The sequence below is a fragment of the Mus musculus genome, chromosome 3 (assembly GCF_000001635.26).
Source record: "Mus musculus strain C57BL/6J chromosome 3, GRCm38.p6 C57BL/6J".
Classification (NCBI taxonomy): Eukaryota; Metazoa; Chordata; class Mammalia; order Rodentia; family Muridae; genus Mus; species Mus musculus.
In genome coordinates, this window is record NC_000069.6 from 136,420,658 (window position 1) to 136,492,746 (window position 72,089).

Genomic DNA, 72,089 nt, shown 5'->3' on the forward strand with positions numbered 1-72,089 from the left:
ACTCAAGGTTTTACTAAATTCACTTATTTATAGTCTAATAGGTTTTACCTCCTCATGTATAAGATATTTCTAGTTCATTTCATTACTATTTTGAAATTCAAGTTCTCTTGTTTGAAAGTAATGGGACTCAATTTTCTTATTCCTTTAATTCTTAATTTCCACTTTCCCGATCAAACTCATCATCCAAAAGAATAACTAGGGCAGCCTAATTACCTCTCCAGCCTTCTGGGAAGTGCCAGAGTGTCTCCAAAACTATAGGGGACAATCCTCTGCCACTAGAGCTATTTGATTAAAAAGAAATGGCAGGCGCCCCAAGCAGTTAGGGAATTAAAATACTTTATCTCCCAATCCACTCAACTTATTTACTAGGTGACTAAGTACCACATGGTAACAAGGAGTTCCAGTTCCTGACTCAGAACTTTTACATTTCTGGGGCTGTGTGGTATAACTATATTTCCTCCAGCTTCACTTTTCACAAGACGGCAGTGCAGGGTTCTGCCACACACCTACCACACCGCCAGTGTCAGCTTCACGGTGATACCTCAGAGCATAGAGTATTGTGCCAACTGCTCTGGAAACTGCCATTTCAATTAGGAATTGAACGAGTCTCTGAGTGTGACTAAATAACCTCATGCACACTATTAATGGGTTGATTTTAAGGACATTGCCTACCTGTCTGAAGCAGCCAGACTCTATGTATGTTCCTCAGCTTTTCGTGCTAGTCACATGTCTCTCAAAGTGACAAAATGTCTGAAGCAAACATACTGTGTGTGGTTCCAAAATCACCGTCCTGCATGTTTGTATTTACTCAAGTGATCAATAGCTTGCGGTCACACACAATTTACATGCAGTGCTGAAAGCAGCATTATTTGTATTTGCCGAGATCTGCAAAAAAGCAAGATGTCCCTTAATGGGTTAGTTCATATCGGTTGTTAAAAAGATTCTGTTCATATTGCATACCACACAGAATTTAGTCACCCTGTGAGACCCTCCTACCACCTTGCTTCGATGTTCCCTATAATTTAAAGGAACGAAGACAGACGTATTTTGGTGTACGCTTCAGACGTTATAGTCTGTAGTTGCTTGGGCACACTGCTCTGTACATGGTACATGGCAAAACAACATAGTGGAAGTCAGGCATGTGGGCACACATCTGTACTCCTAGAAATCAGGAAGTTGAAGCGGGAGGATCATGATTCCGAAGCTAGCCTGGGTTACATACTGAGACCCTGGGTTACATATTGAGACCCTGTCTCAAATAAACAAGCAACCACCATGGTGAGAAATGAGTAGCGTCATGCCAGGTTCTTGTTATGTTCACACAGGCACACTCAGTGGCCAAACTTCTTCTAGTCTGCCTCACACCCTAAAGGCTCCACCACTCCCCAATAATTCTGTGGGTTGAGGAGGGAGAAGCTCCAAGAGCTGGGCCTGGGCTTACATTAACGATGGAAGCGAAGAGGCTTCTCTTGCTGGTAGTAACAATGCTATTTAGCCCTATCCTCTGCTGTAACAGGATTGGCCTGTGTGGACTAACGGATAAGGCAGAAGTAGTATCTCAAATGTGAGGTTCCCGTAGAAAATACACTGGCTTTCTTCCTGGCAATTGTCTTTTGTACTTTTCCTATTGTTCTTGGACGACTTACTCCAGGAAATTAGTGCACCAGCAGCACTCCGGAGAGGTCCCATCGCAAGGAAATGATGCCTTGCCAATAGCCACTCAGATACACTTCAGGCAGATCCCCCTGTCCTCTTCAGAGCTCCAGAGACAGCAGCCAAGCTGACCGCAAGGGACCTCAACCGCAAGCACAGAGCCAAGGAACCCTGGGATTCCTGACCCTCAGTCAATTCGACATAGTCAAGATTTATTGCTGCAAGCTGCTGAGGGTTTGGATAATCACTAACATAAAAACAAAAAAACCAACCCTCACAAACATACTTTCTTATCTCCCTTGCCAGGTACATGCTTGGACAAAATAAGGCTTTGGCTGGCATGTGATAAATTATAGCCTTTGGCAAGATAGGAACAAGCCTTTGCTAACAAGCCATTGCTAACATGTTTGGCCCAGGAGATGAGAGACCTTAAGAAAGTTCTTTGTGAGAATAATTTAGACAACTTCATGAGAAGTTGAGCTTCCTGAGTGAATGAAGCAAAGAACCAGAGCAAAGGAGGCACTTCCAGAGGAAGTGTGGGAAATGTCATTAATTTATCTGCTTGCTTTCCCGTTGAGAAGGCCATCCTGGAAGCCTTCAATGAGTCACTCTAAGCAGTGGCTCTAAGCCTTTCTTAAGTTTTTGATTAGCACATGTTATTTAAAACACAATACTAGGTTTCATTATAGTTTACATATGTGCCTAATCTACTATCATATAAGAGCAACTTGAACTGTTGGAATATTTGAGTGGCGGGGGGAGGAGGAGGAGGAGGATTTCTTGGTCACATTTTTGAATAAGACTTCCCGAAGCTTGTTTGAAACTCTGTGGTGAGAGCCACTCTTGGCAGAACCTGCTAAGCAGCAACTGGTTATCCTCCTGTCTTCCTTCAACATCTCCTTCCACCTCCAGGAAATACCAATGTTAATTTTTTTCATTTTCAAAACCAAAATTCTTTGAAATATTTTCATATAATGTCTTAATTTGTCTTTCTTCTGGCCACTGTGGAATCTACATATGTAGTAAAACTTACCTGTAACTATGGCTCTTCACTGAATAACAAGAAAAACAGGAAATTATATGCTAAAGACAGGTGAAGTTATAAAAAAGATTTCAATAATAACATCACATAGCTACTTGTTTTTTAAGAATTTATTTTATAAACATTGTATCATAAGGAAATTGTCTAACTTTATCCCCTCCATCACTCTGCTAATACATAAGTTGATTTTTTTTCCTCATGTACATTAAGAGCTACCTCATCAGTATTAAATGAGAGCCTTCTGCAACCAGGACACTTGGCAAGCTTCCTCTGAATAATTGTCTAAGTCATGATGAATTTTGAATAGTTGTGAGTGACCTGGTGTTGATTAAAATTTATTTTCCTTTCATCTACCATATCACAATTTTTACATTCCTGCTTAGATAAATGAATTAAACATATTTCCAGAAAAAAGTTTACAGTATTCAAACTAAAGGCATCAGGAAATAAACCTATCCTGGACTTAATGAGAGTCGATATCAATGCTACAAGAGCCTTTCCTACAATTGCAAGCCATTTCACCTGGAGATTTCCCAAAGGAGATCATTCTTGTGCCCGGAGAAAAGACTGATGCAGCTTTTATTGAATCCCAAAGAAACTAAAATCTTTCCCTTGTAGAGAACTGACTCATGATAATTTATTCACCTCTTAGACATTAGGGTGTGCTTCTGTAGTTCTTCAGCTTCTCTTCATAAACTGGCAAAGACTGGAGTGAAAAATGTTTTGTTCCCAGCCAACCTCTTAGCAGTTTACAATCTTCCATGATGAGGTTTTGGTGGGTTTTATGCAGGGTAATGGGTTTTCTAGGCTAAAGGTCTCTTGTGTGTGAGTTGCTAAAGGCTGCAGTATATATTTGCCTGTAATAATAAGCTGTATAACCTAAGATGTGGGAGCCCAGGGAAGTGTGCATAAGGGCAAGCAAAAACAGAGAAGAAAAGTAAAAAGCTCTTTTTGGCAACTCTTCCTATCTGTCTATGGATTTGAGAAGGGAGCTCTCATTGATATGAAAGCACTCTTTCTCCATTCTTAAAACTATGAATGGCATCATCCTGAGTGAGGTAACACAATCACAAAGGAACTCACACAATATGTACTCACTGATAAGTGGATACTAGCCCAAAACCTAGGATACCCACGATATAAGATACAATTTCCTAAACACATGAAACTCAAGAAAAATGAAGACTGAAGTGTGGACACTATGCCCCTCCTTAGAAGTGGGAACAAAACACCCATGGAAGGAGTTACAGAAACAAAGTTTGGAGCTGAGATGAAAGGATGGACCATGTAGAGACTGCCATATCCAGGGATCCACCCCATAATCAGCATCCAAACGCTGACACCATTGCATATACTAGCAAGATTTTATCGAAAGGACCCAGATGTAGCTGTCTCTTGTGAGACTATGCCGGGGCCTAGCAAACACAGAAGTGGATGCTCACAGTCAGCTAATGGATGGATCACAGGGCTCCCAATGGAGGAGCTAGAGAAAGTACCCAAGGAGCTAAAGGGATCTTCAACCCTATAGGTGGAACAACATTATGAACTAACCAGTACCCCTGAGCTCTTGACTCTAGCTGCATATGTATCAAAAGATGGCCTAGTCGGCCATCACTGGAAAGAGAGGCCCATTGGACACGCAGACTTTGTGTGCCCCGGTACAGGGGAACGCCAGGGCCAAAGGGGGGGAGTGGGTGGGTAGGGGAGTGGGGGTGGGTGGGTAAGGGGGACTTTTGGTATAGCATTGGAAATGTAAATGAGCTAAATACCTAATAAAAAAAAATGAAAAAAAAAAAAAAAAAACTATGAATGAAGATAGGCTGAATCTTTTTAAATGATGATCCAGAGGAGAACAAAGAGCTACATGCCAGGACAAGACCAGAGAGAAAATCAGTTTAACCTGCTAGCAAGAGCTCTCCATAAATACATTGTTACAACTCGAAAATTTGGGGATTTTCCCATGATCAATAGATCATCATTAGTGAGTGTGGATGTGGCTAGGACAAAGAAAGTGAGTACCTTGTCTGAGTTTGATCCCCCAAGTCCACTTAACAATCTTGGTATGATACTATGAGTTTGCAACCCCAGTGCCTGGGAGAGAGAGAGAGAGAAAAAAAAACTTTTGCACCTGCTGGCTAGCCAGCCTAGCCAACTTGGAGAGCCCCAGGTGAGTGAGAGACACTGCCTCATAAACCAACGTGGACAGTACCTAAGGAACAAGAGCCTATGTTGTCCTCTGGCTTCCTCACACATGCACACACACATATGCCGACACATGCATACACACATGAACATACACATGAGTGAGTTTGGACGGGAGATGAAGCATTGAAATCTGGGGTACATGTGGACTGTGTGAATAGAGTGGAGGAGAGAGAGCAGAAGGCAGAAAGGGGCTTCAGCTGCTTGGGTTTTTTTTCTCTCTCTCTTTTGATCTTTTTTGTAAACAAAGGCTTTCCTTGTGAGAAAACACCACAAACCATAAATCCCATTTTCATCATTATGCCTGCTGTTGCTCAGAGCACTCAGCTTTCATTCTGTCCCCAAGCTGTGACTATTCCTTCTGCATTTACCTTTCATACTAAGGGACCAGTTCTGACAAGCCAGGGAGGTACCTAGGACACCCAGTATAGAACCCCTTTTTCCCAGGATCATCTTAGTATCAACTTCTCCTATGCAAGAGCTCATCTTAGAACCAAACCCTTCCTGGGGCTGGTGGCGTGGGGGTTGGGAAATGAGGGGGAGCAGTCGAACACATCTTTAATCCTAGCAACTGGGAGGCAGAGGCATGTGGATCTCTGTGTTTGAGCCAAGCCTGGTGTGCAAAGTGAATTCCAGGTCAGCAAGGATTATACAGAGAAACCCTGTCTCATAAACAGCCAGAAAATAATAGTAATAATAGCTCTTTATTGAAAGATGTGTAACTGACAGGATCACATCTACTCAAGTCTAAAAGCTCTTCTTTCGGTCTCCTCTGCAGCTTTCTCAGATCCATTCCCATAGATAGCATGCCACAGAGTTGTGTAAAAGATGACTCCCGTTAATGTGTTATACATGAAAACTTTCCTGAGAGAGAGAGAGAGAGAGAGAGAGAGAGAGAGAGAGAGAGAAAGTGCATACTTCTTGTTCTGTGCTCTTTTAACAAATGAAAGTCAATAATGGGTTAAGTTCTTGTGGACAAGGAAATTGTATTTAAAAAGCAAAATCAAGTCCACCAAGAGTCCTTGCATGGAACAGAGAGGGGTTAAATTGCAGCCTGAGAAACTGAAAATGAATAAAGTGGCAAGAAAAGCAACACTCCCCCAACACCATATCACAAATGCATGTTAGTGACTTCCAAAGGAGCGGTCACTGCTGGTTGGCTACGTTTGGCTTCCTCTTGATTGCATAACTCTTTTTGCTGACAGTTGTGCAGACTCCCTTCTCTTTCTCACATCCTTCTCTCCTGCCCTGGAGTCACTTCTCCAAAAAAAAAAAAAACCAAAAAAAAAAAAAAATTCGACCACAGTCTCAGGATAGTACTTGATTCCTGTTGCATCCAAGACAGCGGGTGCACTCGTCAGGAATCCCCTCACTTACCCACCTCACTCCTCAGGGTCTAATGCCTGCTGGACCAGCCCCTCCCTTATCTAGAACACTCAGCACCTCCCTCATCTAGAGTGCTTAGTGCCCTGGCTTCAAGCTTCCTCCGTGCAGCCTCCAGTCTTCCCCTGCGCATGCGCTTCTTGCATTTCACACACTCACACTTTCTTCCCATGAGGCAAACATCTTTTTGCACTGCTGGGAAAAAAATAAAGGAAAAAAAATTAGCAAGGCCCCAATTAGAATCTAAGAAATTTCTGCCCAAAGCAGCCCACCACGCAGTTTGTTGTTTGTTTCTTCTTAGCAGTGTGATGTGTGCAGGCTTCTGCGGAATAGATACACACCACCAGGAAAGGAAATTTCCCATTCTCCTATTTATTAAACCTGAAGACTAAAATGTCAGAGAGCTATAGAAATATATTTCAAAATTCAAATATTAACTCGTACATAAATTGTACCAAAAAAGGGGATCTAGGTCAAGCCCTTTAAGCTAACAATGGAGAGAAAATCACCCCCCTACACACACACACACACACACACACACACACACACACACACTTAATTTGTGCATAGGGGAGGTGCTGACTGTACGAATGGCGTAGTTAAATAGTTAGCAAGGCATCAGACCATTAATTTCCACATTTTGTTTTGCCCCCTAGCTTTCACTGACCTCAGTGACTCTCTCCCTTGGGTTGCAGGAACATTCCTAAGTCAGGCTTGTATGAAAGACCTAGCCAGGTTCACAGCCCTTAGCAGGCCACTCCACACAGTCTCTCACTGAGTCTGTCTCTTTCACCTTTGTCTCTCTCAGCATGTCTCCCCAGCTCTGCAGCAGACACACATGCATTCATTCTGCCACAGCTTTGTGCTCTCATGAAGAGAAGTTTCTCTCGGACATACTTGCTTAGACAACCCACTGGAGCCTTTTCCCTCAGGAGTCTCATCTCTTTGGACTTTATGTACCAAAAGGAAGCTCACCAACCCTCTGCTACCATGTATACCAAAATTTCCCAGGCGCCTGTGGTTCGTGCTGCATACCAGTTGGCCTGGACCAGGGCCTGGCTCTCCCTTTCTCAGACAACCTACAGCCAAGACCTTTACTCCTTTGATTGTGTTTCTCCCCAAATCACACACTCAAAGCTTTCAGTCACCAGAAAGTCAATAGAACAATCCAACTTACCTGAACTCCTCTGAGTGCAGGGTTGTGAAAGTCTACTGAACATCTGGGTAACACTCCTTTACTAAATCGATACTGTAATATCAATACTTCATGAAATCAATCAATACTACTAAATCAATCAATACAATCAACACAGTACAGTAATTCATCAATGTTACAAAATATTCTCTGGCCATAGTTCCCTTCCCAATTACTCTAATTCACACTAATATGACACTAAGCTGAGTTTCCTGATGCTTAGAGCTGTCTAGGATAGAGCCCAAGGGCACTGCCATATTTTTTGCCCAGACTTTCTGTAGATACTCCCACCACCTTCGCATGACTTTGTTCTTATTTCAGAAGACTATTGCTCTGTTCTCTGAAATCACTCCAGCCACTGGAAAGCCAGACTTCCCTTGCTGCTCATCATGGTCCTTCAAGATTCCTGATAGAATGGATCCCAAGAAACTCTAATCTTCAGTGTTTCCTACAGGTATCATGATTCTCTCGTTCCAACCTATTGGTGTTCCCACTGGAATGGGGCGTGGGGCACTGGGCCTGTGATAGTCTACCAAGCTAGCCTGGCTCTGTTGAATGACAATTTCTTCTATGGAAGTAATCTCTTCTTACAGAGATTTCCAAACTTTTTTCTCTTAATTCCAGTATGAGTTCCTCTCAAAATTATTCTTGTACAATTCTCTGAGGAAGACAATCAAATATTAGAGCATAATGCTCATCAACTCTGCCTTCCAACGCAATGTGTAATTGGGAATAAAAGCCTAATCCCTTATGATGCTCTGTAAAGTTCTGTGGGCTCTACTTTCCTGTGTTCTCTCCCAACCCCTTCCTTCCTTTTCATCTTGCTTTACTCTCTGTCTTCAACCCTGGCCCTGGAACAGACTTGCATGCTCTCAAAAGTCTTTGTTTTGGGGGTGATTCCTCTCCATAGCACAGTCTCCTCTCTATCTGCCTGGGTACTTCCTTTCCTGCTTCAGTATTGGCTCAAAGGAGACATAGCAGCTGCTGTTTACCTCTCTGGTACCGTTTAATGCCACAGCACCATCTCTTCCTTCCATTCCAGATTAACTCCTCTACTTAACATTCGCTTCTTCTGCACAGAACCCATAGGCTTTTCACTGACCACACTGCAGCTTTGTAAGTTCCATGAAGACAGGGAGAGTTTTACAACTGTCTATGTCCTCCTGTACTTTATGCACAATACAATATACAATAATTCTTGGAAGCTAGTATTAACACAGTAAGTAGTTCTAAAATGAACGAATGAAGAAAGATTATTCATTAGAGCTGAGTGGCAATGTCTGTGTACCTGGCCATATGGTAATAGTATGTCTGTTTCAGAGTCTCCAAAGAGAGCCTCAGCTCTAAGCACTTCATTTGCTTACCAGGCCATTCTTGTTTTACAAATTTATATCCAAAAGAATTCTAAAAATGTTCACCTTCCTTTGTTTTGTAAGGATTTGGGCTTGCTCCAAGGTCCTTTCTGTCTTCGTGGATCACTTATAACATGACTTAATAAGCCAAAAGACTTTCAAGCAAATCAAAACCTTGAGGATTTCCTTGAAAATCCTGGTATTTCTGGATGACTGTGGTCCTTCTAAGAACATTAGAGAAATAACATGAATAGATAGATGTCTTCCATAGAGCACGCCTCTGTCCACTACTGCACTGGGTACTTTAAATATTCCAGATGTGACCGTGCACCACAATACAGTGTGTTCTCCTCACTTGCAAAGAGACACGGCGCTCAGACCCAGATATCATAATACTTGTTCTAAAAACTAAAGTTCTCATTGGTTAACAAACTTATTTCAAAAATGATTTGAGCTTCTACAACCTCCACAAAGTCATAAATTCTGGAGACCCTAAAGCCTCTCTCATCACTCGTTTCAATCCTCTAGTAAGCTCACAAGGATCATGGAGATTTAGATTGTCTTCATAAATCAGCAGACACAGGCCATGTGTTCAGTACTACATTAACTCATTGCAGAGCTAAAACTAAAGTTCCTGTATGAACATATGGCAGGGTTTTATCTATTAAACTATATTTCTATTCTACTCTATTCTATTCTATTCTATTCTATTCTATGATCTATTAAATTCATTTAAAAGTCAGACCCAAACTGTACAAGAAGCAATATTGTACCCAAGTAATCCACAAATACAGTGCAGCCAATCTTTTCATACATGTTAGAATAATACATAATTATAGGTAATTCGTATTCATGTTGGTTCCTAACAGAACATATGAGGAAGGAATGACTTAAGACTTTAGTCTTAAGGAAAGACTTAATGAATTTAGTAGTTTGAGGTATTCCGCTGTGTTATTGTTGATTGTCCATGAACAAGAACTGCAAAAATCCAGCCTGAAACACCAGTCCTCAGGAATAAACTAGAGCACAATATCTCTATGGTAACAAGTCAATAATTCAACCTTTCCCTGCTATTGCTACCAGTGCTCTCTGAAATAATGGACCACTCCAAGGAATATGAATGAAGAATATATTCTGTTGCCATAATGGACTGTGGATTAGTTACCAAGTGTTGGTGTGGTTGGTGTCTTTCATACTAGTGCATTTTGACAACACCTATTTTACAAGACCATTTTCCTGATAATGGAGCACCATAGCATCATATCCCAGTCCTCAGAAGAGGTAGGCAGAGTAGAGATTTTATAATTCTCTGAGTTTTCAGAAAATGATAAAATCCTACCAGATGTTCATTCGTGAACTTTAGTTTTACCTCAACGGTGAGTTAATTGATTTCCCATTCTAGCGCTCTTGAAACACAATAGGATCTCAAGTGGTTTTTAAGTAACACCATCACAGCAGCTAAAACAATATTTCTAGTACCCATTGTCCACTTTTTCATAAAATGAATGTCCTCAATCTAAAACAGACTCTTTGAGCTTCTGCTACCTCCTCTACAATTTCATTGTAATGTATCCCCTTTTTTGTGTCCAAATTGGTAGTGCCTCTCTCTAAGGGAATTGTTTCTGCTGGTTATGTGAGTGGAGGAGCCAGGATTCTGGGGTGACACAGATGTTCCAACATCACCTGAGAAGCATGGCATCTGTGCTATTTTATATTTTCGAGAAGTGTTACGTGTGCATCCGGATGTTTTGTATGTCTCTATAGACTTGGCTGTGGTCACATCCTTCTGTGAGTGTCAGAGGAGAGGCCAGAGGTAAACATTGGTCATTTTCCACTCCTGCTCCCCATCTTACTTTTAGAGATAGAGTCGCTCTACTCACTGTAACTGAATCCACCTATCTCCCCTGGGCCAGTGTTACATATGTATGACCAGACATTGAGCCACTATGACACATGAGCTTCTGCACTGGTGCTAAGAATCCAAACTACCTTAACTATGCTTACTCAGGGAACACGTTAACCTCTGATACATACAGCTACTCACTCCGCCAGTATTGCTTTTGAAGACACTGTATCCTCCTCCCAAGAATCATCGAACAAAGAAGAGGAGTCAGTACTATTTTGAGTCATGTTGGTAGAATAGTCAAATATCCAAATGATGCTAAGCTTGTTCCTTCCTAGAAAGATATAGTGAGGCAGTCATGGAAACTATGAAGAGTGGGTTACTCTCATGATACTTTAAAGTAGAGAGACTTTAACCGACCTGACGTGAAGCTTTAAGTGGCTTGTCATACAGCCATAAGGAACAAAACAACGGGGTGTGGCATTTCCAGAACAAAACATTTCTAGGCTACACATGCTATCTCAAGGGTTAAGATGGTTTTCATTTTATTTGGCTAGTTTTAGAATCAACGTCAGAAGCCTGAATGGGTAGCACAATACTAACTAGGCAAAGAGATGACTTTTAGTCTGGAACATTTTGGAAAGTCGAAAGCATCACTGACAAACATTAACAAAGAAGTCCATTCAAAGCAATATCTCCCCTTTGTGTACAAAGCACTAACATTATATGAGTCAGCCAGAGTTAGCATGATTTGCTTGGCATTCTTAGGTTACCCTAAGGAGACCCTTCTGGAATGTACACTTCCCCTAAGAGGAGGCCAGCCTTGGAGAACCTCGAAAATGAATGCAATGCTGTCTGCTATGAGAGATTTTCAACCAGAGTGTGTCAGAGAGCACATTGGCTTTCTTCCCTAAGAAGCCAACTCTGAGACAAGATTTCTCTCTTGAGGTGATGAAATTTAAGCCTCCCCAAACAGTACACAGAAGTGACTCATCATAAGATGGCAGCATAGAAACCCAGAGCTGTGTGAAGGGATTATTCTCCTGCGGGTCTGTGGTAATGAATCATCGATGTTTTTCCATCCTCTGCTCTTCTTCCCATTTGGGTAGTTCTCCCTGGGTGGAAGCCATTATGACCATTCCATAAACTAGAATTGGGAAATGTTTCCCTTGACGCAGATATTCGACTTAGAAAACTTCAAGAGCCCACACCAACATTTCAAAGTTGACTTCAATATTTTAGCTGCATTGAGCAATTTGGTTTCTCTAAGAAATTTTTACACACATGTCCACACACAAATATGGAGTACTGAAATTTCTTTTAAAAGTTCTCACAAAAACGAGTTAATTCTATGATGACTAAAAGCCTTTCAAAAATATGTTTTGTACGAGATTGGTGACTCGTGGCTGTCATTCCAGCACTTGGGAGAAAGAAGCAGGAGGGCTGAATTGAGAGGCCATCATGGTAATATAGCTAGATGGTGATTCATTCTCTCTCTCTCTCTCTCTCTCTTTCTCTCTCTCTCTCTCCATATCTGTTTGTATGTACAAATATGTACAGGTACATAATTTGATACAAAGACCAATAATAAATTTTGAATGTCAACATTTCCCATTTATTCTAAGTATATAAATTTGGATTTCTCGTAAGTAATTGGTAAGTTTGGGAGTCTGTACTGAAAGTTGAGTTTAAAGTTTCTTTTAAAGAAGAGAGAAAAGAAATGGCTAAACACTCTAAACACTGCCACCAGGGATGGAAAAGAGCTTGGCTAACGTACCTACATCTTTGGGGTCATCAAGTCTGGACATTTTCCTCTTTAAATGTATTCACAAGCTTCAGAAAATGATCTTCTTGGAGTGCAAGACTCACTCGATGCATTTTAGAGACAGTGGAATATTGCGGGGGTGGGGACAGGGGCAGAGAGGAAGATTGCTTTGCGTGAGTGAAGCAAATGCTTAGATTTTTGTCTATTTCATTTTAATATAAAACTGTGTACCTGGACTGAATCAGGAACAGGGTGAACCCAGCAAAACCAGCAGAGGGTCGGCAGATGACTCACAGGAACTGTGCTTCATTGACGGTCTGAAAGCCTGCTCTGAACCTCAGCTCAGCCACTAACTGATCCTGGGAGCTTGGTAGCACTTCTCAGAGGCTTAGCTTTTCATTTCTCATCCCCACAATGAAGAGTTTTGACAAAATGAACTAGGTGCAATGAATTCCCCTATCATATGCAAATTTCTAATGAAAGAAGTTGAAGCTGAGGAGAGAACACACTATGACTGACATTTACCTTCCTAGGAAAGGGAGCCAAGAGATCAGCATTAGGAAAAATAGCCCCAGGAGCTGGCATTTTTAAAATAAGTATCATGAGGTTCCATGGGGCTTCTTGGTACTTGGTAAAGAAGATAAAAGTTCTAAGGTTTATTCAAACAAAAATAATTCACCACTAGGCAGGAGCATTCACACACACACGCACACACACACACATGTACACACATGTACACACATGCACACACACACAGAGTGGTTGGTAAGAGAAAATTTGACTCAAGAATTGCAAATAACAATGCCAAGAAGTATATATTTTGAAAGATACTTGAATTTCTCAATTTCTGCATAATCTTGATAAATTATAATAGAGTTTTCAATATAGCTTTGAATGACTTAGTAATAGAAAATAATCACTAATATACAATAGTCTTAAAAGCATCACAGAGCCTCTCACACTAAGATGCTATGATGGTTAACCTCTATTGTCAATTTGATAGGATGTGAAGTCAGCATAGAAGCAATCCTCTGACACTCTTGTGAGGGAAACCTTAGATTTTACTAATATATATGGGAAATGCTCCCTAAGTGAGAGTAGCCTTATTCCAGGAACTGGAGAATCTGAATAGGATGGAAAAGTGCACAGAGAAGCTTCACTCGGCACTCTCAATGTCTTTACTGTGGATGTAGTGAGATCAGCTGTCTCCAGTTCCAGCTGCATGATGCCTCCACGAGATGTACCCTAAATCAAAAATACAAAGTTCACCTGGGCTTGCTTTTCTCAGGCATTTTGCTACAGCAATAAAACAAAAAACAAAAACAAAAACAAAAAAACTTATGTCTTCAAGGTTTTTCTTGACATTTCATAAAGATAAAGATGATGTGTTCAAAAAAAAAAAAAAAAAAAAGAAAAAAAAAGATGATGTGTTCACCGATAAAGAACATCCTTCCAGAGGCAGAAGGAATTTGTCTGAAGCTGCACGGGGGAAAGCCAGCTCTTGACTTACGTCACTTCCTGTCTTTTCAAGATGATTCCCAACCCCTAGTCCCTGACCACCCACGTGCATGCTCTTTAATCTTTCCAAGTTTTAGCTTCTACCATTGTAAAATGAGATTTCTACTTTCAGAAATTTACAGACATTAGAGACTGTGTCTAAAACGATGGCTAATTAAATACTATCAATTTCCTAACATTGCTGTGCTCACTTAAACTAAGTAGACAAGAGCACTCCTGGTTCCAACACTCACAGATTAACTCAAGCTTTGGTTAAGATGTATTTAAACTGATGAATGTGGACAAGTAAGATCCTGCATACACACAGGCTTTCAGTGTACTGGGAACCTAGTTCCTCAGTTCTGTTCTCCTTGTCAATAACAGATACAGCATCAAGCCACAAGTCCTTGCGACAGCCAATGCATAAAAACAAAACAAAACAAAACAAAAAACCCCTGAGCTCCACATGCACAAGTTGACAAAGATGAATGACCTTATGATGAGGATTCATGACGACTCATCTCAAGTTGATTATGAATAAATTCTTCTAGTGACAATCTGTAGTCCTAAATCAGATGTGGCTTATTGATATATATATATATATATATATATATATATATATATATATATATATATATATATATGTATGTATATATATATCACTCACAAATCATTGTATTATTATCTAATAGCCAAATTTATAAGTTATCAGTAATACAAAAATTTAGGAAGGAAGACAACTTGGATGACATTAGATCATTAGATTCAGGGATAACTACCACAGGAGTTATGACATCTCTGCATAGTGAACCAGGAATGGAGGTGTGTCTTGTATCTGAATTGGATGCAAGAAGGTCCCTGACAGACATTTGTTCAGTTGAAGTTCTCCGAGAGTTTGAATAGATCATGCGAAGTCACATGGCTGGTCCACACTAGAGGAGATCCTCAGTCATCATCCGTGAAAACACAATCTGCAGTCGAGATATGCACAGGAAAGACTGTTGTCAAGGTAGGGGCATCTTCTTTCAGCTGAACAAGGTTCATGGTGGGTGCATTCACAAGCCTCTACATTTAGCTTCTCATTTTAGGGGCTGCATCTAACCACCTCAAGTTGATCTTTGCTTCTTATCTTCCTTTCATTTCTTGAATCCAATCAGTCATCTAGTAAACATATCCAACAAAGTATCTAAGACAGATCCTTCCATTTTAATTCAAACTCTCAGCCTCTTCTCTGAATTATTGTACTGGCTTCAGGGCTCTATTGACTTTCAGAACGTCTTTCACCTACATCCAGACTGAGCACTGTTTGATACACAACAGCCTTATTTCCAACACTTAAAACAATAAAATAAAATTTCTTATTCTGACTTAGAGACTTAGAGTTTATGAAAAACTGGCTTTACGTTCATCTCCAAATTCTATCATTTTGAAGTAAAATTTTCTCTTTTGTTACATGTTTTCTTATTGCCTCTTTAACTTTTGTTTACAATTCCCCAGCCACCACCCATGAATGCAAACATCCCAGGCTCTATTTTGTTTTCAAGTTTCCACAATTGTTTTATTTATACTGAAATTATACCTTTGAATGTTAAAATCTTTTCTTCTAAAATCATTACACCTTCATTGTCTCAATCTCTGCACATTCTAACAGCTGCTAAGTGTACCAATACTCTGGAATCTATACCGGGGTTAATCAATTCCTCCAAATAATAGAACTGTAGATTTTCCTTCCCACTTAAACTATCACTATTCACTTTATTTGCTGGATTCCCCATTTAAATTTCTACTTTAGTTATTAAAATTTATTTACTGAAAATAGCTGTGTTCAGGCACCATTACCATTTATTCATCTCTATTTGGAACTTGTTTGTGCTAAAGCACTGAGATAAAATAATAAGAGTAATAGTGAATAAACAAAATCAAAATGGAAAATGTGACAATTGATAGTAAATATCTTAAATAATAAATTACAGAGTCTATAGGGCCTCGTATGCATAAGACTGTGGAACTTTAGAGCCTGCAGCTATGTATTTTTGAAAATTGTCTTTTCATATAATACATATTAACATCAGCTTCCCCCCTTCTACATTTCCCTTCCTCCCCTTTTCCCCAGATTCACTCCTTTTCCCTTTCCCCTCAGAAGAGATCAGTCCTCCCAGGCATATCTACCAAATATAACATAACCTAGCACAACACGTTACAGTGAGATTAGGCACCTTCCCTCATATTAAGGCTGAACCAGGTAATCCAGTCGGGAGCAAAGGGTCCCCAAGAGCATGCAAAAGAATCAGAGACATCTCCTTTCCCACTATTAGGAGTCCCACAAAACTCACTCTAAGCTAAACAGCCAAAGCGTTTATGCCAAAGACTTAGCATAGACCCAAGCAGGCTCTGTGACTGTCACTTCTCTATCTGTGAGCTCCTATGAGCCCTGTGGAGTTGATTTTGTGGGCCATGTTCTCCTGGTGTCCTTGACCCCTCAGCCCTCCTTCTCCTGTTCCTTGGGGTTCCCTGAGTTTTGCCTAATAGATGGCTGAACGTCTCTGCATCTGCTCCCATCAGTTGCTGGATTAGAGTAAGGCAATTCAATAGGAATTTTTGAGCATTTAGTTTGTATGGTTTCCTAAATAAGATTAGCCTTTGACTCTCTGGAGATGATAAATGAAAGGGTTGGTTTATTTTGCAATGACACATCAGTTATTTTTAAACTTTCTAAAATTAAAAAGTCAAATATTGGGCAACATGCCCTCTCTATGTCATCCTGGGACATTTTTAAGTTCTAAGAAAAGATATTTTTTTTATCTAGGCTTAATATACCTTTAATTAATTTGCTAATTACCTACAAATACATCAGTAGTTATGAAGTTACCAGATAACATTAATCATTGTTTAACTAACCTAGTTATCTTCTTTTCACTTATATTTTATTTAAATTCCTAAAAATACACTCTCCCTTAAATGCCTTTATATGAGTTAACTCAATAAACACACATGCATTTTTATCATGTTTATATGAAAATTGAAAGCTAACTGACCTTTTTGTTGAACAGTGTGAGGAAGGGGCAAACATTTCAATTCCTGGGTCAATCAACACTGAAATGTTTAGACAAAGAATTATCCATTGATTCAATGGCATGCATATTTCTTACCAAATTAACAGATAACAAATCAATAAAATGAACCTTATTGGAGATCAGAATATTCAAATTTTTACATTTATGTATGTGGTGTGGTGTGGTGCAGTGCAGGGTGTGTGTGTGTGTGTGTGTGTGTGTGTGTGTATACCTGAATATATGTATGGAGATCAAAATCTATCCTCATCTATTATCATGTGAAGTGTAGGGACTCAATTAAGGTTGTTAGGCTTGGTAGCAAGCATCTTTACCCATTCTGCCATCTCACCAACACATACTGAAACTAAAGCAGACTGCAGTAGCACATGCCTGCTATCCTGGCACTTGCAACACTTAAGTTGGAAGATTGGGAACACAAAACGAACCTCAGCTGCATAGAAAGATCCTTTAGTGGGGCCCTGTCAGATTTCCCCCCTTTATGTTAGCATGTCTATTGCTATTGCACTAGTTTGGCTCTTGTTTCAGCAGCCATATTTTTGAAGTATCATGGGTGAAGCTTCCCTACAATTTTAGAGGAATCAATCTCAGAACAGATTCTCTGTTCCTCTGGCTCTGACAATCTTCCTGTGTTCATCTAACATGTTCCTTGAAAGTTGGGTGTGGTATGCTGTAAAATTAGGGCTAAGAACCCCACCATTAGCTGTTCTCTACATTGTAAACAGTTATAGTTTTCTGTAATGATGTGTCTTTAGAAAAGCCAAGGGTTGTTTTGTTTTTGTTTTTGTTTTTTATATTAAGGTTGAGAGCTTCACTCATCTGAGGACATACAGATAAGTATTTAGAATGCAGCTAGGGATTGCTCTGGTTTAGTAAAGTGCTCATAGTGGGTTCTTCTCTTCGATCCATGATCTCACTAGCCACAGATAGTTGGCTACATTTCCAGTACTGGATGTAGTTTTCCTCCTGTGGACCATGCCTTATATCTAACCAGACAGCTGTTGATTACGGCTAAGATATGAGTGCCACTACTGGACCCTTAGGGACATCTTACCATGCTAGTCATTGTTGAAGATCATATGACTCACAGCTGAATAGAAGTATCTTGTGCTTCTTCCCCTAGCAGCTTACAGGGCACCTTTCAGTGCTACTAAATCTAGTCCTGCAAGAGGTTTTGAGTCAAGGCCAGTTTGCATCATCTAGGTTCTGTGTGTGAAGTGCATGATGCTTTCAGCAATAAGGACTTACCTTCAACTCCCAAGAGGTAACTAAAGGCAACAGCAAAAGCCGGCATTGTTTGGGGAGTCTCTTAGACTCACTAATCAGCAACTAGAAAGGGGATTTCTCATGCCTGGTACTGGAATGATATTTTAGTTACTCTGACTCTTGAAGGGATTATTTTCAGACTAAATGAATTAACACCATTTATGCTCTATATGTGTGCATATATATATATGTGTGTGTGTGTGTGTGTGTGTGTGTGTTTAATATATATGGCTTTTTCAAACATCCTCAAAATGATTTTTCTCTTCTCCTGCCTCTCCTTCTGAGTTGACCTCCCATTCTCCTTTCCAGTTTAAACCCCTCCCCCTTTCTCATTTCTCCCCTCAGAGCACTCATATCCCCCATTACCCTCTCTAACCCCTCCCCCACACATACACAGACACTTGCATGACGCCATTTTACTTTCCAGGTGTCTGTTTTAGAAATGGTAATTCAAAAAAATTCCTCAAATTTGGTCATATAAAATACCTGAAATTGTGTATAATAAAAAGGATGATGTTTGTTAATTAAAAATAAATCCATTTATGGTGAGTAATCCGTCATGCTCTGCCTTCTGAACAGCGGTTGCTCATTAACTCAGCCTGCCCGACCTTCACAGAGGCCTCTGTATAAATGCCAGTAGCATGGCTTCTCCCTGCCCATTTAGAACCATGGCTTTCCTCCCCATAGAAGCAATAATGCACAACACTAACAGTAAAGAAACTGCTTTACTTCCAGGTTCCTGAAAGAAATACATGCAAAAAGAGGCGGAGAGGGTGTGCACTGAAGAACAGCACATGCCCAGAATTTCATTTCCCTCGTCAACTATGAATGTAAATTGAATATTTAAAAAAAGAAACTCAAGGGTTTGAAATTTTCTGATTTCTTTTCTATCTAATGCATTGATTATGGACTGTCCTTGGCCTATGTGTGTTTCCAGATATCAACTGATTTTTCCCCCTAAATTTTTAGGTCCCATTTTGTATCTGTCATTCCCTGCTTGATTCATCATGGTCCTAACAAGTCCTAACAAATAGAAGTGGTGGTTTCCTGAAAATTGCCTCAGATGTTTTTAAAAGATACAGAGATTCTTTAGAGCTTGCAAAGGTTTAAACAGTGGCCATTTCTTTCCCTGGGTAGTGAGTCATAATTAGTCAACAGTTTTCAAAGTAGAAATCTTTTTCTCTGTCTCCTAAGTAACCTGCATGATCTAAGACCTCATTGTTGCCTATAAAGAAATGTCAAGTCAGGGCACCAAAGGGCAACATGAACTTAGCATTTTTTTATTTGGATAGAAATCCCCATGGTCTTGAAAACAGTGAACTTAAGGACACCGAATTTGGTCAGAACAAGAACCGACGCAATTAAATTGAGCAGGAAAATAACAAGGCAGGGCACAAGCATGAGGTGTCAAAGGGCAGGATGACTTCCAAGAGCTAACAGGACCTTTGAAACTAGGGGTCATGAAGCAACAACATCTCTGTTTCTAACTTGCTGCTGCTACCTCTACTCAACATGGGTTTGGGGAACTGCTGTGGTCAGTGCTGACCCGCAGCTGGTGTGAGGCTTTTACTACTGAAACTCAGAACCTCACCGTGCTTTCTTACTGCAGTCTCTGTGAGGAGATCGATTCTGTTCACTCCATACACAAAGTTGTGTGCCAGAAGCACATCTGAACCCGAGATGCCTCAAAGCCACTGAATCTGGATGACTAAAATCAAGCTACAAAATAAAATGTTTAGGGTATCTCTCTGTCTCTGTCTCTGTCTCTGTCTCTGTCTCTCTCTCTCTCTCTCATGTGTGCGGTGTGTGTGAGAGAGAGAGAGAGAGAGAGACAGAGACAGAGACAGAGACAGAGACAGAGACCCTAAACATTTTATTTTGTAGCAGAGAAAGAGAGAACGCCTCTGTGTGTGTGTGTCCATGGAGGCTAGAAGGGTGGTAGGAGGGGAAGAAGCCAAGCCACAAGGGGTTTGCATACCATGGGGTTAGGTCTCAGGCACACAGCATGCTCAGAAATCCCAGTGGAGATCTTGGGGGAGATCTCTGAGCTTTTCAAGTCTTTCTCCACCAGCCCAGATTCATTAACACAGCATTTCTCCCTCAACATAATGCAAGTCATCTGGTTCAGAGTTGTCTGGTTTTGGAGAGCAACCCCTGCTAGGGAGTTTATCTGTAGTTGAAGGGACTTGAGACTGTCTGTATTGGAAGCCATTGCCTGGTCAAGCTTGTCTTGGCAGTCTCCAGTAAGCTGGTTGTGTCTGGATGAAGGCAGCTGTCGTGGCTTCAAGAGATCCAGGAAAGATGGTGGGTGCTATTCCTTCCAGCAAAGGAAGGAACATCTCTTGTCTCCATCTTGCCTAGAGCAGCATCTGCCTTCCTTTCCTCATAGAGATAAACAGGTGGTATAGTCACCACAGGAATGCAAAATTCTGGCAGGTGAATGTCTGCCCAGGGGGTTATTTTATTTTCCTTATACCAGAAGAAGAGAGAGGATAATGCACACATTAAGCCTATAACAGTTTGGTTGGCAGCACATCAAGTGGTCTGTTGGTATAAGCCTAGGAAAAAGGCACAGGGTAGTTGTTAGAGTAATCTTAATCCCGGGTTGGCATTCTTGAAAGGGGAATCAGGTGACTTCCACCTGTGCTGCAGTAAGGAAAGCAGAAAGGGATGGAGGTGACTTATCTCATCTGCTTGAGGTAGCTGAGAGAGGAAAAGGCACAATACTTAGGTATCTGGAATAGACAGTAACAGCTTGCCTGTGAAAAATAAACTGTCTGAAGTAGGTGACCTTATTTTTATTAATTGAATATTAAATAATATTTGTTAATGTAGTCCTTTTGACCTGTGGGATGTAGATCCAAGGTGATTCTCTGAAGCGTAAAAGAATTTTTAAGTTTACAAAAGTAGATAAACTTTAGATATGTCAGTATTACCACTGTTTGCAATCTATATACAATTTTGGGTTAAAACCATGAATATTCTTTTAGGTATTCCTATTATTAGAGAAGAATAAGCATTTAAACAAAACTTAGACAAAGAATCACAAAAATTTTAAGTTTGGGGTGGGCTGTATTGTCCTAGCCATGCCATCTCAAATCTTAGCAGTGAACCCCTGCCTGTCATTCCTGAAATTTGGGTCTTACAACTCTATGATGGCTAGCACGTGTAGTCAGCCCTGAGGATTCAACTTGGCAGTGTGCATCTGGTGAGGCCAACAGTCTGGCTGGTCTGATGGGTCCCTGGGATCCTTTTCATTTAGATGCCAAGACTCGGGGAAGAGCCTGCTCTGCTTCTGCTGTCAGTGGTGCAGGTGCCCACCAGGCAGGCAGGTCCCTCTTCCCTACATGTGCACATGTGCATACTGGATGTGCCTTGCCCACTGGCCATGCACCAAAATAGCCCAGCAGGTGGCAGCAGGAGGGGTGCAACTCTGTCTCTTTGACCCCTGAAAAGTAGAAAGGGAGAGGGAGACAGGCATAAGCACTTGGTAGCATCCCACTGTCCAGGAGGGAGTAGGGCGGGGGTTGGGACTCCTTAGCCAGAGGGTACAGCAACTCTTGTCTCAAGTCCAAAGCCCCAAAGGCATCAGTGTGTTTGGCTAAAGCATCTTGAAGTCTGAGGTGTAGGGAGAAATCTGTTTAAAATGGTAGTTTGATTTTGTGAGGATCCAGCCCTGGTGTGGTGATCATCAACTGGAAATGTCCAGGAATCCTAAACAGAAAGGGAAGGCAGAGCTCGTTCAGGGACCGAGGGGTGCCCTATCTGCTCTCCCCTGGTTGGAGGAGGCCAGTGGGTTATGAGGCTCTTCCTCTATTTTCTTGGTAAGTTCTTAGAAAGTGTAGCTATGTGGGTCAGAGGAAAGAGAAGCAGGGAGCTCTCTCTTCACCTTGGCAGAGGGAGGAGGGATAGGAGAAGTCATGAGTTGGCTTGGTGATGCCCTTATGTTTGTAAGGACACCCTGAGGTGCAGAGGCAAGAGGAAACTGGTGGGGGAGGCCACAACCTGTTGTGGTGGTAAGTCCACTTTCATAATGGAGTCCTGCCAAGTGCAGGAGCAGGGAAAGATGGGAGCCCATATGACATTTTGAAGATTTTACTAGGACCTGTATTTTTTTTAATCTGAGGGGGTGTTGGCTGAGCAAGTATCTCTGTAGTAGGACATTAAGCTCTTTGAGTATGTGCCCGTTAATGGTGTACGTGGATAAGGATTTAAATTAGGCCCATATCTGTCACATCCACAGAAGTCAACATGGACCAGAGATCTCAAAGTAAAACCCTACACACTGAACCTGCCAGAAGAAACATGGCAGTATCCTCCCAGACACACGGACTGAGAAGGGCTTTGTAAAATGTACCCCCTTTGCTTAGCAATTGAAGTTAAAAATTGACAAATGAACCTCATAATTGAAGAGCATGTGTGAGCAAAGAAACAATGGCGTAAACAGGAAGCCCATGGAGTAAAAGAAAGTCCCTGCCAAACGTGTGTCTGATAAAGGATTCATATTCAGAAAATACAAAGAACTCAAGAAACAAAGAATCAAAACCAAACCTAAAACCCCAGGCCACTTAGGGAATAGGCTGTGGATCTGAAGTGTCACAAAAGAAGATATGAAGATGACTAGCTTTAAATTTATTTGCTCTTGCAAAATAAACTTCTGTATTAGTCAGGGTTCTCTAGAGTCACAGAACTTATGGACAGTCTCTATATAGTAAAGGAATTTATTGATGACTTACAGTCGGCAGCCCAATTCCCAACAATGGTTCAGTCGCAGCTGTGAATGGAAGTCCAAGGATCTAGCAGTTACTCAGTCTCACGCAGCAAGCAGGCGAAGGAGCAAGAGCAAGAGCTCTTTAAATTTATTTGATATCTGAGAAAACAGGGAGGCAGAGATTAAAACTCCTATAGTCTTTCAACTTGTGCCAGTCAGAATAGCCAAGATCAACAAAACAAGCACCAACAAATGCTGAGAAGAAAACAAGATGCTCATTCACTCTTGGTGGGATTGCACACTGGTGCAGCTACTATGGAAACCACTACGGAGGATTCTTTAAAAATCAGGAATAGATCTATCATCTGGACAGCTGCTGTCTAAGATGAGGTCTCTTGTAGCCCAGGCTGGCCTTGAACATTCTATACAGCCAAGAATAACCTTATTCTTCTAAATATCCTGACTCTACTTCCCAACTTCTAGGATCATAGCCCTATAATATCATATGTGGTTTTATGGTAGTACCCAGATATTAAACCCAGGGGCTCATGCACAGGAGGCAAGCACCTGCCAACTGAACTACATCCCAAGACCAGCAGATAGATCAGACATATTTTAATAGAAGAAATTATTTTGCTGGCTGTACATTGCAGATGGTACCCATGAATATTTACTCAATAAATGCACACTATATCAACTGTGTGTGTGTGTGTGTGTTTGTGTGTGTGTGTGTGTGTGTGTGTGTGTGTGTTTAGCTTGGGTAGGGAACTTATGCTAAAGGGTAATCAGAATGTCTTTACTGTTGTTTGGCTGATCATGACGTAGGACTGGAACAATTTCTACTTTATTCCTTCTTGACAAAGACTGGAAGTGTCTTTTCTTCTGTCTGATACTTTTTCTGAATTCTCCTCTCCTGAATCCCCAGTCAGTCTTTATCGGTCTAACCTTTCCATGTCTGTAGTTTTTTTTCCAAATGTTTCTTACAACACAAAATAAAAATAAAAATAAAAAAGCCTAAAACTGGGCTTTCCTAATGTAGACCATAAACATCCCATGTACTAAGTCTGGAATAAACAATTCCTTTCTTGTGCTGGAGTACTCTGACCTCCACACATCCAGTAGTAACACCTCTGTGTAGATGGTGGTGTTTATTAAGACATCACATGGAAAACAGATGGTGACAATCTAATCTCCAGTGACTGCTCAGCATGACCCTGTCATCACCAAGTACACAGTTTCATTAATCTCACTTTGGGCACCAACTGTGCAACATCCCATTTCTGGGACATCCGTTTATTCTGTGAACTTCTCAGAGTTTCTCTGAAGAAAACCACAATCATCTTCACCCGGTAATGAGCACCTGAGAAAGTCTGAGAAGTTCATCAGACAGATAGCAATTGCACACACAAATAAAACAGGGATCAGTAAAATTATTTACAGAGATGAAAAAATACTTTTCTCCATGTTTCATGATATATTCATTTCATTTTTCTCTTATTAGAAAAAACTGATTGATGTTTTTAACATACAGAAAGTAAAAATAAATCATTTTGACAGTTCATATTATTGGCTTTACTTGGTCTTTTAAAGACAGTTTTAATTTATTCTTTGAAATTTTCATATATTTTAACAATGCGACATCATAATATCCATCTACTACTACCTCCTTCCAGCTCTGCCTGGTGTTTTTCCTTCATCTCCTCTCAACCATATGTCCCTTTTATTGTTATTTTTAAATCTTTTGAGTACAGCCAGGTGGTGGTAGTGTACACATTTAATCATAGTAATTGGGAGGCAGATGCAGGTAGATGTCAGAGTTAGGGGCCAGCCTCATCTACCCACAAAGTTCCAGGACAGCCAGGGTTACACAGAGAAACCCTGTCTCATAAAACAACAACAACAACAACAACAAAACAAACAAACACACAAACACAAACAAACACAAAATCCTGAGTCCAATCAGCATATATGATGTTAGAAAACATGAAAAATTTTGAACAGTGTGCTTTGTACTTCTGTCCCTCACTCCCTGGCCTCTTACAACCCTTGTCTACTCGTAGCCTACCCTTCGCAGATTCTTTGATCTTTAATGTCGCATGTGACTATAAGTTTGATAGATGAATGATAGAAATACTTGGTCAGAATTTCCAAAAACTAAAAGACAAAAGATTTATGTCATATGAAAAATAATGAGATATGTTTTTTATTTTACTCTGTTTAGTTATTATCTCTTAGAAGCTTGTTCTTCTCTCATGTGCGAATATGTGTGTTTGTTTAAATAGTTATTGGAAGTTATTTACTTTACATCCTGCTCACTTCCCCCTCCTATCATCCCCCTCCTACAATCCTTATCCCATCCCCTACCTTCTCCTCTGAGCAGGAAGCCCCTCACCCCCGCTGGGATTCTCCTCACCCTAGCACATCAAATCTCTGGGGAGTTACGTGCTCTCCCATTGAGGCCAGGCATGGCAGTCCAGTTAGAAGAACATATCCCAAAGACAGACAATGGCTTTTGAGCTAGTCCTGCTCCAGTTGTTCAGGACCCACTTAAAAACAAAGCTGCACATCTGCTACATCTGTGGTTGTGGGAGGCTTAGGTCCAGCCTGTGTATGCTCTTTGGTTGGTGGTTCAGTTTCTAAGAGCCCCAAGGTTCATGTTAGTTGACTCTGTTGCTTTTCCTGTGGAGTTTCTGTTGGCATTTAGTCTAGGTTCTGCCCCCACAGTTACCTGGCAACAGCCAAGTGTGCCTTACTCACTATAAAAGGGGCAGCTTGTCCCCTACTCTCTTGATACGTTGCCCTTGCTCCCATTCCTTACCTTCTCTCTCCTCATTTCCTTCCTCCACTCTCTCCATGTGCTCATGGCTGGCCTCTATGCCTCTACTCTGTCTCTCACTACCTTTCTCTGTATCTACTTCCTCAACTCCCCTCCTCATGCCTTGAATAAACTCTATTCTAATACTATCCCAATCATGTGGCTGGTCCCTTAGGGAGAAGGATGCCTCAGCATGGGCATACAGAGGCACCCCTTTCCTTCATATATTACTGCACCTCCACCAAACATATTCTGCCTCTCCTTATCTTTCTATAAAACACAGCAGTTTCTATTCCCTTCAGTGCTGCAATCCTTCCTCCTATTCCTCCATAAGGGTCCCCAAGCTCTATCTACTGTTTGGCTTTAGGTGTTTGCATCTGTCTGTCTGAGTCAGCAGCTGGGTGTAGCCTTTCAGAGGATAGCTATTCTAGACTTCTGTTTGTAGGCCTAACAAAGTATCATTAATAGTATCAGGGGTTGTTGGTTGTCCATGGGATGGGTCTCAACTTGGGCTGGTTATTGGTTTGCCATTCCCTCAGTCTTTGCTCCATCCTTTTGTCCCTACTTTTCTTTCAGACAGGATAAATTTGGGGTTGAAAGTTTTGTGGGTAGGTTAGTGCCCTTATTGCTCCACTGAGGTTCCTGCCTGCCTACCGGGGGTGGTCTCTTTAGGTTCCATATCCCCAATGCTGTGAGTCACAGCAAAGATCACCCCACCTCCCTTATCCCAGTCACATGCTGGACATGTCAGCTCAGGCTCTAAGATCAACAATTTACAAACAAGACCTCATGAAACTGAAGAGCTTCTATAAGGCAAAGCACACTGTCAATAGGACAAAATGTCAATCCAAAGATTGGGGAAGGATCTTCACCAACCCTACATCTGACAGAGGGTAGTATCCAAAATTTATAAAGAATTCAAGAAGTTAGACACCAACAACCCAATAATCCTACTTTCAAAAATGGGGCACAGAGCTAAACAGCGAATTCTCAACAGAGGAATCTCAAATGGCCAAGAAGGTTTAAAGAAATGTTCAGGGAAATGCAAGTCAAAACAATTATGAGATTCACTATTACACCCATCAGAATGACTAAGATAAAAAACTCAAGAAATAGCACATGCTGGCAAAGATGTGGAGCAAGCAGAACACTCTTTCATTGCTGGTGGAAGTACAAACTTGTACAAACTTGGCAGTTTCTCTGAAAGGTTGGAATAGTTCTACCTCAAGACCCAGCTATACCACTCCTGGGCATACAATCCAAAATATGCTTCACAATTCCACAAAGACACTCTTGTTCAACTATGTTCATAGCAGCTTTATTCATAATAGCCAGAAACTGGAAACAACCTAGATGTCTGTCAACTGAAGAATGGATAAAGAAAATGTGATGCATCTATACACTGGAATACTATTCAGCTATTAAAAACAAAGACATAATGAGTTTGAAGGCAAATGGATGGAACTTGAGAATATCATCCTGAATGAGGTAACCCAGACCCAAAAGGACATGTACTCATTTATAAGTTGATATTAGCCATAAATTATAATATACCCATGATATAATCCATGGACCCAAAGAAGCTAAACAAGAAGGAAGGCACAAGTGAGGATGCTTGAATCTCACTAAGAAGAGGAAACAAAATAATCATAAGAGGCAGACTTAAGGAGAGAGGGGATGACTTTGGGAGAGGGGATGGGCCTGGGAATGGAGAGAGCTCAGATCAGATTTGGGGAAGGACAGGAGAAATGGCCAGATAGCTACGAGAATCAATGGAAATCTGCAACTGACTGGAGTCGGGACGTAGGGGACTTACTCTTTTCTAATGAGGGAAAGGGAGTAAATTTAGATGGGAAGGGAGGTTTGGCAGAACTGGTAGGAGTACATGGAGAGAAAACTGTAATCAAGATATAGTATATGAAAAAGGAATCTATTTTCAGTAAAATTAAAAACTAAGATAAAATATGTAAATTTTCTTCCAAAAACATTAATTTTTTAAAAATTGTGTCCTCCAGAGTCTCTCTGACCTGCTCCACCAGCTGAGAAGCAAGTTCGTGAGCACATGGGGTGGGGCTCACTCCACACAGAAAGGGCCACAGCCTTGATGCTCTCCAGTACTGTCATCATGGGATCTGGCTCTGTTAGGAAACCAGTGACACAGTCACAGAGTAAGAACATATATTACCTTTGTTGGCCATTGACTCCTTAATTTTTACCTAAATAGCATTAAATATATTCTTTCCAAGTTCTGGCAAGATTAGAATGCTGATTCATTCTCTCTCTCTCTCTCTCTCTCTCCCCCTCCCCCTCCCCCTCCCCCTCCCCCTCCCCCTCCCCCTCCCTCTCCCTCTCCCTCTCCCTCTCCCTCTCCCTCTCCCTCTCCCTCTCCCTCTCCTCCCTCTCCCTCTCCTCCCTCTCCCTCTCCCTCCCCCTCTCCCCCTCCCCCTCCCTCCTCCCCCTCCCCTTCCCCCTCTCCCTCCCTCCCTCCCTCCCTCCCCCCCTCGACCTCTTGTGCACAGCAGCTGTCCTCAGAGGCAAAAGGACAAGAGAGTTGAACTTGAGCTCAGTCTTTTCCTACCAAATACACGCGAATCACTTGTCAAAGCACAAGTCAGTTAGCTGGTTTTGTGCTCGTTCTGCTATTACTTATTATCCCCAAAACATTTATCAAACACTTCTCTCCACTGTCTACTCTCTAGAATCTGAAGCAAGCCTGTCTTGCCAGGCACACACTCATTCCATCCTTTAAATGACTATTGCTGATGAATATATAATCTCTGTCTTTGGCTCCCCCAGATTTTAGATAAGAGAAAGGACATAGTTCAAGTGGTCCTGTTTCTCTTTCCTTCTATGCTACAGATCTTGCCCTACATCACAACCCTTCTTCCAAATGTCTTAGGAATCTTAAATCTCAACAGAACATGCTGCTATTCACAGAGAAGGAAGTTGTGCTCCAAATTCTGACTCCTATGAATGCACCATGGGGAACGACTCTAGTCACATCCTGTCGCACTGGAAACCCACACAGAGCAAGGTTAGCATCAGATTCTAATGATGTCACAAGAGCCTTAATTATTCCACAATAGTTGTTCTGACCCCAGCGGTACAGATGGCAGTGATACAGCATAGAAACCTTTATCCCCAGAGTCTCCCAGAGACAGATGGTAGGGGTGGGGGTATCTTTGTATGTGAAGAGATCTGCCACTCTGCTTCCTGGGTAGGCTGAAATCGTACATTATACTCAGGAAGGACACATGAATTCACCTAGTCTAATCTAAATATTTGGGTACAGTTTATTTTTATTTTGTTATTCAACTGCCTTTATCCTATAGACAGTTTTGAAATGTAAGCAAGCAAACAAACAAACCCGAAGTATGTACAATTGCCTCTCAATATCTGTGAACTGAAACACCATCTTTGAATACAATGTATTAGGGGAACTTTTTCAACCATACTGAACATGCACAGATTCATTTAGTTAGCCCCTAAATAATATATTATAACCACCATTTACATATCATTTACCAGTATCAAGTGTTATAAATAATGGTGAAAAAATTTAATGTACATAGAGAAAAAAGAGCAAAGTTATGAGCAAGTTCCACATCTCCTCTCCAAAGCATGAGTCAGTTTCATGGACATTGGTCTCCATGGGTCCTTCTGGAATGGAAATTGGGTAAAAGGGTCATTACATATAAATAAAATGTTTCTTTAAATAGTAATATATACCTTTATACTCATTATATCCAAACAGCTACTATTAACTATGCATCAAGCTACCTAACTGCTCTGTCTTAATCCATTCATCTTCAAATGAGCCTTAGATTGGCCTTATTTGATAGTACTTTTGTAAAGATTAAATACGTTGGTATGCCTGTTTTTATACAGTACTCAAAATATGTAAGTTATTATTATACATAATTATAATACATAATTATATAATAAGGTAATTATTATAAATGATTATATAATAAGGTATCTTACTATGTATAATATGAGCTATAGCCAATTAGTCTCTTCACTATGGAAATGAGATTCTTGAAATCCAGAAGAAAAACTGCCTTGACAACTTGGCAGTGATTCTGGCAAAGGCAGGACAGTCCCCAGTATGACAGTTCCTCCTTCCAACAGGCCACAGTGGCAAACACTGAGATGCAGGTTGCTACTAGGTATGAGGTCCTATACTAAGAACTTTCCATCGTCAGCTATCATGGTCCTGTAAAGCAACCTTAAAAGGCAACTGATGTTCCAGTTCTAATCTTATCCGGGAGAAAACTAGGACACACACAACTTCCAAGATACAGAACTCACCCACTATTTCACATCTAGCAAGCTGCAAAACTATGTTTTAAGTCAGCTATTTCTTGCTCCAAACATTGGTCAATGCCCTACCATAAGGAAATTTCTTCATACTAATCAGAGCATACTAGTGAATCTCTGAACTAATTAAATTAGGCATGGAAAGGTCATAGAAAGCAAATATTTTCCTACAGATTTGATTCATCAAGAAGGGACTTAAGGGGCTGAAGAGATGGCTCAGCCGATAAAGGCTAGGCTCACAACCAAAAATATAAGAAGGGACTTGAGAATCTCGAAGAATTGAGTACCCTCACTTTCAGAGATGTGGCCCAAATCCTTCAAGTGTATCTGTGTCTACCATCTGTCTTACAGCTTTTCTGGTCCACAGCAGTGTGACACACTCTTGTCTGGGCTCATGTCTCACTCAGCATACCTATTTTCTTTCTGAAATCCCCAGCTGCCTTTCTGTATGCTTGTGGAAAATTTTTCAGTACCACGAGTGCAATCGTAAGACCTCCAGTTCTTTCTGACTTGTTGGTGAGAGAGTAAGGTGTTTGTCAGACCTGAGTGTTGTGGCTTTGGCTGAGCTCCTGACTTACACGTTCATCAGTGTAGAAAAGAATCGACATGGCGAAAAAATGTTGAGTAAATTTGTTTATGAACCCAGACAAATCATGTTCCCTCTTTTGAATAGGAAAGACTCCTAAGCAGTCTTTTGTGTTGAAATGTGATATAATTCCACCCTCCCCGTTCTTCCCTGCCTTTGGACATTGCTCACTGGTATTTCACAGTGAGTCAGGCCTGCCACAATCACAGCCTTGTCTTGCTTCACTGTCACCACCTGCTTTCCCATCAGCCCAACTGATGAAAACTTTGTGCCAAGCTGAAATGTGTGTTTTACTTATTTTTGTGTTCAGACAGAAGCCTTTGAATGAACGTTGGAAAGCTACAGCCACACATCTCACTCATACAACACAAAATGGAAGTCTCAGTAGTCAAAGGGAAAGCTGGCCACTTCAAGATAGATCTACAAGTGTTTATTTCACAGACTGGTTACGGAGACGTACAGGCCATTTTATCTTTATATACAACAGATGCCTCCCATCTTTAGTTGTATATCTTTTTTTGCCAAAAGTCAGCTGCTGACGGGAGATATAAATGTTCTGTAGAGAATTTTGAACAACATGGTGGTTAATCTTAGGTCAACTTGTCTAGATGAGAGGATGCCCAAATAAGAAGGAAACACTATTTCTAAATATGTCTGTAACATTTCCAGAAGACATTAGACTGAATAAAGATCTACCTTACCATGTGAATAGGCATCAATGAATCTATCAAAGGTCCTACAAAATGACAAATGTTAAAGAAGAGGCAGTCTCTCCCCGTTCTGGGACATGAACCTACCTCTTTCATTCTTGTTTATCAGAGATCTCAGTTCTTAAGGTTCAGATTTCAACCAGGGTTTAGACTGTGTCCTACTTAATTCCTGGAACTATAGTTTGTGTTGGAATGAGACCATCAGCCTTCCCTGTGACTCTGACTAGCATAGAGGGGAGAGAACTTCTGAATACTCCCAATTAAATGCACCAACCTTGTACAATACATCTTTTCTATACATTACATATGGATCCTAAAAGTTCTATTGCTCTGAAGAACTCAGACAAATATGGGAGATTTATAATAACACCAAGGTTGAAAACAGAATGACAAAAGATTTGTTAAAATGAAGCAGCCTACACACCAATCAGTGTAGTGATGCATACCATCAACTTCAGAATGGACCAGTATAAAACAGGATCTCACGATCACACTGAGTTCCATGTCAGTGCTGACTTACCAGTAATAGAAAATTGCTTTCACACCAGGTAGTTATGGTAAGGCTCAAGTGGGGAGATTGTTATCTAAGCCCTTCAGATAATTGTGTGCTCTTAAGAAAACCATTTAGCCTCTCTAGGTACTCATTCCCTCATTTGCAAGGTGAGAAAATTGTAAAGGCAGTCTCCATTTTCTCCTATTACTAAATTATGTTTACTATCTATAAGCATCACAGGGATTAGCCATTTGGAGAAAAGAAGCTGAGACTGGTTACAACCATGCAGCATTTCCCTGGGAAATTCAGCAGGAAGAAAGCCATGACTTGCAATATTTGCCAGTTCCCATGGTGCAAATATTTCCACCATCGCCATATTCAATTTGATGTTATTAAATACAAAGTTCTAAAGAGAGGTGCATATTTGGCTCTTGAGAACTGGTAGGAATGGGCTACAGCACACTTCTGACTCTATTTTCTAGATCTAAGGTTTGTTTTCAAACGACTTGGAAAGCATCCTTTATTGCTTTAAAACGATGCCTTAATATCAAACCAAACCAAAGCTTTACTAAGGAACATTTTCCTATTTGGATGAAAAGATACACAGTAACCATTTGTTTTGGCCTTGGGGAAATAAAAGTGCAAGCTAATATCCTAAATGAATCACACAAAACACATCTCCGTTTCACTTGCCACTAAAGTAGGTTGCAAGTTTGCAAATTCTTATTCAACACAGGACCTCAAGTGAGTACTTTCACTCAGATGGGCTGAAAATATTTCTTGTAACATCATGATAGATTTACACAAAATAAAGTCAAGGACATAAAAAGTTTCAGATGAATAATTCAATTGAATGCATGCAGAAATCTGCAGAAGACAAATATTCCTTTCCTGAAGGCATCGTCAAAAATATCTTCTGTACCAAAAGATCTTCGACAGACCTTTGCCATTTATAGTCCAAGTTATATTTAGAGTATAGAGAAGCTTTGAAGAGAGATTGGCTTTAGATCCTGGGTGCCCAGCAGTGAGCACACCCTGCATACAACGGCTCATGTATTAGTAGTAACTGCCCAGTTACTTCTACAGAAGCAGAAGGTAGAAACAAAGGTATCAAGGACAAAGGAAAAGCCGTTACAATACTGTGCTACCAAGCTGGCTAATGCTGCTGGCCACTAGACTTCCAAACCCCTGTGTGTTTGTTCCTTTTGCATCACTAGTTCAGGAACATGACATAAATAAGAGAGGAGAGTTTTATTCAGGCTCTCAGTTCATAATGAAATTTTAGTTCACCATGACATAGAAGACTTGTTGGTGGGAACATGATACACTGGTTTCACATGTACCAGAACAGAAAGGAGAACGTGACCTTATTTTGAGATAAGTATCACCTTCAGATGCCTTACCCCTCGTAACCATCACTACCAGCCAGCCTCCATCTTTTAAAGCACCACAAACTGGAGATGGGTTGCTCAAAGCATGAGTTCTCTAAGTCAAGCCATAATCCTCAGAGTCTATAAAATGTGCTTAAGACATTTTTCTGCCTTGGGGCTAAAATAAAGAATATTTAACATCTGTCATTTCTATTACTTTAGTTAAGAGTGAGTCTGCTTGCTTGTTTCATGTTTGATTTACTATGTTATTGAAATAATTTGCACGTAAATATTCTACATACACTTAAAGATAACATTTGAGACCCATGCCCTTAAACTATCACCATAATAAGACCCCAAAACATGACCCTTGTCCCCTAAATTACCTCATACCACATTTCTCTTCACCTTTTCCTTACCTGACTGGGCAACCACTAACTCTTCAGCATTAAAATTAATGTTCTTGTGTATACCCGTTGGTTCTTTATGTAAAATATATATAATCTGGAGGGAAAAAGCTCATTAAAACATGTCATTTTCTCTTTGCAAATGAGTGTGCCCAGCAAGTAGCTCAGCCTCTATGTGGATGCAGACAAGTCCATATGAGTTGTTTATAGTGTAATCCAACCTTGTCCACCAACTGGTCCAAGCTTATTGTTACCAGAACAACAAAAACCCATCTTATCCATGTGATTCATGCTGTCAAAACTATTTGAAGGGCAGCCTGTCATGCTATTGAAGGATCATTGTATTTATTTTACATACACATTGAGGCCGTTTCATACAATAGCTCAATAATAAAATAAAAGTCAGAAACCTCTTAAACTTCCTTTAGAGGACTTATTTTTTTTAGTAAAAAATAAATATCCAACAGTAAGAAACATTCACTGAGATGTGAGAAGAAAATTTATATAAAACAATTATTTGAAGATTTTTATGAATAATTCTTTATATAAAGGTGAGTTATTATACAGCCTAGTTGTGGGCATAATGCTAATGTTCAATATTAATGAATAAAATTAAAATGTATGAGCTAAAATTATTCTCTCTAGGACCTAAAACTTCAGTTAAGGATGAACTAATAATCTCAGTGAAAGGCTTTCGCAGCTACCCGAGTGAAATGCAGTTAGGTCTTGATTCTTTCTGTGCTTTAGCTGTTCGAGCAACTGGGAAGGATTTCTGAGGCTAATGCCACATCCACCACAAATATTTATGAAACCCTCTTGCTCACCACAGTTATGCCTAATGAACATAGTTGACATATTCAAGGCTCTGAACTAAGTACCTTGCCTCCACAAGTCTCCCTTTCCCAAAGGAAGTCCCAGTTCTGTGTATTTTAGAAAGCAAATGTCTAAACCAGAAAGTAAAAGTGAGAGTTTTTGAGCATACAAAGGAAAGAAGACAGAAAAGAATAGAAAGAAAAGTCATTAATTTAGCCTGTAGATGCCATGTTAGCATCTTGTCTAGCTTCTAATTAATGGAGCAAGGATTTCAATATCAATTTTCTTACAAGTAAGCACACTTTGGAAAACATTAAAAATGAAGACTTTGTAAAAATGTTTGTACAATGTACTGTCAAAGGAACTTTGACTTTTCACAATAAAAGAAAATTTGTTGTCAGTATTCTGTTTTTGTTGTTTTGTTTTTGTTTGTTTGTTTGTTTGTTTGTCTTGTTTGTTATTTTTCAGGACAAGGTTTCTCTGGATAATCCTGGCTGCCCTAAAACTCACTCTGTAGACCAGACTGGCCTTGAACCCCGAGATCTACTTGCTTCTGTCTCCTGAGTCCGGGGATTAAAGGCTTGTACCACCACAGCCTGGCAATATATGAGAGAATTCTTTTTAATCACTTTAGGTTACCATTATGCAGTTTATAAACTACTTCCTTTGCAATGTGGCTTGCTTGGTGGGATGACAGTGTAGAGTAAGCACTGGAGACAGCAGGATTGTCAATCATGTGAGTCTAGTCTCCTTAATGGAAGGAAATGAAAGGCATCCTGTCAAGTGGAACGCCGGAGAGAAAGGTGACAACCTGGTGGCCCTTTGCTATTCTATTAAGAGCCAGCCTCCATAGGAATCCCTCATAGCCTCTCCTCATCCATAATGGAAAAGGCCCCATGAGCTCTGCATCCTCAACCAATCAAATCTGCCCTATGCTAATCACTGATACTTCCTCCAGGCCCTAACCCTGAGCTGTTTACCAGCCAACAGAGCCCATTCTTGTTGTGCTTTTCTACTTTGCTGGGAAGTGTCTGTCTAGCTGTACCTAAAGCTTTGCTGTGATACTTGTCATCTGGAAACATCTTCCCAAAGGTTTACTATGCTCCAATGCGTAAGAATAAATCATGAGGTCAGACCCTGAAGGTTTTGACCCAGTGCTTGGAAAGGTGGTCCTGACTTGTTTCATTGTTCACCCCCGCCTACAGTTATGCTTGTAAAGTACCAGAAAAGATTCTAACAGGATAAACAGGGAGATAAAATTAATTAGAACCATCATAGTTCTAATTAATCTATCACTCTACAACATATGGACGGTAGAGTGATAAAAATTTAGGGTTTAAAGGAAGCACATCCAGGCTAGAATCCTAGCTCTGCCTCCTTCCTCTGTGACAACGCCAGACTGGTCAGCTTCCACAAGTCTCCATTCTCACGCATGGATGAGCTGAGCTGAAGGATAACACGCTCCTTCCAGGCTGCTAGTATAGTCTGTGAGGTGACTAGGGCCTGGCGCAGGATGTCAGTGTGTGCAGCAGTTGGGGTTGTTAATCTTTGTTGTTGTTTGTCCCTGTGTACTTATCCTGAGCAGTATTGAAATCCACCTGAAGGAGAAAACTCAATTTAGAAGATTAAAAAGTATTTCTAAATTAAAATTCTGATGGGAATTTTTTATCAAGGTTAATATATGAGAAGTGCACGCAGGTGTACAGAGCGGGGCTTGCCTCTTTCGATGCTCAGCTTTGGCATCCTGACAGCTGAACCCGCTCCTCCCACACAGCGCCGCCCCTTATCACTGCCTGAATGTTCTTGATACTTGCTGACATCCATCCATATGTCAGCCTTCATCATCCACTCCCCACTCACTGCTGGTATTGAATACTTTTCTTTATTCATAGGCTTTCAAAATTCATGAAAACCTTCAAATCACTGTCAGAGGAGTCAGGGAAACCTTTCTCTTTCTGTTTCTAGAAAATGAGGTTGAGGGTTTTTTTTTATTTATTTCTTTGTTTGTATTTTCAATATACATGTACAGGAAGAAACTAATTTATTTTGTCAAATGTCTTTATGAGATAGATAAATATTATATTTCTGTTATCCAAAACACTAAGAAAATAAATATAACAATGCACATTATCTATATAGAATTCCTTTCCCCTTTCCCCTTGACATTCTACCACAAGCTAGCCCTTAGGTATTTTGGGACCTACAATTCACAAACTTGTGTGGTTTCATCTGGACAAACTCTGTTTTAAACTGACATAGTAAATTCTTAAAATCAAATTTACATATACTAGAGCAACATGGATTATGTTGTTTCCTAAGTACGTCTGGAGTCATGCAGTCCATGAATGTTTCTGAATAATATCCCTTAACACCCTTATTCTTATTGTTTCAATGGTATCACTCAAATAATACCAATAATAGCAAAAATAGTAATAATTATTTCTGTCATATTTCTCTTTTCAACTGGCTGTGTATTGTGTGCACAGAACATACTGATTCAATAATGGTAATATAGTGAGCCCAATCTAAAAACACAGAGCAAGGGAAGAAGGAGGTAAGGGTAAAGATGGAGAGAAGGAGAGGAGGGGGAGGAGAGCAAAAGGATGGGAGGGAGAAAAGAAATTAGCATTAGTAGCAAAGCTCAGTTAGTAAGAGTGTCGGCCTAGCATACACAAGGACCTCGTTGAAATGCTGGCTCAATGAACCCAGGTATATTGATGCATACTATAGCTTTGCCTTTGTGAAATAGAGGCAGGAAGACCAGAAGCCCATGGTCATCCTGGACTGTATAGCATGTATGAGGCCTGTGGTAAATGGGAGAGACTCTGTTGGAAATTAAAAGTAAAAGATGAATTGAAGCTAAAATGCAGGTTAAGTTACTTGTTCGTCGTTGTTATATAGTACATAATAAGGAAGAGCTGAAGACCGTCATTACCCAGGGGATTACACTCTCACACACACACACACACACACACACGCACACACACACACACACTCACACACACACTCACACACACACACACACACACTCACACACACACACACACACACACACACTCACACACACACACACACACACACACACACACACACACACACACACACACATTTTCACCAAAAATTATGTCACTTTCTTCTGCCTACTCCCCAAGTTCTCCCCACACTTAAATTGTTAGCTTCTTTTTATTTTATTATATTTGTTGCTTGTGTGTACACAAATTCAAACCTCTGGATCCATTTTTGTTGTTTGTGTGTACGGTTTCAAGACTGATCATGCTACATTGGAGAACCAATACCCCATATTGACTTCATCCCTGGGAGAGGGTAATTTTTCTTCTATTAAAAAACATTTGTAAATGTGAGGTTTGGATCTAGTGCTCCTCAGTAAAACTTTACCACGTGACACAACATATTTGGTAAAGGCAGACATAGGTCTACAAAGAACACATGGAGGCAAAAGCTAACTAACCTCTTCAGATTGCATTAGAATAATTTTGTCTGCATGTGACCACATATACTGTCTTCTATTTTGATAAGCAAAATGGTCAGATATAGGAATAATTCTTGAGCCTATTTCTGGTGCCTTAAGGATTACTTTTTCTGGTTCTCTAAAAGGCACAGTGGTTGTCAATCAAAACGACTCCCAGAAAGTTAAGATATATTTCTTTTCATTACATACACTAAAGCCAAAATATTTGCTTTGCATCTGGGAACCATCCAAATGCCTGAAGCTATGAACACAAACACCAGCCATCTCTTTTCCTATGCATTAGCTCAGAACATCTCCATGGACTATCTTTCCAAACAAAATTTGTATTAGAGTTGTATGGGGTTGTTTGGGAAGCAGTCAAGAGTTCAATAGTAAAGAGTTCATGGAGACATGATATGGTGGTTCAGTAAGGAGAAGAGCTTGTGTACAGTCCTAGCATTGCGAGTCACATCCTTCTGCCCCAACAAGGAAGCAAGGGAGGACTAACTCCAAAGAATTGTCCTTCTACTTCCACCTCCATGCACATACACAGGAACACACACACACACAGGGACACACAAGCACACAGAAATACACACATATAAACATACACATACACAGAAACACACACATATACATATACACAGAAATACACATATACATAGAAACACATACTCACACATGCACTCACATACACTCACACACTCTCAGATGTACATTCACACACACACATACCCTTACACACATATACACACTTACACACATATACTCACACATATATATTCACACACATATACACTTACACAGTCATTCATGCACACATACACTCACACAGAGGAACCCACACATACACAGAAACACACACACTCACATATATACACAAAACAACATACACTCAGACACACATATATTCACACATACATAAACTTATACACATACACATACACATAACTAATTAATTAAAAGGCATGAAGTGAAGGCAATCAGGCTATTTCCATGTGTTTATGCATGAAAAAGTACAGTTTATTTCTGCTCCATGAATAAGTAGTTAGATTGGGGAGCTTTCTAAGAAATAGCTATGTGTTCTAGAAAAATCACTGAAAATATAAATCTGTTTACATTTGGAAAGATGACAGTATAAGAGAACACATCAAGGGTCCCTTCCCAGTCTAAACCACAAGTACAGATACAAAGTCAACGAAAACACTAAAAGGCACTATTGTGAAACAACAACAAATAAAGAGATAATTATGAGCCAGTCATGGCCTCATCAGGAAACAGATGTTACCCTCCATAGGGTTTAAACTGTAAGGAAGTAAATGAGAGGAGCATTTGTGGAGGTATAGCCAGGATTAACACAATCAATAAGGGTGGGTGAGGAATATGGAACCAGTGACAGGGGAAACCCTAGCAGGAGAGAAGGCAGCCACTACACAACATCAGGAAAAACCCAAACTCCCTCAAACACAGGCGTGTCAACACTGAGTCATCTTTCTAAAATCTAAATCCATTTCTATTTCCAAACTCACTACTCCAGCTGCTTTATACACGCATGGATTCACGGACACACACACACACACACACACGGCTCCTATTACCCAGGATCTCTGAATTTACTATAGGGATTCAGTCTGTGGCAGGTCACTGTCCTTCCTATGCTGGCACACATTTTCCTTACCTTCTCTTCCCCTCTTCTAGCAAAGACCAAGCCTTTTATCCTCCATACACACTGATATTTCTTTGTAACCACTGGACTTAACATGGGTCTCAATCACTAACCTAGGTCCCCATTCTTAAGTAAAGTTACAAACTTCTGTCAAAAGCAATACTTCCTTGGGAGCAACCTGTGAACCATCTGGTATGCACTCTGCCAGCAACAAGGGTTATATGTGGGTGACAATAACCCTTGGTGACAATCTTCACTACTCAGCTATAATATGATTTCACACACATGCTATATGGCACTTGCTTGGCTGGTTTTTTCTTTGCCAGGCTTTAGCTTAGGAGATACTGTCTATTAATATAGAAGAGATGAACAAAGGCTTAAAATGTTCACTCCAGGCTTCATACATCTTTGAACACTCTAGTAATCTTTCATCTGATCTAGGTGCCTTCAATCTTTACTCCAGAGCACAAATACTTGCGTCATGGAGCCTAGGTTTTACCACCCAAGTCCCGTACTTGAAGGTTTATCTAGCTCAAACAACTCATAGCTACTTATTGACATATGAGCATGGAAATATGTATTTACTCTTTAATTCACCGCTAAACATGCAATATTACTGATGTAAGACCTAGCTGACTCATAGGAAGTCATATCTGTGGCTTTGACATTTGCAGAAATATATAATAAATATCAATGCTAACACAAAATATTTTATATTCTCTTCAATTATATAACTGATGCCACCCTTTACTTTTAAGATTTTTATCCAATTTGCAAGTTCCCTATAAGTAACCCTGTTGATCTATGCTGTGACAATAAAGTTAAATAAATGTTTTAGAAAACATAACTTAGTTTTCCATTAAAAGTTTATTTACTGTCTAATCATTTGGTAGAACTGACTATGAATTTGAACCCAAGGATATCAGACATTATGGACTCCACCTTGACACTCCTATGTGGCCTCAGAAAATGCAGTTATGAAATAAGAGAACATGGCAGTCCATCCGATTTTACTACATAAGCCCTGATTTTCCTGATACAATCTCTGTCTAGGTTTTCTAGTACTTATTTCGTGTTTACTAAGGCTGTGTTAGGACCAGGTGCTATATGTGAACTTGAAAGCATCATCTCACTTTATGCCCAGCACTGTGGTAGGCTGGAAGAACAAACAACTCAGAACCCAGAAATGATGGCATCTTGCTCACCAGCAGCAGTACAAGCGGCTTGCTTTCAACTGATTTCTTTTGATGACAAGTTCTCAGAGATAAGTAGAATCAATTCTCAAGTAAAAATAAAGCAGATAGAACAGCAATATCCATTTCAATGGGAATGCTCAGTATGCAATTTTCCCAAGGAGATGCATACAGTACTGTCAACGTGGTATCACTGCTACCCGTGTTTGATGCTGATGACATGTGATGAGAAATGACTCCTCGGCTCTCTCATCACCACAGAAAACCTGCTGGAGTTTTAGACTGAGAGAGCTGTTATTTGTTTACTGCTTTGATTCTGAAAAGTCCTAAAGTTCAAGACTGCCATTCAATAGCTAAGGCTCAATTGTAATGAGTTAATAGTCTTCCTTCTAACCGTGTCTCCAGAAAGCACCATAACGAAGGTGTCTGGAGTCCTGGTACATAGATGATAATCACCATCTATGGGAAAAAAAAACATATTTCTGGTCATCCCCAAATTCAATGCAAATGGATGATCAAGTCACTTGGGAAGTTCTTTTTTCTCCCTTGACAGTAGCAGTTGTCTCAATATTAAGGCCTCAGTATGCATTTATTGAATTTCATAAAAAGGATAGAATTGGTATGGGTTTTTTTCTCAAATCTGAAACTCATCCTTTTTTAAAATCATAATAACTACCTCTAAATAAATTTTCAGGAAAAAAATGGTGTACATGTTTCCAACCCCTTTCTGTTTCTGTCTTTCCGTCTCTCTGTCTGTCTCTCTCTCTTTGTCTCTGTCTCTCTCTTTTGCTTTCTCTCCCTCTCTCACACACACATGTGCATGTGTTCACACAGGCACATACACACACATACACACAAATACACACATACCCACACACAGTGGCTATCACTTTGTGCATTACATGAAAGCCCAAACATCTTTTCTTTCTGGTCAAGATATGTTACCAAAATGCTCTCTGTACTGCAGTATAGAGCAGGCTAGACCTCCAATGAATCTGGAGACCATCATTGCTGAAAATAAAAGGTAAATCTTTCTTCTTTAAAATCAGAAAATTTTCTCCCTACATTTAATCCAAATCAGTTCCATGGCAGTTAAGATCAACTAAATTGAGGTCATGCCCCTTATTCTATTTAACTTCACAATATGTGTATGAGTTTATGAGCAGATGCTCAGACTCTAAGATCCTAAAATATCATCATGCTGTACTCTCTCCAAAGAACTGGATTCCATGAACCCTATAACAGGAGTTCTATTCAAACTGCCTTTGAAATGACGATTGTGATCCACTGGCCAGGTTAGTTACCATATCACAACCATTCAACACCTTCTCCTCATAGAGCCTTAAAGCCATACACAACTCTTATTAAGAATAGTAGGTATATGTGCAAAGCCAAACCAAAAGGAAACAAACCCCAATTCAGCCAAGTCCTTGAATCTCTTACCAGCCACGATCTGTGGCCACAAACAGCCTTCCTACATCCTTTTGTGGTTGGTAGTAAGATAATAGCACTAACCACACTTCATTACTAACTAGAATTGGGCTTATAATTTCTCCCTTCTGGAGAGCTGATGAAGACCACAGGTGGGCTGTGAAGACTCCTCAGAGGTGAGATAAGGCATAGAGAGTCGCTTTTCAACCATAAACATTGCATTGGATCTTTCAAGTTCAAGATACTAACAAGAAATCCATGTGCAGAATACAAAGAAAGACATTCACACATGTTTTCTTTTACCTCCCTTTCTCAAGTTACATCAAAATCCCTGCATCTTCTTTTACCAGTTCTTGACTTTCTAAAAGATAGAAAAGAGTTGGCCTTGAATAACCTTAGTAAAGAAGTATGTAGGAGCAGGCATTTATAATTTCCTCTTAAAGCAAAATTTTTAAATGCCATCACATTAACTAAAATGATCCTTGGTGGTAGTTCTCCATGCATTCATTCTTTCAGTCACTGTTCAGTGGGTACCTACTGTGTGCTACGTCTTGTTCTAAATGGTCTGCATACCATAGTGCAGACATAAGTTCAGCGATATGTGAGACAAAGCCTGTGCTCAGAGCTTGTGATAGCAGAGGGTTTGTCTTGAATGAGACAGAAAGGCAGGCAGTGCTGTAGGAAGACACAGAGAAGCCTCAAGTAGATCTTGCTGTTGGCCTAGGAAACTGTAAGCTGCTGGTCAGCCTGAGACATCCTGTATATGGGTCAGGTACACTTGCAGCTTTCTCTGGATGGTCTTGATTTTGAACTAGGGAGAAAAAAGAGAATTTCAGTTGTCTAGAGTGACCACGGTGGGAGTCACAGTTTAGCCATCTGGTCATCACCTGAGATAGAAATCTGACTTTCTGCAAGTCTGACTCACAGCAAGTTGCTTTCCAGAGTTAGTCAGACGAGATGAGGATTTTGATTTCTTGGAATGTTACCAAAGGTGTGGCCCCAAGTGTTCTTTCTATAGATAATATAGCCATTGTCAGTTTGCTATAGATGGCCTAAGCATTGTCAGTTTATATGGGCTGTCTCATTAGAGACCAAAAATAAGAAAACTAAGTTGTCACAAAGCACAGAAGCATCACATATAACTTCTCTCTTTCTTGGCCATTTCCCTGTTTTGACTGATGTAATGAGTCACGTTCATGCACTCCTTCTCTTAAGTATTAGAACTTCAAATCTTGAATCTCTTAGTATGGGCATGGAGACTATCAAACATCCATTCGTGCCTTCCGGTCCACTCCAGCACCAGGGTGCCTTGCCTAGAGTCTTCAGACACCCACAAGGACCCACACAGGATCCCCCACGGGATCCTAAGGCCTCTGGTGAGTGGAACACAGCGTCTGCTCCAATCCAATCACGCGGGACCTGAGACTGCATTAACTAGGGAAGCAGATAACCTGGCCTAATCAGCGGCACAAGTCCCTTCCGGTCCACTCCAGCACCGGGGTTCCTTGCACATGGAGTTTCTGGACACCCCCAAGGTCCTCAAAGGACCCTCCACGGGATCTTAAGACCTCTGGAGAGTGGAACACAACCTCTGTCAGGAGGGAGGTTCAAACACCAGATATCTGGGCTCCTTCCATGCAAGAAGAGAGCTTGCCTGCAGAGAATACTGTAACCACTGAAGCTAAGGAGAGAGCTAGTCTCCCAGGTCTGCTGATAGAGGCTAACAGAGTCACCTGAGAAACTAGCTCTAACCAGAGACAACTATAACAACTAACTTCAAAGATTACCAGATGGCAAAAGGAAAACGTAAGAATCCTACTAAGAGAAATCAAGACCACTCACCATCATCAGAATGCAGCACTCCCACCCCACCTAGTCCTGGGCACCCCCAACACAGCCGAAAAGCAAGACCCGGATTTAAAAGCATATCTCATGATGATGGTAGAGGACATCAAGAAGGACTTTAATAACTCACTTAAAGAAATACAAGAGAACACAGCTAAACAGGTAGAAGACCTTAAAGAGAAAACACAAAAATTCCTTAAAGAATTGGAGGAAAACACAACCAAACAGGTGATGGAATTGAAAAAAACCATCCAAGACATAAAAAGGGAAGTACACAATAAAGAAAATCAAAAGTGAGGCAACTCTGGAGATAGAAACCCTAGGAAAGAAATCTGGAACCATAGATGTGAGCATCAGCAACAGAATACAAGAGATGGAAGAGAGGATCTCAGGTGCAGAAGATTCCATAGAGAACATTGGCACAACAATCAAAGAAAATACAAAAAGCAAAAAGATCCTAACTCAAAACATCCGGGTAATCCAGGACACAATGAGAAGACCAAACCTACAGATAATAGGAATTAATGAGAATGAAGATTTTCAAATTAAAGGGCCAGCAAATATCGTCAACAAAATTATAGAAGAAAACTTCCCAAACCTAGAAAATGACATGCCCATGAACATACAAGAAGCCTACAGAACTCCAAATAGACTGGACCAGAAAAGAAATTCCTCCCGACACACAATAATCAGAAGAACAAATGCACTAAATAAAGAGAGAATATTAAAAGCAGTAAGGGAGAAAGGTCAACTAACATATAAAGGCAGGCCTATCAGAATTACACCAGACTTTTCACCAGAGACTCTGAAAGCCAGAAGAGCCTGGACAGATGTTATACAGACACTAAGAGAACACAAATGCCAGCCCAGGCTACTATACCCGGCCAAACTCTCAATTACCATAGATGGAGAAACCAAAGTATTCCACAACAAAACCAAATTCACACATTATCTTTCCACGAATCCAGCCCTTCAAAGGATAATAACAGAAAAAAACCAATACAAGGACAGAAATCATGCCCTAGAAAAAGCAAGAAAGTAATCCCTCAACAAACCAAAAAGAAGACAGCCACAAGAACAGAATGCCAACTCTAACAAAAAAAATAAAAGGAAACAAAAATTACTTTTCCTTAATATCTCTTAATATCAACGGACTCAATTCCCCAATAAAAAGACATAGACTAACAGACTGGCTACACAAACAGGACCCAACATTCTGCTGCTTACAGGAAACCCATCTCAGGGAAAAAGACAGACACTACCTCAGAGTGAAAGGCTGGAAAACAATTTTCTAAGCAAATGGTCTGAAGAAACAAGCTGGAGTAGCCATTCTAATATTGAATAAAATTGACTTCCAACCCAAAGTTATCAAAAAAGACAAGGAGGGACACTTCATACTCATCAAAGGTAAAATCCTCCAAGAGGAATTCTCAATTCTGAATATCTATGCTCCAAATCAAGGGCTGCCACATTCATTAAAGACACTTTAGTAAAGCTCAAAACACACATTGCACTTCACACAATAATAGTGGGAGACTTCAACACACCACTTTCATCAATGGACAGATCGTGGAAACAGAAACTAAACAGGGACACAGTGAAACTAACAGAAGTTATGAAACAAATGGACTTAACAGATATCTACTGAGCATTTTATCCTACAACAAAAGGATATACCTTCTTCTCAGCACCTCACGGGACCTTCTGCAAAATTGACCATATAATTGGTCACAAAACAGATCTCAACAAATACAAAAATATTGAAATTGTCCCATGCATCCTATCAGATCACCATGGACTAAGGCTGATCTTCAATAACAACATAAATAATAGAAAGCCAACATTCACATGGAAACTGAACAAGGCTCTTCTCAATGAAACCTTGGTCAAGTAAGGAATAAAGAAAGAAATTAAAGACTTTCTAGAGTTTAATGAAAATGAAGCCACAACAGACCCAAACCTATGGGACACAATGAAAGCATTTCTAAGAGGGAAATTCATAGCTCTGAATGCCTCCATAAAGAAACTAGAGAGAGCACACACTAGCAGCTTGACAACACATCTAAAGGCTCTAGAAAAAAGGAAGCATATTCACCCAAGAGGAGTAGACGGTAGGAAATAATCAAACTCAGGGGCGAAATCAACCAAGTGGAAACAAGAACTATTCATAGAATTAACCAAATGAGGATTTGGTTTTTTGAGAAAATCAACAAGATAGATAAACCCTTAGCTAGACTCACTAGAGGGCAAAGGGACAACATCTTAATTAACAAAATCAGAAATGAAAAGGGAGACATAACAACAGATTCTGAAGAAATCCAAAACATCATCAGATCCTTCTACAAAAGGCTATACTCAACAAAACTGGAAAACCTGGACGAAATGGACAAATTTCTAGACAGATACCAGGTACCAAAGTTAAACCAGGATCAAGTTAATGATCTAAACAGTCCCATATCCCCTAAAGAAATAGAAGCAGTCATTAATAGTCTCCAAACCAAAAAAAGCCCAGGACCAAACGGGTTTAGTGCAGAGTTCTATCAGACCTTCAAAGAAGATCTAATTCCAGTTCTGCACAAACTAGTCCACAAAATAGTAGTAGAAGGTACTCTACCCAACTCATTCTATGAAGCCACAATTACTGTGATGCCTAAACCACAGAAAGATCCAACAAAGATAGAGAACTTCAGGACAATTTCCCTTATGAATATCAAAGCAAAAATACTCAATAAAATTCTCCTTAACAGAATCCAAGACCATATTAAAGCAATCATGCATCCTCATCAAGTAGGTTTTATTCCAGGGATGCAGGGATGGTTTAATGTATGGTAATCCATCAACATAATCCATTATATAAACAAACTCAAAGACAAAAACCAAATGATTATTTCATTAGATGCGGAGAAAGCATTCGAAAAGATCCAATGCCCATTCATAATAAAAATCTTGGAAAGATCAGGAATTGAAGGCCCATACCTAAACATGATAAAAGCAATCTACAGCAAACCAGTAGCCAACATCAAAGTAAATGGTGAGAAGCTGGAAGCAATCCCACTAAAATCAAGGACTAGACAAGGCTGCCCACTTTTTCCCTACCTCTTCAACATAGTACTTGAAGTCCAAGCCAGAGCAATTCGATAACAAAAGGAGATCAAGGGGATACAAATTGGAAAAGATGAAGTCAAAATATCACTTTTTGCAGATGATTTGATAGTATATATAAGTGACACTAAAAATTCCACCAGAGAATGGTGAAGTAGCTGGTTATAAAATTAACTCAAACAAGTCAATGGCCTTTCTCTACACAAAGAATAAACAGGCTGAGAGAGAAATCAGGGAAACAACACCCTTCTCAATAGTCACAAATAATAAAAATATCTTGGCGTGACTCTAACTAAGGAAGTGAAAGATCTGTATGTTAAGAACTTTTGAAGCTTCCCTCTCACCTCCACAAAACTCTATGACAGGATGCAAATCAGAGAAGTCTGGACAGAGACAATAGAAGCAGTATCCAGATTTTATTGAGCTGCTTGTGTACCTGCATTGAATAGAACAGCAATGGCTTGTGCTGTAAGATCGAGAATCAATAAATGGGTCCTCATAAAATTGCAAAGCTTCTGCAAGGCAAAAGACACCGTCGATAAGACAAAAAGACCACCAACAGATTGGGAAAGGATCTTTACCTATCTCAAATCAGATAGAGGACTAATATCCAATATATAAAAAAAACTCAAGAAGGTGGACTCCAGAAAATCAAATAACCCCATTAAAAATGGGCCTCAGAGCTGAACAAAGAATTCTCACCTGAGGAATACCGAATGGCAGAGAAGCACCTGAAAAAAACGTTCAACATCCTAAATCATCAGGGAAATGCAAATCAAAACAACCCTGAGATTCCACCTCACACCAGTCAGAATGTCTAAGGTCAAAAATTCAGGTGACAACAGATGCTGGCGAGGATGTGGAGAAAGAGGAACACTCTTCCATTGTTGTGGGATTGCAAGCTTGTACAACCACTCTGGAAATCAGTCTGGCGGTTCCTCAGAAAATTGGACATAGTAATAATGGAGGATCCTGCAATACCTCTTCTGGGCATATATCCAGAAGATGTCCCAACCGGTAAGGACACATGCTCCACTATGTTCATAGCAGCCTTATTTATAATAGACAGAAGCTGGAAAGAACCCATATGCCCCTCAACAGAGCAATGGATACAGAAAATGTGGTACATTTACACAATGGAGTACTAATCAGCTATTAAAAACAATGAATTTATGAAATTCCTAGCCAAATGGATGGACCTGGAGGGCATCATCCTGAGTGAGGTAACACATTCACAAAGGAACTCCCACAATATGTACTCACTGATAAGTGGATATTAGCCCAAAACCTAGGATACCCAAGATATAAGATACAATTTGCTAAACACATGAAACTCAAGAAGAATGAAGACTGAAGTATGGACACTATGCCCCTCCTTAGAATTGGGAACAAAACACCCATGGAAGGAGTTACAAAGAAAAAGTTTGGAGGTGAGACGAAAGGATGGACCATCTAGAGACTGCCATATCCAGGGATCCACCCCATAATCAGCTTCCAAATGCTGACACCATTGCATACACTAGCAAAATTTTATCGAAAGGATCCAGATGTAGCTGTCACTTGTGAGACTATACCGGGGTCTAGCAAACACAAAAGTGGATGCTCACAGTCAGCTAATGGATGGATCACAGGGCTCCCAATGGAGGAGCTAGAGAAAGTACCCAAGGAGCTAAAGGGATCTGCAACCCTATAGGTGGAGCAACATTATGAACTAACCAGTACCCCGGAGCTCTTGACTCTAGCTGCATATGTATCAAAAGATGGCCTAGTCGGCCATCACTGGAAAGAGAGGCCCATTGGACACGCAAACAGTATATGTCCCAGTACAGGGGAACGCCAGTGCCAAAAAATGGGAATGGGTGGGTAGGGAAGTGGGGAGGAGGGTATGGGGGACTTTTGGGATAGCATTGGAAATGTAATTGAGGAAAATATGTAATAAAAAATATTTGAAAAAACAAGAATGAATTTATGAAATTCCTAGGCAAATGGATGGACCTGGAAGGCATCATCCTGAGTTAGGTAACCAAATCACAAAGGAACTCACACAATATGTACTCACTGATAAGTGGATATTAGCCCAGAAACTTGGGATACCCAAGATATAAGATACAATTTGCTAAACGCATGAAACTCAAGAAGAACGAAGACCAAAGTGTGGACACTTTGCCCCTTAGAATTGGGAACAAAACACCCATGGAAGGAGTTACAGAGACAAAGTTTGGAGCTGTGACGAAAGGATGGACCATCTAGAGACTGCCATATCCGGGGATCCATCCCATAATCAGCTTCCAAACACTGACACCATTGCATACACTAGCAAGATTTTGCTGAAAGGACCCAGATAGAGCTGTCTCTTGTGAGACTAGGCCGGGGCCTAGCAAACACAGAAGTGGATGCTCACAGTCAGCTATTGGATGGATCACAGGGCCCCCAATGGAGGAGCTAGAGAAAGTACCCAAGGAGCTAAAGGGATCTGCAACCCTATAGGTGGAACAACATTATGAACTAACCAGTACCCTGGAGCTCTTGACTCTAGCTGCATATGTAGCAGAAGGTAGCCTAGTCGGCCATCACTGGGAAGAGGCCCACTGGACTCGCAAACTTTATATGCCCCAGTACAGGGGAACGCCAGGGCCAAAAAGTGGGAGTGGGTGGGTAGGGGAGTGGGGTGTTGGGTATGGTGGACTTTTGGGATAGCATTGGAAATGTAAATGAGGAAAATACCTAATTAAATAAAAGATATTAGTCACCAGGAGGACAAAAAAAATCATTTAATCACAAATTAGTAAGAAAAAAATAAAACAAGGAAAGCGCTTTTATTAAAAGAGCTGTTTCTGATGCTTTTGCTGGCTTTTAGGACCCATGTCTTCCTATTGGATTGCCTTATCCATCCTTAATATGAGAGGAGGTGCTTAATTTTATTGGAATTTGATAATCCAAGTTTGCTTGATGTTCCCAGGAGGCCTGAACTTTTCTGAGGGGACAAAGAGGAGGGCTGTCTGGGGAGGAAGGAAGGGCAAAGGATGGACTGGTTGGGTGTAGAAGGAGGGAAGGAAAATGTGGTTGGGATGTAATATATGAGAAAATAATTTAATAACAGTAAAAAAGAAAAGAAAGAAAAAATATCATGTTGTGTCCTTGAATATGCACAATTATGATGTGCTAAGTGATACTTCATATATTTAGTGAGATGGAAATGCTAACAGTCTGGTTTGAACATTACTTATTACATACATATGGTAAATTATCACACTGTAACTGATTAATTATGCAAGAAAAATAAAATTTCAATTAGAGTCTTCCTGTTCTTTCACTTTTCTTCACACATACTCCTAACCATCCCTGAAGCTTTTTCATATGGGTCTAGCACTTTTCTTGTTTTGAGCCTGGGCTTTTTCTTTTTAGCCCAGACTGGACTTGAGCTTGTGACCCTCCTGCATCAACCTTACAAGTTCTGATGTGTGATACCATATCTGCATCTAAGTCTCAGTCCTTAGAGAATGTGAGCCACTCACTAACCTAGTCTTTCCAAAGTGTCGAAACCTATTATTTGGGTTAGCAAAATATTATTGTCTTTTTTCTTTTTGTTTGTTTGTCTGTCTGTTTGTTTTTCAGCCACCCAGTATAGTTGCGATTTACTATGGACAAATGTGGCGTAGTCATTCAACTACACTACAGAGTCCATCATACACAAGTCACTGTGTGGGGCGGTGGGCCGAAAGAGGAAGACTGGTAAGGCTGAGCTAAAGTTGGAAGCCCTGGAGACCCTCAAGGGATAGTAGGAGCTTTCCCTGCTCCTGGAACCAGGCCCCTGTCACATAGCCACAACAACCCCTCCTCAGTCTTTCCCCTCCCCCCACCCCCATAAAGAGGTTTGTGGCCATCAGTCACTGTAGGGTCAGCACCTGAAGCCCTTCCACATGTAGATGAGGTATTTCCAACCTCTAAAAACCAAGCCAATAGGAAGCACCTACTTTTAGATCCCAACCCACACCAAAAGTGTATATAAAGATCCTATCCAGAAGGAATAAATGCGTGTGAGAATTACTCCGTAGTCTGAGAGCTTCTGTCATAAGAACTGTAACACTGCCACCAGGGAAGAGATCTGCTCTCCTGAAATGCCACCAGAGGCTCCCCCACATCCCTCGCTGGCTAGTCAAACCCCCTGCCCTGCTCTGCTCACTTCTCTCACCTTGCACCTGAACCCTTGCACCTGGTCTGGCCAGAGGTCTCCTTAAATTCGGAGCTGTGACAAAAGGATGGATCATCCAGTGATTGCCATATGCAGGGATCCATCCCATAATCAGCTTCCAAACGCTGACACCATTGCATACACTAGCAAGATTTTGCTGAAAGGACCCAGATATAGCTGTCTCTTGTGAGACTATGCAGGGGCCTAGCAAACACAGAAGTGGATGCTCACAGTCAGCTATTGGATGGATCACAGGGCCCCCAATGGAGGAGCTAGAGAAATTAACCAAGGAGCTAAAGGGAACTGCAACCCTATAGGTGGAACAACAATATGAACTAACCAGTACCCCGGAGCTCTTTTCTCTATCAGCATATGTATCAAAGATGGCCTAGTTGGCCATCACTGCAAAGAGAGGCTCATTGGACTTGCAAACTTTATATGCCCCAGTACAGGGGAACCCCAGGGCCAAAAAGGGGGAGTGGGTGGGTAGGGGATTGGGGGGGTGGGTATGGGGGACTTTTGGAATAGCATTGAAAATGTAAACGAGGAAAATACCTAATTAAAAAAAAAAGCCTCTGGTACGCAGGTGCACAGCACTGGGAAAATCAAAGAGATCAGAGAACAACATCTGCCTGATATTAGGGCTTCTTAAACTTACAACCCCCTGTAACTCAAGACATATAAGGATATAAATAGGCATATTTATATATGAGTTAAACATTAGCTGATCATAAATCATAAGAACTTTTAGTTTTAAACCAATTCCTTGTTATTCTTATAATTTTGATTGGAGAAGAAGGGAAATCAAACTAATGACAAGCTTATTCATTTTTACATAAATAGTTTGGTTTTGGCTAAATAGTTTTAAAAAATCCTCAACATTTTCCAGTTAATCACTACTTTAAATGATTTTACAGTCATGTACCTTCACAGTCATGGGTGCTGAGAACACCACCTTACATAAGTATATGATATAAGGATGTGAAAGGCCAGTTCAGAGAGTCTGTCTCGTTTTTTTTTTTTTTTTCCATAGACAAGTAATTTGTGTTGGGACACAGAAGCTTGACCCACACCAGAAAGAGAAGGATGTGGAGTCAGAGAGATGCTTCCATGGGGAAAATTGGAAGATGGGTTTCAATGCAAGTCAACGGAAGCAAATCAGTCTCGTGGTACAGTCTGTGGAGAAGTGCGCATCCTAAGATTATAACAACTAACCAGTCCCCCGGAGCTCTTGACTCTAGCTGCATATGTATCAAAAGATGGCCTAGTCGGCCATCACTGCAAAGAGAGGCCCATTGGACACGCAAACTTTATATGCCCCAGTACAGGGGAACGCCAGGGCCAAAACGGGGGAGTGGGTGGGTAGGGGAGTGGGGTGGGTGGGTATGGGGGACTTTTGGTATAGCATTGGAAATGTAAATGAGCTAAATACCTAATAAAAAATGGAAAAAAAACAACCCTTTCTGTTGTTTCCTAACACTGAATCACTAGTGTTTTGCCTACCCTGGGATGAAGGGGAATCTATTGTTTTCTCTTTATAAAGGGAAATACCAGACCTTCTCAATCCCTCTGAGTCTTTTAGAAGTAAAAACCTGGGATTGGGGAAATGGTTCAGTGGTTGTGCATACAGACGTACACACACAAATCTAAAAACATGTTTTAAAAAAACTCATTTAAAAGAACAGAAGCCTCAGGAACACAGTTAGGCTTCAGCTTAGACTGCTTTTCACGGACCTAGAAGATCCTTGGGGTATTGCTTTACTGACTTGAGGCTTAGAGTTTACATCTTCCCTTGTAGATGCCATTTTTTTCTTTGTTTCTGTAGACTCCTCACTGGCCACAGATTGTGGCTTCACGTGTTACCAAATGCTGCCACCTCTTCTCCTCGTGTGCTATTTACATGACTGAGTTGCTGCTGAGGCAGTGACTGAAGAAAAGATATTTCAGTTCTGAGTACTAATTCTCATTGATCATCAAATCCAGGCTAGCCCTTGTGAGCCTCATCAAAGATCGTCATGACCCAGATCCTATTGAAATTTGTGACTGCTTCCAGATCGCTCACACAAACATTAGACACTTAGAACTACTTTCAGTTCTCTCAGAACTCAGTGTGTGCAAGCCTTCTTGGCTTGTTTTAGTCTTTCAGCCTCTGTCTTTGGAAGTTCAGTATAGACAAGCAGTCTCAGAACAAAGTCCTCTCAGAACAAAGACCAGATGCAGCCCATGGACTCCTGGACGGACCAGACTCCTGTCAGTCTGTTCCCACAGCACCCCACTCAGTGCTAACCCCATTTTGTTGAATGTCTTTTCCTGTCAGAATCCCTTAGTATTCTCTAAAATCCTCCAACATAGGCTACATGTTAATTCCCTGATTCCCCTCATGTATCATACTTACCACCCTGACTGACATATTCCTGTGCCCAGTGATTGTTGGACTGAACTGTATGAAAATAAGGAAAGGTTTTATGAAAAAGGTAAAGGTAGATAAAAATACAAGACCTGGAACTACACTCTCTGTTAAATTATGCATACAGTCACAATCTTCCTCCAGAATAAGTTCTGCTGCAATAAATGGAGGGAAATGTTTCTTGCTTGTCAACCAGCTATCCACAACATTTCTACAAAAGGCCTATGATAGCAATAACTACAATGACTGCTTCTTGAGAATAAAATCTAAATTTTCACATGCTGCTTTTTCTAAAGCTCACAACCAGAGCTGCTGTTATCTGCATTTGACATGTGCAAAGCTGAGGGAACTCAAGTGTTTGCCCAATCACATCCACAAAATGTTCTCCAGACATCTGTCAAAGCACTTTCCAAAATGGCTACTTTGGGTACAGCTGACTACAATGTCGCTCTTTAAGTCACATTTGTTCTCCAGTGGAGAAACATTACCGAACATCAGCATCATCCAAGAGCCTACAGCATCCCATTGCAGCATGTTTTATTTGTGACTGTGGGGGATGCTACTTGAAGATAGGAAGCATCCATGAGCCACGCTTGTTCCCCACTGGACCCATCACAGCTGTGAGCACAGAGATTATAGAAGTAAACTTGTTGGTTAATTGTGTATTTGAAGATTTTTAGTGGCAATCTCTGGTGTGTCAGTTATATCTCTGTTCATCGAAGGCTATAAGTACTGTGCACAGCATATATTCACCGAAGAGCACAGCATATTTTTCTCTTCCAACTGTAAAACTCTTCAGTCCTCTACAGTTCCCTTGGCATGGAGACCCGGCGCCGTGACAGGATGTTCCATCCTCGTCTGGCATTCTGTGTAAAACACCATCATTCCTGTTAAAGTGGATTTTCCCAATTAAGTGCTGAACAAATTATTGGTGTCTTTTACATTAGCTGCTAAAGCTGCATTATCATTTTGCTGCTTCTGGCCACTTTGTTCCAGGGTACATTTCAGGATGCTGCAAAATATTGATGCTGCTCCTTAATTGTCTAACCAAATAGTTCACTACCTGTATAGCATATGACCCAAACTCACAAAGATTTAAAACAGTGCTAACAAATTATCCAGGTCACAAATATCTTTGGAGATATTTAAATGTAGGGAAATGATAATTTTAACTTATTCCCTCCACGAAATAAATATGTTCTTTTGTATCTCAAGATGTAGCTCCATAGGAACAGCCCCCCCCCCCCCACGCTTCCTTTACCCACCTGTCAAAGTTCCACCTGCTTAGAGATTCTCAAGGAAGCCCCATGCCTGTCTACCTTGCTGAGGCCTCATGACTTACATAAAGGTCTAATAGCAGACCTTTATGGTGCTTTTCACGTTTTGTGTTTTAAAAAAAAGAAAAAGAAAAGGCCTTTTACATGTGCAATCTGAAATTTCTGATATTTGACTGTATTTGAAAACAAATATAATAAGATTAGACTCTGGTTAGTGTTCCTAGATAATGAGGCCAAATTGCATTTACTCCAAAATGCAGTTATGCTGAGTAGAAGGCACACTACACTCCAAATTCAACTATAATTTGTTGTGTGTATCTGTATTCATTTGCACTATGCAATATGAACTTTGTGTCTTGTTTGGAAAATTTAATTTAAGACTAGGTTTTCCTATGCACCCTGGACTGGCCTTGAATTATTATCCTTCTACCTCAGCCTCTCAAGAGGTAGATATACATATGTGCCACCACACGCAGCCTGGACAACAGAAATGAATCTTTCACCTACTCTTAGATCTATTAAACATCTCCCTCCTGGCTGCCCAAGGCAAATTGCAAACTTTACTAAATGATATATATATAGCATCATTAAACTACAATAGTCAATTGTATTTTCTATATGGCAACCATGTGGTCTACTTACATTCTACGGCTTCATAGTCTTATGTGTAAATTTAGATATTGATTTTTTTATTAATGCAACATTCTAATGATATAGTAAGAAACAAAGCAAATTGGTATTTAGGATGTTAAGAGAAAGACTTCCAATATTAAAGCTTGGTATAGAAATTCCATAATTTAAAAGAGAAAGAGCACAAAAATTTTTATGTCAATTTGATTCCCAAATATAAAATTTATTAAGTGTCTGATCTTACTGTAATCTTTAAAATATGGAAATAAGCCATATACCTTACATAGATGCCACAGATTTTAAAAGTGGGGTTTGGTAAGTTCTGGCATGAAAGAGACACCCAAGAACAACTATTGTCAGACAGGATCCCCTCACATCTTGTTCCTTCACTTCGCTTTTCATGGTAGCAAAGTAAATTTCCACATTTTCTGTATCCATTCCTCTGTTGAGGGACATCTGGGTTTTTTCCAGCTCCTGGCTATTAGAGATAAGGCTGCTATGAACATAGTGGAGCATGGGTCCTTATTACATACTAGAGCACCTTCTGGGTATATGCCCAGGAGTGGTACAGCTAGGTCCTCAGGTAGTACTATGTAAAATTTTCTGAGGAACAGCCAAACTGATTTCCAAAATGGTTGTGCCAGCTTGCAATCCCACCAGCAATTGAGGAGTATTCCTCTTTTTCCACATCCATTCCTCTTTTACCAGCATCTGCTGACACCTGGGTTTTTTTATCTTAGCCATTCTGATTGGTGTGAGATGGAATCTCAGGGTTGTTTTGATTTGCATTTCCCTGATGACTAAGGGTGTTGAACATTTCTTTAGGTGCTTCTCAGCCATTCAGTATTTCTCAGTTGAGAATTCTTTGTTTAGCTCTGTACCACATTTTTTATTAGATATTTTCTTTATATGCATTTCAAATGATAGCCCGAAAGTTCCCTATACCCTCTCCCCACCCTGCTTCCCTACCCACCCACTGCCACTTCTTGGCCCTGGTATTCCCCTGTACTGGGGCATATAAAGTTTGCAAAACCAAAGGGCCTCGCTTCCCAGTGATGGCCAACTAGGCCATCTTCTGCTACATATGCAGCTAGAGATACGTGTTCTGGGGGTACTGGTTAATTAATATTGTTGTTCCACCTATAGGCTTGCAGACCCCTTTAGCTCTTTGGGTGCTTTCTCTAGCTTCTCCATTGGGGGCCCTGTGTTCCATCTTATAGATGACTTTGAGCATCCACTCCTGTATTTGCCAGGCACTGGCATAGCCTCACAAGAGGCAGCTATACCAGGGTCCCTTCAGCAAAATCTTGCTGGCATATGCAATGATGTCTGGGTTTGGTGCCTGATTATGGGATGAATTCCTGGATGAGGTAGTCTCTGGAGAGTCCATCCTTTTGTCTTAGCTCCAAACTTTGTCTCTGTAAATCCTTTCATGGGAATTTTGTTCCCTATTCTAAGGAGGAATGAAGTATCCACACATTGGTCTTCCCTCTTCTTGATTTTCTTGTGTTTTGCAAATTGTATCTTGGATGTTCTATGTTTCTGGGCTGATATCCACTTATCAGTGAGTGCATATCTAATGACTTCTTTTGTGATTGGGTTACCTCACTAAGGATGATATCCTCCAGATACATCCATTTGTTCAAGAATTTCATAAATCCATTGTTTTTAATAGCTGAGTAGTACTCCATTGTGTAAATGTACCACATTTTCTGCATCCATTCTTCTGTTGAGGGACATCTGTGTTCTTTATAGCATCTGGCTATTATAAATAAGGCTGCTATGAACATAGTGGAGCATGTGTTCTTATTGCCAGTTGGAACTTCTTCTGGTTATATGACCAGGAGAGGTATTGCTGGAACTTCTGGTAGTATTGTGTCCAAATTTCTGAGCAACCTATAGACTGACTTGCACCTCCCACCAGTCAGAATGGCTAAGATCAAAACTTCACGTGACAGCAGATGCTGGAGAAAGAGGAACACTCCTCCATTGTTGGTGGGATTGCAAGCTTGTATAAACACTCTGTACCCCATTTTTTAATAGCGTTATTTTCTTAGGAAAATGGATGGAACTAGAAAATAGCATCCTGAGTGAGGTAACCCAATAACAAAAGAGCATACGTGATATGCACTCACTGATAAGTGGATATTAGCCTAGAAGCTCAGAATACCAAAAATACAATCCACAAACCACATGAAACTCAAGAAGAAGGAAGACCAAAGTGCAGATACTTTGATCCTTCTTAGAAGGGGGAACAAAATAACCATGGAAGGAGTTACAGAGACAAAGTGTGGAGCAGAGCCTGAAAGAATGACAGTCCCAGGACTGCCCCACGTGGGGATCCATCCCATATACATTTACTAAATGCAGACATTATTGTGGATGCCAACCGTGCTTGCTGACAGGAGCCTGGTATAGCTGTCTCCTTTGAGAGCTTGTCTCTGGCATGTTTACTGGGTGAATATTGGAGATTCAAGTGATTAAGCCAAACTTTAAACCTATGTCAGGAATTCAAGCACTTAATGACCTGCTACTTTCATGACCAGCTCTCAAATAAAGGCAGGACTTGGCTTTCTTGGAGTGTGCCAATGAATGTTCTTGGTTTCTGCCATGATACTGAGCACCGAAAGAAGATACGGAAGAAGATACAGTTGTTTTTCATGAGAAGAGAATTGAAAAATGTTCTCATTTCTCCCACGTGTTCTCATTTCTCTCATTTCTTTCTTGCCTTGTATTTATGTGTACTTATCCATCAATTGCTGTCCCTTTTACTCCAAAACAGACATTTCAGAAAAATCCTTTGATGTTTGGCCACAGACGCAGACCCTCCATGACCAAACAAAGCCATGCACCCCAACTCTCCATCCACCACAGTTAACCTCCTATTAGTGTTTCCCAATATTCACTGAATTAAAAAAGGGTTACTATTTCTTCTCATTCTGTTTTCCTCACACTATGCATCCAACCTAACAGGAATTCTATCTATTCAACATCTAGAATGTATCCTGAAGTCTAAAAACCTCTCTATCTCTACTATTTGAAATGTACTTCTGCCCAACATATTCTGATATTACTTCATCCTCTCTTAGTTATGCTGCACAATGTCAGGATACCACTGGCTGGGAAACTTGCTGGCTGACAATCTGGAGGCTGAAATATCCAGCACTGAAGTGTCAGCATCTGGCAAGGACTGTCCAGTTGCATCACCCCATGGCAGAAAGAGAAAAGGAACAAGAAAAGCAGGGCCAATGGTGGCTGTGGTGTTTGAATAAGAATGCAAATCAAAACAACCCTGAGATTCCACCTCACTCCAGTCAGAATGGCTAAGATCAAAAATTCAGGTGACAGCAGATGCTGGCGAGGATGTGGAGAAGGAGGAACACTCCTCCATTATTGGTGGGATTGCAAGCTTGTACAACCACTCTGGAAATCAGTCTGGTGGTTCCTCAGAAAATTGGACATAGTACTAACGGAGAATCCCACAATAGCTCTCCTGGGCATATATCCAGAAGATGTCCCAACCGGTAAGAAGGACACATGCTCCACTATGTTCATAGCAGCCTTATTTATAATAGCCAGAAGCTGGAAAGAACCCAGATGCCCCTCAACAGAGGAATGGATACAGAAAATCTGGTACATTTACACAATAGAGTACTACTCAGCCATTAAAAAGAATGAATTTATGAAATTCCTAGGCAAATGGATGGACCTGGAGGGCATCATCCTGAGTGAGGTAACCCAATCACAAAGGAACTCACACAATATGTACTCTGATAAGTGGATATTAGCCCAGAAACTTAGGATACCCAAGATATAAGATACAATTTGCTAAACACATGAAACTCAAGAAGAACGAAGACCAAAGTGTGAACACTTTGCCCCTTCTTAGAATTGGGAACAAAACACCCATGGAAGGAGTTACAGAGACAACGTTTGGAGCTGTGACGAAAGGATGGACCATCTAGAGACTGCCATATCCGGGGATCCATCCCATAATCAGCTTCCAAACGCTGACACCATTGCATACACTAGCAAGATTTTGCTGAAAGGACCCAGATAGAGCTGTCTCTTGTGAGACTAGGCCGGGGCCTAGCAAACACAGAAGTGGATGCTCACAGTCAGCTATTGGATGGATCACAGGGTTCCCAATGGAGGAGCTAGAGAAAGTATCCAAGGAGCTAAAGGGATCTGCAACCCTATAGGTGGAACACCATTATGAACTAACCAGTACCCCGGGGCTCTTGACTCTAGCTGCATATGTATCAAAAGATGGCCTAGTCGGCCATCACTGGAAAGAGAGGCCCATTGGTCACACAAACTTTATATGCCCCAGTACAGGGGAACGCCAGGGCCAAAAAGTGGGAGTGGGTGGGTAGGGGAGTGGGGGGAGCGTATGGGGGGCTTTTGGGATAGCATTGGAAAATATAAATGAGGAAAATACCTAATAAAAATTTTTTTAAAGTGACCCCTACAGACTTCTATATTTGAATGTTTGTTCCCTGATGATCAGAACTATTTGGGAATTATTAGGAGGTACAGCCTTGTTGGAGGTGTGTTATTGGAGGTAGGTTTCCAGATTTCATATGCTCATTCTGTTCTCAGTTGGTGCTCTTCATTTTGTGGTTGGATCTCAATATGTCAGCTCTCAGTCTTGACTCCGGGGCCGTCTTTGCTGACTGCTACCACACTCCTCACCATGGTGGTTATAGAGTCTATCCATCTGTTATGGTAGTTCCCAAATAATCTCTGTTTTTATAGATTGTCTTGATAGAAGCTAATCATGACACTGGTATTTAATTACAGCATTAGTTACCACTCTGTAGATTGACCTCATGCTTTATCATCCCACAGAGCCTCACTGAATTTTAAGGTTTTTATTATTCTTTCCTCTCCTTCTGTTTTATTGGATCTTTAAGGATTGCCTACTATGCATTTTGATCATATTCACCCCTTCTTCTAAATCGTCTCAGATCCAGTCCCCTTCCTACTCACCCAATTGTGTGTCTTCGTTTTCTTTTAAACCATCTAGTCCATTTTGTGCTGATTCTTGGGTGCATGGCCATTTAATAAAGCATAGTCAACCTAATATAGACCTCATTGTTAAAAAAAAAAAAAACAACTTTCCCTCTCCTGACAGCTATCAGCCACCAATAGCTCCTCAGATCAGGGTGGGAGTTGGTGATCATTTCCCACCACCATACTGGGGGTTTAATTGAGGGGCTTGGGTTTATACAGGTCTTGTGCTTGTCACAACTACTACAAGTTCTTCTGTCTACCCACCCTGCCATGTCACTTTAGACATCACTCTGTCTCTTACAGTCTTTCTTCCCTGGTTTCCTCGATGGTCTCTGAGCCTTGGGAGGAAGAGCTGTGGTATAGATGTCTCAATTACAGTTGGGAAATCCACATTTTTCCAGTTTTCTGTACCTTGGCTAGTTGTGAATCTGTTTATCAGCATCTGAGAATAAGTTATTAAAAGTCAGTTAAATACTATGTCCATTTAGGAGAATAATAGTGATAAGTTCTCTCCTGGGGGCCTACGTCCTGTCTAAACACAGGTTCTTAGCCCTGATAACCATGTCAGCTGTGGGCTCAATCTTGTGAAGTGGATCTTAAATCCCAACGGAAACTGATGTTTTACTCCCACGATAATCGTGTCCTATTGCGTCAGTGGACATGTCTGGAGATGTTTGTCCTTACTGTAACTTCATAGTCGTACAAGGTTCATGATCATTTCCCTCTTCCTATACCATGTGTAGCACCTTCCAATATCCAGCAGTCTGGAAGCAAGCCAGCCATTACGGATGAAGCAGCTAGCTCAATACTAGCTTGATTTGCTTAAGTTCTATGACTCACATTTGGAGTGTCAAGAATGGGTTACTTCCTTTGGAATTATTGACCCCTGAGATCTTATAGATCTTCAAACATTACAGGCTATTGCTGATGCTCTTGGTTACCCCCATGGAATTTGACAGGAAGCTTCATTTCTTAATATTGTTACAATAGAGATTAATTGCTGGCTGACTTTTGGCCAAAGCAAACCTGCAACACAGCATTTCACATGCCAGGATGTTAAAAAACAAAAATAATTTGGATCATTCTATTACTGCTATAGATGATATAGATGAGCTTCAACAATTTTCTGTCAAACTTAAAATACAAAGGTTAGTTCTTACCTTGATGTACAAAGACTTCTCTCTCTCTCTCTCTCTCTCTCTCTCTCTCTCTCTCTCTCTCTCTCTCTCTCTTTGCCCATTTATCATCTTTCCCAGGATCCCTAGTTGTTGAATGGAGTAAGAGGTTTCAACATGATGCTCACACACATGTACCTTGCTCATATTTAATCTTCCTATTATCCTGACCTAAGACCTCTCCACATGGTTCATTTTCTTTATCTTTCTGATGGAGTTTTGTAAATGAATTCCCATCTGATGGCAGATCACACAATAAAGAAGACATACACAAAGGCATCTGTCAGTTCCATTCACAGGCACTGCAATTATCCACAAGCACAGGACTCTGGTGGGCCCATGGTCTACAGGAGTTGAGCATGACTCAACATGAGTACAAACAAGGTGAGCATGTGACACCTAGAGCTGAGTCACAAGGGATACTGGCTCCCCAAGAAATAGCATGTCAACCAAATGCAAGACCTTTCTTCAAAAACTGGAAAAAGACAGTTTGTTCTCAAAAGAAACATCAACAGCTGAGTGTGGTGATACATGCCTGGGGTATCAGCCCTTGAAAACCTGTGGCAAGAAATTCCAAAGAGGGGAGAAGATAAAAAGAAAGGGTGAAAGCCACCAAAATAGTGTTGTCTGGCACAAGTGGCAAGAAGAGTAAAGGCATGCGAACCAATTATGTTCCATGTTTGCAATGTCTACTAAGACTGAAATACATATCCACACATACCTCTATACAACTATGTAATAAAACACTGCATAATTTTGATACTACCATATTTATAGGTTCTTATTTTTGCATCTAAACCTCTAATGCATATAAAAATGAGGAGCACATTCATGCTGGCAACTTTAAGTTTTAATTTGCTTATTGTACAACAACATTAAATTGGAACTGGGAAAAAATCATGACAAATGAAGATCTTAGAACAAAAGGCAAACATTAGGCGATTCAGTGGCAACAAGTCCTCCTCCTGCTCCTCCTCCTCCTCTCCTTTCCCTCCCTCTCCTCCACCTTTCCCTCCCTCTTCTCCTCCTCCTCCCCCTCTCCCTCTTCCTTCTCCTCCTCCCCCTTTCCCTCCCTCTCCTCCTCCTCCCCCTCTCCTTCTTCCTTTTCCTCCTCCCCCTTTCCCTCCCTCTCCTCCTCCTCCTCCTCCCCCCCTCTCCCTTTTCCTTCTCCTCCTCCCCCTTTCCCTCCCTCTTCTCCTCCCCTTCCTCTTCTTCCTACACCTCTTCTTTTTATTCTTTTTGTTTTGAAGAGAGGACCCTGCCTTACATTTTTATTTTACTTTTGAGTCTACAAATGTTATGTCCAGTTCTGCTTGCATGGAGGACTCTTTACCAGCCTCACAAAATGCACCTCTTTGTGCCATTCATATATCTTTTCAAAAAAAATGTGGAGATACAGCCCTCAGCAGACATGAGATTGGTCACCATGTACTGTCTAGAAAGCGATCCATCTTCAGCCAGCTCCACAGGCCACATGCAATGGTTTGCATCCATGTTTCTCACTGGCAGTCTGTGGTCTCCCTCAGTGGAAGCAGAACAAACATTTCTTTTCTCCTTTACTCGCATTCAGAGTTGAGAACAGGAGCTGGCAGGTATTAGGGACTCAATAGTTCTGTATGGAGTTAGTAAATGAGATGGATGCCACACCAGCCTATTAAATAATACAGCTTCTTAGAATTTAATTACAAAAATGTATTACATTATTTATATACTTTAGAAAGGAAAGAAAATCAATTTTGAAACATGGAGGACCACAGATTAATTTGGAAGTTGGCAATACCTGATTTTTGATGTATTTCTGTACAGTATGTCTTGTGGCTGGAATGTGTAATACCTACAAATGCCAATATGTTAACAGCTGTTCCTCAGCTTATTGTACAACAATAGTACTGGAAGGTCACATCCCTAAGATAGGGGTGTGGTGGGGCCTTCAGATCACCAGAGACATATTGTAGGAGCTGGTCACATTCTTCCTTGCACATCTGCAACATGAAGTGGACAGTTTGCTCTACCATGTATTCTCCATCATTAAAATTCTTCCTTAAAAATAGTGGGTCTGCTTAACTATGGACCAAAATCTCCAGTCATGAGTCAAACCTTTCTCTTACTGAAATAGAATATCTTAGGTTTTTAGCCACAATAGCAGAAAGCTCACTAGTGTTGTGTAGCTATAAACCTATCAGCTGTTACAAAGTTTCTCTGTTTTCATCCTACTACATAATTTAGAATGCATACATTTTAATATAGTATCCTATTTTCAACATCTTTTAAAATGTTTCCTCGAGATGACCAACTATAAGTCACAGCTGGCCACTATGCTGTATTTATTTTATAATTATTTTCTCATACAATATCCATGATACACAAAGATAGAGGGCCTCACCTTCTATCTTCTACATTGCTAGATAGGAAAAATGCATAAAAGATTATATTTAACATGCAATAGGGCTAGGGGTGTAGCTCTATTTGTCATGGACTGGTCTAGCATACTTTTCATCCCCAACACTGCATGAACAGGGTTTGGTCATGCAAGCCTATAACACTAACACTCAAGATTTAGATGCAGGAGAGTCAGAAATTCAAGGTGAACTATAGAGTGACTTTGAGGCTAACTTGCACTAAATGAGACCCTGTCCAAAAAAGAATTATAGTATTTCCCTAATTGGTATATGATGCCCTTATAGATGTGTTACTAGAGACCAAAAACCCTGATATCTGGCTTTTTTTTTTAATCCCAAAACACTCATGCAAAGGGGGATTACAAAGCTAAAAGAATTTTAACTTTTCTGGCATAAAATTAGAGTATATATTCTTTGTACTACTAAGAAACATTCTTACCTTAGAAAAGACTATAAGTAGTTGTAAATGATAATAAGAAATCTGGCAATAATCATAAATTATTTTAAATTGTAGTTGATGATAAGAAAATTGGCAGAATATGAAAGTGTGTCAGCCTATAATTTGCTATGAGATGGAATTTCTTATAGAATTGAAAATACATTGCTATTCTGAATTATTTTAAAACTAACTATATACTTATCTTCAATATGAAGAACTGTGACTTTTGCAAGGAAACATTAAATTGATTTATTTTGGGATATTTAAAATATAAGGATAGAAAGCAAATGTATATGTTACAGAAGAAATTTATCTTTTACATAAAGGACTTAAATGTAGTCTAGTATGTCTTTACAACACTCTTGTAACTGTCATGATTTGTTTAGGAAAATTGTCATATCTGATGGTCTAGACCAAAAAATAAGATAAAATGACTTTTATTTCCTCATTGCTAAGTGCTCTCATGATGACTATCTGACAATTTTCACATTAACCATATTTCAGTGACTCTGAAAGGATGCTTACAGCAGAGTAACCCAGCATCACTAGTAGCTTTATGAAGTGAGAACAGAGAGGAATACTGAAAGCAACTACATATTCACGCACGCGCACACACACACACAAACATACACACATCAATTAGATGAAAGAGCTAATTCTTTTTTTCTGGAGTAATTTTTTATTAGATATTTTCTTCATTTACATTTCAAATGTTATTCCAAAAGTCCCCTATACCTTCCCCCCACCCTGCTCCCCTACCCACTCACTCCCACTTCTTGGCCCTGGCTTTCCCCTGTACTGGGGCATATAATGTTTGCTAGACCAAGGGGCCTCTCTTTCCAATTGGGCCAACTAGGCCTTGAAAGAGCTAGTTCTTAAAAAACTCTACATGAATACAACAGTTAGAAAACTCAGCCTTACGGTCCTTCATCATATTAATGGCTGGGGAAGACAAATTACCACTCATATTGCGTGACTCAGAAAATGGATTTTATGAAATTCATAATAAGTGATAAAACTTGTCTATGACTCATAATGAAAATGCCACATGTAATTTTTAAAAACATATAAAATTGTGAAAAAGAAAGATATGCTCCTTAAAATGATGATGGCAGGGAATTTTGCCTTTACCATCATGCTGTAACAAGCTGGATTGCCCAACTCAAAAACCTAAGAGAAAGAATCAAAGAACTTATACATTTTAAATCAAAAGTTCCTGTCTCCTTCTGCCCAGTCGTTGCTGCTGGGGCAGACTCCTAGTTGGTCTGCTCCTGTGAAGACACCAAATCCAGATCCATCCTAGAAGAACCACTGCCCTCAGAGCAGTTGGTAAGAACCCACTCTGCACCCCTGTCCTAAACTGCTGCTCGGAGCCTGGAGGACTCAGGAACCATAACCCAACAAAAACCCCACCCTCCCAAATACCACTCCCCTTCTGTCCCTTCCACCCTTTCTGCCTGGTCCTCGTTGCTGGGGCAGATTCCTAGTTGGTCTGTTCCCATAAAGACACCATATTCTGATCCGGCCTAGAAGACCCACTGCACTCAGAGCAGTTGGACAACAGCTTGACTGCTCCACTGAAGACCCAACAGTCTGAAGATCTCCAGGAGATCTACTGCAGCCAGGACAACAGATCAGCAGCTTCTCTGCCCCTGTGAAGAGCCCTGAGTTGAAAGGCCCCAGAGGCAGTCTGACACATCTAGGGCCGCAGGCCTACCAGGAGACCTGAAGCAACCCAGGGACAAAAATGGCAGACTCTAGACAGTCACCCAGACCAACAAACAACAGGGATATCCAGATGGCAAAAGGCAAGCACAAGACCCTTAGCAACAGAAACCAAAGTACATGGGAATCATCAGAATCCAGTTCTCCTACCACAGGAAGCCCTGAATATAGCAACACACCTGAAAATCATGAATCTGTCCTAAAATCCTGTCTCAGGAAGGTAATAGAGTCCTTTAAGGAAGATATCAATAACTCGCTGGAAAAAATACAGAAAAACACAGGTAAACAGGTGGAGGAATTGAATAAAGCAATCCACAACCTAAAAGTGGAAGTAGAAACAATAAAGAAAACATAAATGGAGGCAAACCTGGAAATGGAAAACATTACAGATGTAAGTATTACCAACAGAGTACAAGAGATAGAAAAAAGGAAAAAAAAACCAACAACAAAAAACAGAATATTGAAAACAGTTACACTAACAACTTACTCTAACAACTTAACAGCACACCTGAGATCTCTAGAACAAAAAAGAAGCAAACTCACTCAAGAGGAATAGATGGCAGTAAATAGACAAACCCAGGGCTGAAATCAACCAAATAGAAACAAAGAAAACAATACAAAGAATCAGCAAAACCAAAGCTGGTTCTTTGAGAGAATCAACAAGATAGATAAACCCATAGCCAAACTATAAAAGACCAAGAGGCAGTATTCAAATTAACAAAACCAGAAAGGAAAAGGGAGAAGTTCAAAAAATCATCAGATCCTACTATAAACACCTATACTCAACAAAACTAGAAAATCTAGATGAAATGCATCTAGACAGATGCCACATACCAAAATTAAATCAAGAGCAGGTAAACTATCTAAACAGGCTCCTATCGCAAAAGGAAATAGAGGAAGTCATTAAAAACATCCCAACCAAAAATAGCCCAGGGACAGATGGCTTTAGTGCCAAATTCTACCAGAACTTCAAAGAAGATCTGACACCAATTTTCTTCAAACTATTCTATGAAATAGAATGAGAAGGAACACTACCTAGCTCATTCTATGAATTAACAATTACTCTGATACCTAAACCACAAAAGGATACAACCAAAAAAGACAACTTCAAACCAATCTCACTTATGAATATCAATGCAAAAATACTCAATAAAATTCTCACAAAACTAATCCAAGAACACATAAAAACCATAATTCATCACAATCAATCAGGCTTCATCCCAGGGTTGCAAGGATGGTTTAATATACAAAAATTCATTAATGTAATCCACTATATAAACAAACTCAAAGGAAAAAAAATCACATGATCATCTCCTTAGATGCAAAAAAAAAAAAGCATTTGACAAAATACAACACTCCTTCATGTTAAAAATATTGGAGAGATCAGGAATTCAAGGCCCATACCTTAATATAGTTAAATCAACTTACTGCAAACCAACAGCCAATATCAAATTAAATGGAGACATATTGAAGCAATCCCACTGAAATCATGGAAAAGAAAGGGATGCCCACTCTCCTCATATATATTCAATATAGTACTCGAAGTGTTAGCTAGAACAATAAGACAACAAAAACAGATCAAAGGATACAAATTGGTAAAGTAGAAATAAAGGTACCACTCTGCAATGATATGTTAGTATACAAAAGCAACCCCAAAAATTCTACCAGAGAACTTCTCCAGCTGATAAACAACTTCAGGAAAGTGGCCAGATATAAAATTAACTCAAATAAATCAATAGCCTTCCTTTATACAAACGATAAACAGGCTGAGAATGAAATTAGGGGAACAACTCCCTTCACAATAGACACAAATAATATAAAATACCTTGAGGTAGCTCTAACCAAACAAGTGGAAGACCTGTATGACAATAGCTTCAAGTCTCTCAAGAAAGAAATTGAAGAAGATCTCAGAAAATGGATAGATCTCCCAGGCTCATGGATTAGCAGAAATAACATAATAAATATGGCCATTTTACCAAAGGCAATCTACAGACTCAATGCAATCCCCATCAAAATTGCAACACAATTCTTCAAAGACATGGAAAGAGCAATTCTCAATTCATCTTGAAAGGCAAAACAAATCCCAAAATATTGAAAACAGTTCTTAACAATAAAAGAACAGTTGGGGGAATCACCATCACTGACCTCAAGCTTTACTGCAGAGGAATAGCGATAAAAAAAACCTGCAAGGTATTGGTTCAGAGACAAACACTTTGATCAATGGAATAGAATTGAAGACCCAGAAATAAAACCATACTCTTAAGGTCACTTAATCTTTGACAAAGACGCCAAAAATATACAATGGAAAAAAGAAAGCATCTTCAACAAATGATGATGGTCTAACTGGCTGTTGATATGTAGAAAAAATGAAAATAGACCCATATTTTTCACCTTGCACAAAGCTTAAGTCCAAATGGATCAAGTACCTCAACATAAAGCCTAATACACTGAATCTAATAGAAGACAATGTGGAAAAGAGCTTTGAACTCATGGGCATGGGGGAAATTTCCCAAGCAGAATTTTCCAATGGCTCACGGTCTAAGATCAAGAATTGATAAATGAGACCTTGTGAAACTGGAAAGCTTCTGGAAGGCAAAGGACATCGTCAATAAGACAAATCGGCAACCTACAGATTGGGAAAAAATCTTCACTAACCCCACATCAAATAGAGGGCTAATATCCAAAATATATAAAGAACTCAAGAAGTTAATCACCAAAAAACCAAATGACCCAATCAAAAATTTTTGGTATAGAACTAAACCGAGAATTCACAATTGAGGAATCTCGAATGGTTGAGAAACACCTAAATGTTCAAAGTCCTTAGTGATCAGAGAAATGCAAACCAAAATGACCCTGAGATCCCATCTTATACAAATCAGAATGGCTAAGATCAAATCCTTAAGTGAAAACACATGTTGGAGAGGATGTAGAGAAACAGGAACACTCCTCCATTGCTGGTGGGATTGCAAACTGGTACAACCACTCTGAAAATCAATCCAGAGGCTCCTCAGAAAATTGGAAATAGATCTACCTGAATACCCAGCTATACCACTCTTGGGAATATACCCAAAAGATGTCCCACCATGCCACGCGGGCACATGTTCCACTATGTTCATAGAGGCCTTGTTCGTGATAGCCAGAAGCTGGAAACAACCCAGATGTCCCACGACAGAAGAATGGAAACAGAAAGTGTGGTTCATTTACACAATGGAACTCTACTTAGCTATTAAGAATGAGGAAGTCCAGAGTTTTGCAGACAAATGGATGGAAGTATAAAATATCATCCTGAGTAAGGTAACTCAGATCCAAAGTATATGCATGGTAGGTATACACTGGTAAGTGGATATTAGCTAAAAAAAAAAAAAAAAAAAAAAAAAAAGCAAAAAGAAGAAAGAAAGAAAAAATATAGAATACCCAAGATATAGTCCACAGAACTCAAAAAAGTTAACAAGCTGAAGTACCCAAGTGAGGACACCTCAGTTCCACTTGGGAGAGAGAAAAAACTATGACAAGGGTGGAGGGTGGGAGGGATTTGGGAAGGAAAGTGGATGGGGGCTAGTGGGGTTGGGGGTGGGGGACTTGATCTGGTATTGAGTAAGGGAAAAGGACTGAAGCCCTAAGGGCCAGCAGAAAGAATGGAGAGAGGAAACCTAGGGAAATAGGAGTTTGGGGGGACACTCTAGAATGCACCAGAGACCTGGGAGGTGAAAGACTCCTTAGATGAAATGCCCTAGAGTGGGGAGAGGGGACTCATAGAACCCACCTCCAGCAGGAAGACAGGATACCATGTGAGGGATAGTGTTGCCATCCTACAGTCACAACTCTGACCCATAATTTTTCCTGTCTGAAAGAATTACAGGGATGGAAATGGAGAGGAGCCTGAGGAAAAGAAGTTCCAGCACCAAGCCCAAAGTGAGGTCCAGCTCACGGAGAGGTCCCAAGACCTGACACCATTACTGAGGCTATGGAGCACTCACAAAAAGGGACCTATCATGACTGCCTTGAAAGACCCAACAAGCAGCTGAAAGAATCAGATGCAGTTATTTGCATCCAACCAATGTACAGATGCAGCTGACCCCTGTTGTTTAATTAGGGGTGGCTGAAAGAAGCTTAGGAGAAGGGCAATCCTGTAGGAGGACCAGCAGTGCTGGACCCCCAAAATTACTCAAACACTGGACTACCAAACAGGCAGCATACTCCAGCTGATATGAATCCCCTAACACACATACAGTAGAGGATTTCTGGGTCTGTCTTCATTCAGAGATGATGCACCTAACCCTCAAGAGACTGGAGGCCCCAGGGAGTGTAGAGGTCAGATGGGGTGGTGGGCCAGGACATCTTTGTGAATACAGGTGGGTGAAAGGAGGAGGTATGGGATGTGGAACATTCGGAGGGTGGAGAGGGGGCCTAAAATGGAGTGTAAACAAATTAATTAATTAATAATAAAAAGTTTCTCTCTGAAGATCACAATAACTTCTGAAGTGAGTAGATCTGTCCTACAGTGTCGTGGAATACAATGTCTGCACAAACAATTTCTATTTCTATACAGTAGCAGTATACACTCGAGAATCAAGAGTTGTTGTTGTTGTTGTTGTTGTTGTTTAATCTTTTACAGTTGCTCAAAAGAATGAATTTATTTGGCATACGTCTAAGAAAACTTGTAAGCTCTTGAATGCTAAACTGTGAAACATTGATGTAAAGAAGTAAAAGTTAATTAAAACAGAGAAAAAAAAATACCCAGTTTGTGGCTTAGAAGTCTCCAGTGCTTACACTGCCCCTAGAGGTTGATAGAAAATTCTATACAATTTTTATCAGTACCTTAGCAAAATGATTTATTTATTGTTTTAATGTGTTGATTAAAATAGAGCTACATCACTTCTCCCTCTGTTTTTCCTTCCAGTCCTCCAAGCTATACTACAAGCCCCTCCTGTAAATCTTGCTCAAGTTCGTGGGCACTTTTTAATTCATTATTATTGTTAAATACATTTATGTTTGTGTTTATAGATGTCCTCATTATAGCTTACCATGTTCACCATTGAATAAGACAAATGGCTTCTTCTCTAGTACTATGCATAGCACCTTCTATTACTGTGTAAACCAGCCAGGAGGGATTAATATTCTACTCCAGTAGCTGTTTGATTTCTCCATGTTCTATGACTCAAATATGGGATGTCTTCATCAATAAGATCATACTATCAAGTAGTGAAGAATAGCCAAGAGCAATGACAGTAACTGGAATATTTGCAGGGGAGGTGGTATATGGTAATTTCCTGGACAAAAAGGCCAGTAGAGGCAAGCAATTTCTGACATTGGTCTTTTGATTTGGTAGTCTATGGTATCTTGTAGAGACATTGCAATACTGTTATAGGTGAATTTCATTTCAGTTCTTTTAATCGATGTATATGTTTATATTTTAGGACATTCCTAAATTTGTTCATTCTTCTCATTAGTTTTACACTAGGTCTTTAATGACTGATATGTACACTCCACCATTCTGTCCTCCTATCTACCACCATGTTTAATTCTTCCAATTTTATTATTCTTACTTCCCCCTTCATATTACTGTGTACCATTCCCCATCTTGAACCACCACCTCCTATAGTCCCTATTAATTTCCTGACCATTGTGA

At 40.3% G+C, this 72,089-nt stretch overlaps 1 long non-coding RNA gene across 1 annotated transcript; it reads right to left on the reverse strand.

Moving 5' to 3' along the window:
• Positions 1–14,612: 14,612 nt before the first annotated feature.
• Positions 14,613–28,692, reverse strand: 1700030L20Rik (RIKEN cDNA 1700030L20 gene). The gene is made up of 5 exons (NR_040592.1): positions 28,302–28,692; positions 27,823–27,933; positions 23,006–23,139; positions 16,968–17,025; positions 14,613–14,903 (listed from the first exon to the last, which is right to left on the reverse strand). It is a non-coding gene; the product is annotated as an RIKEN cDNA 1700030L20 gene (long non-coding RNA).
• Between the last annotated feature and the right edge of the window lie 43,397 nt (positions 28,693–72,089).